Source organism: Lolium perenne, chromosome 1 (genome assembly GCF_019359855.2).
Source record: "Lolium perenne isolate Kyuss_39 chromosome 1, Kyuss_2.0, whole genome shotgun sequence".
Classification (NCBI taxonomy): domain Eukaryota; kingdom Viridiplantae; phylum Streptophyta; class Magnoliopsida; order Poales; family Poaceae; genus Lolium; species Lolium perenne.
In genome coordinates, this window is record NC_067244.2 from 249,948,534 (window position 1) to 250,020,622 (window position 72,089).

General features: G+C 42.4%; 4 protein-coding genes and 1 long non-coding RNA gene across 7 annotated transcripts; all 5 read left to right on the forward strand.

The window, feature by feature from the left end:
- Window positions 1-14,149: 14,149 nt before the first annotated feature.
- On the forward strand, window positions 14,150-16,264 carry LOC127327596 (uncharacterized). The gene is made up of 2 exons (XM_051354372.2): window positions 14,150-14,315; window positions 14,681-16,264. The coding sequence occupies exon 2, from the start codon at window positions 14,686-14,688 to the stop codon at window positions 15,889-15,891; it is 1,206 nt and encodes a 401-aa protein (XP_051210332.1). The 5' UTR covers window positions 14,150-14,315; window positions 14,681-14,685; the 3' UTR covers window positions 15,892-16,264.
- Window positions 16,265-19,546: 3,282 nt separating this feature from the next.
- LOC127327598 (uncharacterized) lies at window positions 19,547-21,117 on the forward strand. Its single transcript, XM_051354373.1, has one exon. It carries the CDS (start codon window positions 19,632-19,634, stop codon window positions 20,877-20,879), a length of 1,248 nt encoding a protein of 415 aa, XP_051210333.1. The 5' UTR covers window positions 19,547-19,631; the 3' UTR covers window positions 20,880-21,117.
- Window positions 21,118-21,810: 693 nt separating this feature from the next.
- LOC139835032 (uncharacterized) lies at window positions 21,811-26,435 on the forward strand. Of its 2 annotated transcripts, none has more exons than XR_011750739.1 (3): window positions 21,811-22,981; window positions 23,089-23,216; window positions 25,732-26,435. It is a non-coding gene; the product is annotated as an uncharacterized lncRNA (long non-coding RNA). The 2 variants fall into 2 exon arrangements; XR_011750738.1 differs by having other exon boundaries at window positions 23,118-23,216.
- A 303-nt stretch (window positions 26,436-26,738) lies between these two features.
- Window positions 26,739-29,145, forward strand: LOC127327599 (uncharacterized). 2 transcript variants are annotated; one of them, XM_051354374.1, is made up of 3 exons: window positions 26,739-26,876; window positions 27,156-27,248; window positions 27,547-29,145. In XM_051354374.1, the coding sequence occupies exons 1-3, from the start codon at window positions 26,852-26,854 to the stop codon at window positions 28,767-28,769; spliced, it is 1,341 nt and encodes a 446-aa protein (XP_051210334.1). In that variant the 5' UTR covers window positions 26,739-26,851; the 3' UTR covers window positions 28,770-29,145. The 2 variants fall into 2 exon arrangements, with proteins under 2 accessions (XP_051210334.1, XP_051210335.1); XM_051354375.1 differs by lacking the exon at window positions 27,156-27,248.
- Window positions 29,146-61,811: 32,666 nt separating this feature from the next.
- On the forward strand, window positions 61,812-66,278 carry LOC127327600 (WUSCHEL-related homeobox 12). Its single transcript, XM_051354377.2, has 4 exons — window positions 61,812-62,182; window positions 62,318-63,382; window positions 65,621-65,868; window positions 66,027-66,278. The coding sequence occupies exons 1-4, from the start codon at window positions 62,062-62,064 to the stop codon at window positions 66,030-66,032; spliced, it is 1,440 nt and encodes a 479-aa protein (XP_051210337.1). The 5' UTR covers window positions 61,812-62,061; the 3' UTR covers window positions 66,033-66,278.
- The last annotated feature ends 5,811 nt before the right edge of the window (window positions 66,279-72,089 follow it).

Consider the following 72,089-nt stretch of genomic DNA (forward strand, 5'->3'; position numbering starts at 1 on the left):
GCCAGGCCAGCTCCGACCTCGCCGTCAAGCCCTGCGTGCTCCTGGTGAGCTCCTGCACCTCGCAGCATCCTTAGCTCGCTCAATCATGCGCTATAGTGGCGTCGCGCCGTTCACATGCGAGCATCGCCGCTCAGTATCGCTGTTGAGCTTGCTCCGGCGACCATTTGGAGGCGGCGCTGCTACCAGTAGGCTCACTACGATGTGCTGGTTCAAATGGAACCAGTTGCTCGTCCGCGCGTGGCCGGAATCGACGTAGCCGACGACGTCTGCCCGCCGGCCATCATGCTCCTGGCCACATCACCGAATTTAACTTGGTCAAGTCACCGTGGCCACTGACCTGGCCACGGGCCCACCAGTTAGACGCTATAGCTAGGTCTGTACCGGGTACATTTAGCGTTTCGATTTTTAATTCAAATCCAACAGTTACTGAAACTTTGCAAATATTTATAAAATCCATTATAACTCAGAAAAATACAAATGAGATATCAAAATGATCCTAAAAATAAAATCTATCCAAGAAAAATACAATTTGGAATTTTTATTTTTAATAAAAATTTAATTATTTTAAACTCATCAAATAAGCATTTTCTTTTATTCTAAATCCAAAACAAATTTAATAATTAGAAAAAGTTTTCAAAATAAATAACAGTCATCAAGTAAATAAATAAAACAAGAAAACTAATTTTCATTTATCATTAACTTATTAAATCCTTATTGGGAGGATTTAAAACCCTAATTAATAATTGTCTTAATTATTAATTCTTTAGTAATAAGAAGATGTCAAATCCAATATTTTTTTTTCAGTTATTAATAACTTCAACCTTATATTGAAGTTATTAACCTAAGAACTATATGGTAATTATAAAACCCTAGATTCACAAGAAAGAAAACTAGAACCTCATCAATTCATGAGAAACCCTAAAACCATAACTCAATTAGGAACCCTAGCTTCATTATTCTATGTAACCCTAATTTGCTTCTAAACCTAAACCCTAAGTTTGAACATGTGATCACGATACTTTGATTTCATTCATATATCCATAGTAACAACTAAACACTTGCCATGTTTCCATAAAATAATAGAGACCTATCACTAATAAATGGGTATTCCATGTGTTTATGCTAATAAAACTTAGATGATCAAATAAGACCAACCCTAGTTCTTATCCTCTCAGCTACCAACCTTAATTATCCATATTTAGCATCACACAATTGTGATGAGCTCTAAAAGTAACCATACCCAATATTTGTGTTTCCTACTCATACTCCACTAAACCCTATAAGTACTTCATAATTAGGAATCATCTTATTTAGGAACCAACTATGCTCTACTTAGAGATCCAATAGAAAATCCAAAACAACTTCAACCTTAATTTTAATACTTCTTATTCCTTAAGAATTATGTTCTTCAAAAGTTATTCTTTTGAGTAAATAAGGAGTAGCCCTCAAACCTGCTTAATAGGATCTATAAACCCTAGACAGCTATCACCAGGAAGGTATACCAACCTTGATAGCACCCATGTTTCATGAATTGCCTAAGATATGCTTGCAACCTTGTTTGGATCCATCTAATACCTACTAAAGAAGCTAATTTGGAAACCATAGTAAACCATAGAACTCCACAACCATAATTGTCATACTTGTTCTTTATTAAAGAACATGTTCTTCAAAAGTTATTCTTTTGAGGAATATAACAAGTAATCATCAACCATACACTATAGGACTTAAAATTGACAACAATCTTCTACTTATTATACAACTACTATTCCTTGGTATGTATGATTATTATTATGCATTCTACCACTTGTTTATGATTCGAAAGACAACAAAACCCTAATAATAACCTTGTTTGTGAATCACTCTCAAAGTGCAACACACCCTAAAACATATCATCTCCACTCACTAATACTAAAGCATCAGGGTTAGGCCACGCTTAGAGCGATTGCATACCATACTTATGCATTATTGCATCCTTGCCTATCTTTTAAACATCGTCCTTACCGGACGATGATGCTATTTCAGAATTTAGAGTTATTGCGTATCGAAGACCTTGTCTGCATAATCTTGCAGCCAAGAAAGGCAAGTTCATCGCTTGCTCATGTCATTTGATTATTTTTACCAAATTACTTGCAAAGTACTATACTTATCACTCTTGCATAAAAAGCAAAAGTACTATTTTCATAACTATGAATATGACTATGTGGTGGGCAATGGAACCATGGTATGTGTTGATATGGTGGAGGTTCCATTGCAATGGGTTTATATCCATCTAGGATTAACAACAAATGTCGTCCAGTGATTCTTGTGTCGTAAAACTCGTGTTAACCATAAGATCTGGAGTGGGACGGAGTAGTCAATTGTGCTTCTACCTCTCGTACATCAACGGATGCGCTTACCGTAGTAGTTGTGTCTTGCGAGAGCAACTTGAGGGTGGGGATCCCCTTCTAATTCCCCACGGTAATGTGGTCTATGATGGGTTGAAACGGCCGGCGAAGGACCATGGTTGCGACCTGGTAGTTGTCGAGGTCGGAAGATATCCAAGTGATATAGCCCGGCGAGGACCCAAGGTCGGAATTGCAACAAAGGGTGGGTGTGCGAGGTAGCGGAGGAGTATGATTGGCTAAGACCTAATACCGGGCCTCACACCAAAGGAAGTGTGGACGAGAACATGACTCGGTTGGCACCAAGATTAACATCTCTTATGGGTAAAGCAACACACCTCTGTAGAGTGTAATGAATCGTGGCCTGTCACTCCCTGTTCCGAGTTATGGAACTGCGAACGCTGCCGGAAAGGAACTCCATGAAGTTCTAGTAAACCGGTGAAGGCTGACGGACATAGTTCTTGTGAATAAAAGCAACCTTTTGAAGAAATGGTTATGAAAACCTGCATTGGTATTAGACTTTCTGGTCTAATGTTGTAGCTAGTGCATTAAACACCTCTTTCCTATAATAAACTTGTTGAGTACTCTCGTACTCATCCCACTCTTAAATCCCCTGCTTAGATATGGAGGCATCGAAGAAGGATCTATCGTGCAACTCAAAGACCGAGGAGTCAACAACTACTTCAAGAGACAGGACCCTGTTAGAGGAGTCAGATACCACATCCAACAAGGAGAAAACCTAGACTAGCAGTAGAAGGGAACTAGCTTCCTAAACCTAGATCCTACTTAGTTAGAATCTAGTCATAGCCTCAATAGCTAGTCAAATACTCTATAAATAGAGTCCCTAATAAGATTAGACCACGAGTCGTTCTTCTGTAGTTTATTTGCAGTTCTACCTCATTGTAAAGTAGGAGGCTGTGTGGATCTTTTGTAAAGAGTCAGTGTTGTAATTCTATAGACATGCCTTGGACCCGCATATGTTTCTGTTGTACCACTCTGAGCGATATAATACTAGTGGAATGGTGTTTCATTGGTGTTATATCAGACTTGCATACTACACCATGTAGTGGCATGCCGGGTCTCCACAGTTGATATCAGAGCAAATGATTTGACCCTAGGATTAAAACCCTTTAAAGGAGACCTATAGCATTGGTAGTGTCTATAGGAAGTTGTCTTAGCTAAACCAAATATTCTTATGACTTGAGATGGATATTCACTTGAGAATAATCCTGATACACTTGAGTCAACCCTTCTTACCTATCTTTCCTAAGTGAAGTTAGTTAACTAATCTCAAACATATAGTACACCATCAAGTCCTTAAAACAATAGATGAGTAGACCCCAGTTGGTATACAATACATGGTAATCCAAAGAGAGGATACAACCATAAGGAAGATATCCTATTGGAAGATGTGTACCAACACATGTTATGGTTAAGTAAAAGTTATTCCGACCTGTAATAGGAACGATATCAAGTGATAAAGATAAGTATATTAGGAAGATATCCTACTAGAAGATGTATATAAAAACAAGTAATAGGGTAAGTAAAATTTATCTGAACTTGTGAAACAACTGATAGTAAGTGATAAAAACAAGTGATATGAGGTAGTATAGATCATGATGAGTCCATCATGAGAAATAAGGAAGATTGATAGGAATAATATATGTCTACTTATATGGTAGAGTTGTTAATAATAAATGATTCACTTGAGAGTCATTATGTGATGGACTAGAACATCATAAATAATTAAGATGATTACCATATGAAGTCAGATGTTCACCAATACTGCAAGATTATGTTCCAAAACCATGGGAACTGTTTCAAGTACATCAGAACCCTAGCTATATGATAGAAACACTTGGAAGTATAGGAGCTATATTCCAATAGTTATGTGTTTAACGTATGATGTTGGAACCTAAAGATATCATGTGAGGTATTCCTCAACAAAAAGGGAAGCTAATTTAGTACTTCCAAAGAAAATTAGGTTAACCTTAGCTATCCTAGACCACTTTGTTTCAAGTTTATCTCATTGCAAATGTGCAATTAAGGTAAAGGTTGAGACAAATAGTAGAATCCCATATATTCGTGCTAAGTATCACGATATAAACCTATATTATGTGGTGTTATATACTACACATCTCACCCTGATGTTTAGAGATGTCTTACTCAACAATCATATTCAGGCTTATGATGGTGTGTATTATAAGCACAAAGCTGAATCTTCTTGAATTTTATTGGATTTTCATTGTTTGACTATATCCATACATGAAGTTTTACTTTGATGTGCAAATGCATGTTGCAATATCAAGTTCTTACTTGATGTTATAGATCTAGAGGGTAACGGTATTCGTGTGAGGAAGTGACGAATTCGGAAGATTGTGAAGACAAGAGGAAGATTCATCAGAAAAAGGAAAGAAAGTTGTGGGAAGTAACCACAATACCCTGAAGGAAATATCAATCAAAACTCATGCTTAGCCTCAATAGACAAGTACTTTAGTACATAAGAAGCATGAGGGAGAGAAATCTGATGATTATGGTGAAGCTGAAGCAGAACCATGGTCATTAGGGAAGAGGGAATGCATGGAAAATCACTTAGGATATTATATTCATAGTGTCAGCCAAGGTTCAAAAAAGCGCTAAGCGCTAAGCGAGCGGTGAGGTTCTGCCTAGAGGAACTGCTGCTTAAGCGAGCTTAAGTGCCGCTTAAGCGTGCATGGCAAAACATGCATATGTAAGCCCAAAATAGGAAATATTGAATAACCTCACGTAGTTCTGTGTCATTTATGGTCCAACAAAAGGCCCAACACGATGCCTCTTGCTTCTCAGGTCGTAGCCAAACACATGACCACCTCCAAAAGGCCCAATAACCTCTCCCAGGTCGTAGCCGCCACTCACACACGCCCGCCTCTCTCACTTTGATCCCCTCGATCTGGACTGGAAGGGGACGAGGGGAACGAGCTCCTGTAAGAAGGGGATCCTGTCTAGGCAGGCGGTCTTGAGGAAGATCTAGAGGGCGGTGCGAAAGAGGAGCTTGACCAGCGGCGCGGAGGAGCTCCAGTGGTGTCGCCTCTTGCTTCTGTCTCGACACGGTAGTGGAATTGGGATGAGTACGGAATTCCTAACGCTAGCCCTCTTGCTTCTGCCTCGACACCATGTGAGAGCCCGCCTCCACAGCTCCTCCTTGCTTTTCCTCTCGCTCAGGCCGAAAGCTGAGCGGAATGGCTCCGCTTAGCTCTAATCTACGCTTAAGCGTACGCTTAGGAACGCTTTTTTGAACCATGGTGTCAGCTAGTGGTTTTCTTGCAAAAATAAACCCTCGAAAAAGGAAGATGACATATGAAACCATATCGGATATAAGAAGACCACAGCTGGTATTAGAAGACCACAGCTGGTATCAGAAGACCGCAATTGGTATAGGATCAATACTGGAAAATAGAGTAGAAGACGTACCGACCAATTAATTAGAACCTATTATAGAGTCCACCTTTAGATAACCAATAGCCACAATTGGTATCAAGTAGTCCACAATTAGATTGTTTGTACCAAGAAGTTGGGAACAAATAAAATTTTGTTAGCCAGATAACTATGACTTATAAACATTCAGACAAACGATTCATGTCGGATATCCACAACTGAGTGGATACACCACAAAGATTCTTCGTAAGACCTTAGAAGAGTACAACCCATAAGCTAGACCTAGACCAATATTCTAACCATAAGTCCAATGGTTGGAAGAATAGGAGTTGAAGACCATAAGAAAACTCCAAGGGGTAGAGTAAAGATTGAGTTGGACGTACAATGACTGAATACTTTGAGAAAAATAGAAGAAGAAGGTCTGAACTGAGAGGAAGTTCAATCTTATTTTCATAAGATTATCGAACACTACTTTCAGAAGGATGTCAGACCAGAAGCCGAGGTTCATACCTCGAGGAAGTAATAATTAGACTATCACTTGAGCAAGTGAGTAATATTTACTCAGAAGTACTAAAGCTCAATTCAGCTAATGTTGATGAAGTTGGACGAAGAAAATACCGTAGACCCAATAAAGCTCAAGATGGCCAAAGACTGAAGAAGAGTGACCATACCAAAACCAAATACTAATTGAAAGATTCCTTTCATGGAACCTAAAGGAACCAAACAAGTTATGGGTATCAACCTTAATCCATGATTGGATAGACGAAATGAGTCTAATCCATTCTTAGGGAAATAAACCCTCAAGATCATTTCCATGGTAAGTACCTTACTAAGTACCATTATTGCAGTTTTGGTAGTAACGGAAAACAAAGACCTATTCTACCAATTAGGAGTATGTTATCAAATTAGCCTTCAGTTAAGACTAGCAGTACCAGAATAAGTCCGAATCATTGAATCTTCAATGAGAAAGGAAACAAGATTATGATATTGAAAGAAATCATGGAATTGAAGTAAGAAGCCATGGCTCAGAGACAGACACTATTGGATTCCAGGAAGAATCTGGACAAGGGATATATTCAATTATATCTAGTGAGATCACCACGGAGTTCGAGAAATGTTGTCGTCTGCATAAGTCAGATCCACACTCCGAAACGTGAGAGAGTTCAAACTTCGAGGACGAAGTTTAGTTTAAGGAGTAGAGACTGTAATATTCCAGGATTTGGGGTTACAAAAATAGAGGGAACAGATGTGTGCATTGCATTCATGCATAGAAAATCTGGGGAATTTTCGCGTTTTAAAGTAAAACAGTCACATCAACTGAAGTTTCACTTGACCTTGGTGGAATTGAAGTAGCTCATCAAGTCAAGCACTATAAACCTCAATGTGACCTTTGATAAAACCTGGTTTTGGGTAGAGGTGATTTGATCTAAGGGGTTAGATCAAATGGAATTAAAATTAACACAACAACACTTTAATCCATGATCAATTGCTTGATCTTATAACATATCATAATATAGTAATCATTACCATAACATAAACACATCTATTTGATTGCAAATTAAGTAACATTAAAATGAGAGACTATTCTTGACTTATCTCTTCCATATCTTAAACCAATCCATGATCCTACCATGAACCTCATGGTATTCATTTTACTTCATTCTTGGAAACATAACAAGGAGATCCACTCTAGAAATATATATTCTTCTCTATTCCAAATTATTATACATCAACCTTAGAGATGTTAGAGTTATATATTATTTATTAGAGAAGCAATGATAAACTTTGAACTAAACCTTGGATATGCATCCATGTAGTCAAATTACCATCTTTAAGAAAAACCCTAGGATATTATCCAAGACAATTCCTAGAGAGAGAACCCATTTATGTTAAACATAGATATTGATGATCACATCATTCTCTATGGAGCCTAACATTAGGTTAGTATTGAAGTCCTTCCCAAATGAGAGAAACCATAGATACCAATATTGGCTTTACCTATTTTAGAATCAAGGACAATCTTGGAATAAAAGTATTAAGAGATAAACCATTTCATCTTGAAGTGGTGAGATAACCTAATATCACATGGAATAAGATAATATCCATGAATTGATAAAGTAAGGAGGAGACTAATCCAACCAAGATAGCCAAGTGGAGTCTTAGTCTAGATACCTAAGGAAATATTAGCAGTACACCATAAACCCTAGAATAACAATTCCTATATGAGAGAACTCAAGCTATGGTGTTAAACTCAAACTATTGAGGCAACTATAGTAGTCCCATCAAAGAAAGTAAATTAGAGGTACTATACCCTAGTTGATCAAGACAATGCTTGATCATGGAAGTGAGAAACCCAGTTCATGAGAGATACCTTAGGAAGCCAAATCCTTGATCATTATAAATTTGGTAATGATCATAAACCCTAAGAACTTGAGGTAGGGATATTAAGAACAAGTTGATCATGTCTAATCCATGATCATACCTTGGAGATAAATAATTCCTAGCTAAACCTAAGAAGTTTAAGCATATATAATCCATAATATAAAATCATAGGGGAACCCCTAGCAACCCTAAAACCATTTCCAATATATTAATTGGAGAAACAACTAAATAGAAACAAACCTTGTATAGTTCAACCCCTATATCAATCCAAATGATCTTGGATTGATACATCCTATGAGTGGTGAGGAAGAGCAACCCTAACTATAGTAATGTGGTGTTAAATCACATATAAAACATATAACCATATTTCAAACTAACTTCTGAATTATTTGATGTTCACAAGTACAACCCTAAACCATACCTCAATTCTAGTTGTGTATAACTTGGGTAATCACAACTATAAACCTAGTTCACATTTGAGTTCCAAACCAAATGCCATTAGGTAAATAGCATTTGAACCCTAGAATTGCACATTAATTTAATCTTATGCTTCAATTCTTGAACATAAGAAAAACTTTGTGCTACATTATATAATTAAAATCATATGTGTAGTGATCAACCATTTATCTTTGTAACCAAGATAAACCATGATGGAAACAATACCTATTTAGATACTTTCAACGATAATGATAAGATTAACCTTAATAAGGGGGTTATCATAGAAACTATAAAACCCTAATACATTGGAGCTCGCATAAAATCATGCGCAAGTGACCAATTCCCCAAATGGAAACCAAATCCTAATACAACCTCTGAAATACTTTAAGTTGAAAGTATCAACTCCAATATTTCCAAACAGATTTGATTCACAAGAAAAATGGAAGTTAAAAACGAGAGCAAAAAATCATATTTAATTAAAAATTGCAATAAAGGTTCACATATATTAAATACGCATACAAAAACAATTCAGTATTACAATGATCTTCTTATTAGTCCTCATGAAATTCCAATTGTCAAACACCTGCAAAATAGAAAAGGAATCAAATCTGAATGAAAAATGAATTCAAAATAGAAAAATTAAAAGAGAAAAAGAAAACAGAAAAGAAAATAAGAGAGAGGAGAGGCTTACCTATCGGGCCACCGTAGCCCAACAGTAGTCCACGGGGCAACCCAGCACCACGGCCCAGCCCAGCCTGTGTACCGCTTCGTGCGGATAAGAGCGAGGAGGGGGTCTTCCTCTTCGTCTCTGCCTGCTCGACGCGCAGGAGAGCACCACAGCGCCGACCAGCCTCCACGTCCCGGCCGCCGTTGTTGACCTGGGCGATCATCGACGACCACGAGGGCCGTATAAGTACCCTGGACGAACTCTAGTTCCAAATTCTTCCCCTCTCTGTCCAATTTTGTCCCAAACAGAAACCCTAACTCACGCCGGCCACCATTACCGCCGACGATTGGAGCCTCCCCAAGCACTGTCGTGGTCACCGTCGTCATCAGCATCCTCAACTTGCTCAGCTCACGCAAGGAATCGAGCCGGAGCATCCTGCAACGTCCCCACGGAGCTCATCCTCTTCGACGGCCGAAGCCATCGATTCTGGCGAACCAGGCCAGCTCCGACCTCGCCGTCAAGCCCTGCGTGCTCCTGGTGAGCTCCTGCACCTCGCAGCATCCTTAGCTCGCTCAATCATGCGTTGTAGTGGCGTCGCGCCGTTCACCTCCGAGCACCGCCTCTCGGTCTCGTCGTTGAGCTTGCTCCGGCGACCATTTGGAGGCGGCGCTGCTACCAGTAGGCTCACTACGACGTGCTGGTTCAAATGGAACCAGTTGCTCGTCCGCGCGTGGCCGGAATCGACGTCGCCGACGACGTCTACCCGCCGGCCACCGTGCTCCTGGCCATGTCACCGAATTTTACTTGGTCAAGCAACATGGCCACTGACCTGGCCACGGGCCCACCAATCAGACGCTATAGCTAGGTCTGTACCGGGTACATTTAGCGTTTTGATTTTTAATTCAAATCCAACAATTACTGAAACTTTGCAAATATTTATAAAATCCATTATAACTCAGAAAAATACAAATGAGATATCAAAATGATCCAAAAAAATATAATCTATCCAAGAAAAATATAATTTGGAATTTTTATTTTTAGTAAAAATTTAATTATTTTAAACTCATCAAATAAGCATTTTCTTTTATTCTAAATTCAAAAAAAATTCAATAATTATTAAAAAAATCAAAATAAATAACAATCATCAAGTAGATATGGAGGAATCGAAGAGGGATCTACCGTGCAACTCAAAGACCAAGGAGTCAACAACTACTTCAAGAGACAGGACCCTGTTAGAGGAGTCAGATACCACATCCAACAAGGAGAAAACCTAAACTAGCAGTAGAAGGGAACTAGCTTCCTAAACCTAGATCCTATTTAGCTAGAATCTAGTCATAGCCTCTATAGATAGTTAAATACTCTATAAATAGAGTCCCTGATAAGATTAGACCACGAGTCGTTCTTCTGGAGTTTATTTGCAGTTTTACCTCATTGTAAAGTAGGAGGTGGATCTTTTGTAAAGAGTCAGTGTTGTAATTCTATAGACATGCCTTGGACCCGCATATGTTTCTGTTGTACCAGTCCGAGCGATATAATACTAGTGGAACGGTGTTTCATTGGTGTTATATCAGACTTACATACTACACCATGCAGTGGTATGCCGGGTCTCCACAAGAATCTTCCTAGGACTCCCATGTGTACTTTATGAGTCCATAAAGTCGTGCCTTGGAAAAATCCATAATATGGCAAGAGTTTGTGTCAATCATGTCACCATTTTTCGGGTTTCCGAAACTGCATCTATACCCTTCAGTAATATCGCGACTACACGAACATCCGGACTCCAATTGGAGCGTTCTTTATGTCGAATTGAAGATATTGAAATTCCCATAACTTTGTCAATTGGCACGTTTTCATTTGACGGTATCTTCGGGGATCACATGGCCATCTTTGAAAACATTACTGCAGAGACAGATTTCAGGAAACTCCAGATTTTACCATAATAACTGGTTTCCTTCCATGTTTGCCTACTTCCTACGCGTAAAAGTTTAAAACAAAAAAATTGTGCACTTTTGCAAGTATTAATAGATTAGTCACAACAAATATAATAAAGTTGCAATATAATAAAGATTTTAGTGCAATAAACTACAAAGTTCATGTATACATTTTACATGCATCACACGCCCACACTAAAAGCGGTACACATGGCACTATCTACGCGCGCGATCGGTGAAGATCCAACGGCCTGTGAGGCGGATGACGAAAGCGAGCCTTCCCTAGGGGGAACACACCGTTTTACATTTGAGAGGCATAACATTGTGTTGGTTTTTTTAATTAATTACTTTAGCGGCAAAAAAATGGGTTTAGCAAGAAAAATAAATTTATGTTTGAAAGTATGAAAAAGAAAGTGCATGATGTTATGATGATGCACAAAAAACCAAGGAAATCTAATTTTAGTTATTTTCATCATGCCCCGAGGATCCTAGGAAGAAGAAGAGGAGGAGGAGGAAGAATAAGAAGGGATACTCTGATTTCACCTAGGGTTTATAAGACTCCGTAGGCACAAAGAAAGAGGTAGAGGTGTTAAAAGATAAACTCACCTCTAAGTTTGTTTGGGAGAGAAAAGGCAGTATTCAATATACATCTAGCACTCAATAGATTATTATAGCAGTGGAAGAGCATTTTAGGTCGAACGGAATAACACATGTTGATATAATCTCATCGATCGTCACTGTCCAACAGTCTCTCTAACTCTTGGTGTAGTTGTTGTTCATTATGTGACCTTCTACAAATAGGGTTGAGGGCTTCAAAGCCAGGCATGTCTCTCCAGCACCTGAGGTAGATATGGATCTGCTATGGTTATTTTTCCATTTCCGTATAGATGATGCATGATGCGACGCGAACTTGAGCACAGGTAATGAACACTAAGGCTAACATGACAAGGACCATCCGCTGCCGTCACAGCTATCCACCCGGACTCCAAGTGGTAAACCCTGACGATGATCGGAGCAACGCCTGATGAAGCATGTGACTTGGGCATGCGCGTGAGCAGAGATCGTTAAGGCACGTGGAGCAAAATATTTTGTGGGCATGGCACGAAAATTGTGGACGTCGCACACCATTCCATGTGTGTGTCGTTGCACAAGAATGATGATCTTCATCCTCGATTGCAATTAGCTCCACATAAGCAGATTGTTGGCTTAGCCATTAAGGGACAGAACCTCCAAATAATGTTTGGACATAGGGATAGTTAAATACATATAATTTACACTAAAATTTATACTCATGTACTCCCTCCGGTCCTATTTAATGACTCGGATTTAGTACAAAGTTGTATTAAATTCGAGTCGGTTAAAAAAGACCGGAGGGGTATAACTTATTTTGCTATACACTTTTCCCATTAGTCATTCAGCATAGTTAACAAAATATTAAATGTTTCTAATGTTAATTGTATCATTTTAGTTGCAATGTTATTAATTATTAGACTTATCTTGTGCTAAACAAATTTATTTTGTAACAAAACTATGTTATTTTCTACGTGAAAAATGTACACATCCTTATTTTTTGCATTTGCATTAATTTTAAAATAACTTTAATAGTTTGGTAGATATATATATTGTGTATATTCTAACAAATATCTTAATAGGGAGATTTCTAGTGTAGGATTAAATAAGATTGTTTCTAGAACTTTTTAGAGTATAAATTGGACCGTTTGCTGGACTCTCTACCATTTTTTGTGGCTAGATGTGTCTTACAAGTTAGAATATGTTCCACAAAAATCCGATAATGCATTCATTATATATATATATATATATATATATATATATATATATATATATATTGAAAATTACTAACAACTAACTATCATAAAAATATTATGAATCCTCCAAATTTGGCGTACACACAACTTGACTTGCTAGGCTTATCATGATACATGATACCTCTATATACACAACTTTTCATGAAAGTTTTACAGAAAAAAGTGCATAATATTAAAAATGTAAATTTAGTTACCTTTGCTTTAACTACATCTAGGAGAACTCCCATTAGAGAGAGAGACTAACGATGTATCTAAATTCGGCATCATCGATCAACTTTGTTTGCTGCGATGTGATACAAGATTTGTGGTGCGGTCTTGATCTTACAATTGAATGGGGCTTTTATAGATATTTAATATTTTTTGAAGATAACAAATAATAATATCATAATGAGAATACTTAATTAGAACTAGGCCCTGCACTTAGGCCTCAAAATATAATTACTTATTTTCCAGAAATATGGTATTACCGATAAAGATTAATGCCTATGCTATAACCCACCCCCACCCCCCGGCCTGTGGGCTGGCCCTGTTAATGGATCAAGGTACTAATAAAAGGGACTAGCTAAAAAAATCCCTATACACCGACTAGGTCGGTGATTACCGGCTGCCGCACACCCCGGCACGGTGGGATGGGCCTGGCCCATAGAATGGTTCGACTTTTAGTCTAGTTTGGTCGATTTTCCGATGTTAGGTTTCTTTCCAAGTTTATTAGTTTCTGCCTGGATTTTTTTGGTTTTTACAAAACAAGTTTGTTTACGAAAAATGTTTAATTTTGAAAAATGTTCAGTTTTAAAAAAATGATCAAATTTGAAAATGTTCAATCTCGAAAAATGTTCAGATTTGAAAAAAGTTCAAATTTTAAAAATGCTCAGATTTGAAAATTGCTCAACTTCGAAATTTATACTACCTTTGTTTCAAAAATGCGCACTAGGGAAAACTGTTTAGCTAAAGCATTTTATACTACCTTTGTTTCAAAAATTAAGGCTTTTTTTTGAAAAGTTAAACCAAATAAAGTTTGATCAAAATTTAGAAGAATATATCAACATACATAATATTCTGTCACCATTTTTTTCAGCGGCCCAATTTTACCTTGGGGGAGGCAAGAAGCTCGAGGCTTGACTGGGCGACCTGGGCTGCACCACTTGGTTCACTTTACAGTTTACATGATCCGTTCGGGCAGGCACACTCCACTATCCACTCCCGCACCACAGCAGCGGCCAACCTACCGGCGGCGCGGACGGCAAATCCGACACCGGGACGGCGCTGATCTCTCTAGGTACCCGCCTTTTCCCTCTCCGGCCTTCCCCTCCTGCTCGCTCCCGCCGCGGTTCTTGGCTCCTCTGGGTGGTTGGCAACTGGTTGCGCTAGCCGCTGGGGGTTGAGTCGTCTGCTGCTGCCGCCTCCGCTGGCCACGCTCGGCAGGTGTTCGACCAATTGCCTCTGCGCTGGGAAAAATGCTGTTATGTTTCACCTGCATTTTGCTCCTCCATACGCAGTTCCACCTTGCTCTCCTCTGAGGAATGGCTTCTCTCTTGCTGTCTCTGTCAGCGCTGTTTCGACTGGCCGTGCACACGGAATGTTCGACGGAACGTAGGATGATCATTCGACTGATAATGTTGCCTACTTGGCTTTTGTTTGCAGGACTGATGGCGCCGGAGACGCACCCGCACTTGCAGCCACCGCCTTCCTGGTCGGCCATCCCACAAGACCTGGCCGTCCTGGTGCTCCGCCTGCTCCCCGCGTACGTTGACCGTGCCTGCTTCGCCGCGGTGTGCCCGCAGTGGCGTGCCGCCGCGAGGCTGCCCCTTCCTCCGCCGCTGCCGCTGCTTGCTCTCCCCAACGGCACCTTCTACAGCCCCCCCTACACCAAGCCCTTCCGCTTCCCTGGCTGTGGCTTCGCTGGGTACCAGAGCGTCTGCGGGAACTGGCTCGTCTTCCCCCGCGACGACGGGTGCTTCCTGGTCGACCCCTTCTCCAGGGCCACCGTGACGCTACCTGCTCTCTCGTGCGTCCGTCTCCGGCCTCCCAATGCGGTCGCTGAACGGACAGATTCAGATAAAGCGGTCGACGTCACATGGATGCATATCAGAGGATCAAACAATCTGCACATAAGTAAGCTAATCGTGTGCTCGCCAAACCTTGTTGCGGCGTTTGTTGGCTTCAGAGATACCACTCAGATTCTAATGTGCCAGCCAGGGGCCTTGTCGTGGTCAGTACGCGCGTACGATAGGTGTAAGACGTTCGAAGACATGGCGTTCTACCAGGGCAAGCTGTACGCCATTGCTGATAACGAAAACCTCCTTGTGGTGAACATCAGCGAGGACCATAAGACTGGCGATCCGCAGGTTTCAAAGATTGGTACGGTCATTAAGGGTGATCCTTGGTATTCAGTTCTGTATGAAGACGACGACACTACGCCAATGAAGAAGCTCTACCTGGTTGAATCATGTGGGGCGTTGCTGATGGTACGCAGGGCGATTTGGTGCCGGGTTACTGGAGAATCAGGTAGTAAGCTTGTTGCTGGACAGAGCGTGTTTGAGGTTTTCAAGGCTGACTTTGAGCATTCACGTTGGGACAAGGTGACGACCGTTGGGGATGACCAGGTGCTCTTTCTAGGGCGGTGCTCCAGGGCTGTATCTGTGTCTCAGTATGACTTCCCAGGTGATAAAATCTTGTTCTTGGATGACGACGAGTTGGATGACTATGACTATGAGGACGAGAACAGTTGTGTCAGCACCTATCACTTGAGATTCCACTGTGTGACCTGTGTCACTTCAGGCTATCCAGGCATATACTGGAAGCGTGGCGGTGATATGCATCTGGCAGCATGGCTCTTCCCTCAGGACCGGTGAGAAGGAGTTATACTGCTAGTCTGATATTTCTATTCATGCTGCTCCCAGTCCCAGCTTATCTGAAAACGGCATAGATGTTGAATGTTAAGTGGTTATTTTGCAAGCTGCTCACATGTTGTTATCTCTCTGACTATGGTGGTATGGTGTTCGGTGGTAACCGCTAACAAGCCGTGAGATGCATCAGTAGTGTATTTATCTGAACTTTGTTAATCTGTTAAGTGCCGTGCATCAGTGTTTGTCTGAACTTATTGTGGTGGTTAGTACTTGCTACTACTGTGAAAGCTGTTAGCTGCATCCGTTTTCAACTCTTGTGGCGATTGTTGTGCCGATGAATGTCGTATGGATGTATCCCTCGCTCTTTATCTGTCTGTTATCTTTTTTGCAAGAACTGTATGGTGATCTTTATTTTTCACCCTGTAGCAAGCAACTTTGGAGTGTTAGATTGTTCCATGCTCAAGCTGCCATGTTGTGATCATATCTAACTTGTGATGAACCGTGTGCACTTGTGCTGCTTGTGTGGTTTGACTGAACTTTTAGTTTCAGTCAGTTCTTCAGAGTATTTTATCTGTGCATTCGAAGTTAATTCGACATAAATCAATTCGAAAAGAAAAAGTCGGTATAAATCAAACTTGCCATTCATACGTGGTCAGCCAACCTGACAATCCATGTTTTGCGGGCGGTGGATTAACCATGGACCGCGGACGCATGTACTCCTAGTTAACTCGGAACCGTGTAGATGCAAAGATTGATATGTACTAGGAGTCGAATGAAGTGTAGGTGTGGATTTGGACTGCATGTGAGAGCATTTGGTGCTTATTTCATACTACTAGTTTAGTTTTCTTTCTCTACATGTCTCCGTACCATATTGTTTTTGTTCAGTATATGGTGTTATGTGGCTGCTAGGGTTTGGGGGGAGAGAGAGGGCTGCGAGGGCGCGAGAAGGCCGGTCGGGGGCCTTTTGCCCACGGCCGGGCAAAAGGGAAGGGATTTCCTTCTTAATTCTTGCTTGATTAGATTGATACATCTCCTCTCCATATATAGAGAGGTTTACTTGACTCCCAAGCAAAGCTTACTTGATCCCTAAGCAAACCCTAAGACTAACGGGCCTAGGCCCATGACGTACTCTAACACTACACCCCACCTGAACATGCATCTCGTCCTCGAGCTGCAACCTAACGATGATTCGACCCCACACAAACCTAACGCCTAAAAAACAAGCCTTTTACATCTCGGCCTATTGTATTGACCTGAAATAAGCTAACCCGAATGAGACTCTGACTCTTTATTTTTGACTCCGAACGATAAGGCGAGAATCCTCCCCCCGCCGAACTTGTGCGTTTGCAGCCCCTGGATCCCAAGGACACCATCGGGACCAAGGGAGCCCTCGCGGCGGCCGGCGGCGAAATGCAGTGGTGCTACGCGGTGCGCTTCTGTCGGTGACACCATGTCTTCTCCCCACCAGCTGACTGTCGATGTCGCGGACTTGGAGGTTGCTGCCCGCGGGAAAAACAGCATGTCCGCCGCCCGTGGGGGAAACCGCACGCCCAAGATCCCCGACGCAACGGACGAGATCGAGGTTCGTTGCGCAACGAAACGCAACTTGGAGGAGCTGCAGCTGCAGATCACGCATCTCCCGCACACGCCGACGCACTAGGAGGCCGCGCGCAGCAGCCTGCAGCCTCACCGCCGCTGACATGTGGCTTATAGCGATCCAAGCCGGAAGCGGTGACGGTGACGATGACAGAGGGAAACAGACCTGGTGGAAGGGCATCCCGGGCGGTGTCGATGTAGAGCCCGGGGCCAAGGTCGCTCCACACCGCCGAAAGGCAGGGACGGCGTCGGTGGTGGCAGCAGCCGCTGCTGCGGTGTTGGTGGCGATAGCAGCAGCTGCCCACCGAACGGCAGGGACATCGTCGGTGAGGACAGCAGCTGCAGCAGCGGCGTTGGTGGCGGCGGCAACTGCTGCTGTTGCTGCAGCAGCGTCCCGGTGGGGAAGAAAGCGGCCGGCTGCTGGAGAAGAGGGACCCTCGGCACCGAGGTAGGGCCCGGCCCAGAGATGGTGGGCAGCGGCAGCGGGGACTGCAGCAGCCCCGCGTCGGGTGGCGGCGATGATATCAGCAGCGTCGGCTGCAGCGGCCCGGCGATCGCGGCGGAGGCCGCCTGGTGCGTCGGCTGCCACGGCAGCAGCGCCGCCGCCGGCGGCGGCCCGTAGGGACCGGCCAGGAAGAGGCAGATCTCCTGGACAGCAGCGGTGAGATCGCGGAGGGCTACGGTGATCTCCGCCGGGGAGAGAACGGCGGGAACGTCGGAGTGCGGCGGTGGCGGGTGGGAAGAACTCGGTGGAGGGCTGAACATGATCGAACCCGGGAAAGCTGATACCAAGTGTTATGGTGCTGCTTGAGGGATGGCGTGAGAGGGCCGGCCGCGGACCTTGCCCACGGCCGGTGGCAAGAGGGAAGGGATTTCTTTCTTAATTCTTGCTTGATTAGATTGATACATCTCCTCTCCATATATAGAGAGGTTTACTTGACTTCCAAACAAGGCTTACTTGATCCCTAAGCAAACCCTAATACTAACAGGCCCAGGCCCATGCTAACACATGGGCACATGACCAACCAATTGATCATCAGTTGTATCATATCCAGCCATCCATGCTTCAGTTTCCAATTACTAACTAACAGGAAGCTGGTGGACTCATGTTCAGTATCTAGTATCTATTCGCACCTAAAAACACTGAACATGCAGTTCCAGTTCTTCGGTGGACCCCCAAGCAGCTAGAACTCCCAGTTCCAGAACCTAAAATCACTCGATCGATCCCAACGTCGGCGCTGAAAAACAGAGCGCTAGCTTCATTTGCTCCTTCAGTCGTTCGTTTCCTAGCCACAGTTCATCAATTAATCTGGGCCCCGACTTACTGGGCCGGCCTGCCAGTCCAAAAGACGTGGGGCGTCATATAGGAATTGAATTGTTCTTCATCATTTGGAATCTATTTCAACTTTCGGTAGGACCCCGATGAATTTCGTTGGAACTTACATCTTAACGAGAAAATTTTCGCACGCTCGCTATACAATGTGATTATCCAATCTAATATAAGTTGATAATAACAAGAATCTTGGTAAGCGTAATTGTCATGGAAGCAGTCAGCAAAATTAGACGATAAAACACTAATTCTCCAATGCCGCTTTGCTAGAACTATATGGTCAATCATCCAAGTAGATTCTAATCTGTATCCTAGTGTCGCCAATATTTTCGGTAATTGGTTTCATGTTATTGATCTCAGGTGTAGAACGCTTATTAGGGTGGGAACGCTTTCCGTTTTATGTTCGTTATGGCTGTGTAGAAATGACAAAAAAATTAATGAAAAAATTGTTTACTTTTGAAGGTTATGTACAGATGTACCGTATTTTCCGTTTATGGTCACCTCTATAATGGTGGAGAATCACGATTTCTTTACAGAGGTCAGCACACGTTTGAAGTCGGCGAGGGATATTTTTTTACTAGCATAATTTGTGGACTGGACCTTCCTTTTTTTATTTTAATTTTTGAGACATCTCAGATTTCTGAAGGTCCATGTGTATTTTTTTTTTGAAATCAGGGCCATGTGTATTTTAGTAATGCAAACAAAGGTCAGTGTTTCGAGTAATTGAATTACACACCCGACACCCAGAAACGAAAACGCGAACACGAGCGCAGCGCACGGCGGCGACAAGGACCAGCGCCGCCGCGAGGAGGCGCCGGAGATGCTGCTGGAAGAGCTGCTCCGCTGCCAGATCCAGGAGTGGTACCCGCCGTTCCGCCGCCACACCGTCCCCACCCTCATCATCCCGCTCCCCGCCGCCTTCCTCCGCTACCTCGCCGGGAAGCCCGCCTACCCCGACCCCGACGCCCCCGACAGCCCTCTCCCCTTCCTCCTCCCGGCGACCACTTCCGGCCGCACCCCCTTCCCGCCGATCCACGCCCACCTCCCGGACCCCGTCTCCCTCCTCGACCGCCACACCTCCGACCTCATCTTCGGCTCCTACGACGACGCCGACGACGAGAACCCGCTCCGCCCCGCCTTCCCGGACCTCGAGGCCGCCGTCGACGCCGCCATCGCCGAGCTCGGCGGCGCCGCGCTCCCCAAGCTCAACTGGAGCGCGCCCAAGGACGCCGTCTTCATGGCCGCCGACGCCACCGCGCGCTGCACCTGCTTCGCCGAGGTCGCCATGCTGCTCCGCGCCTCCGACTGCGTCGCGCACGACCTCGCCTCCGCGCGCTCCTCCTGCCACGACTTCCTTCGCGCGGATGGCGTTCGACGGAATGCTGCCGAGGAAACTGCTCCACCAAATGGCGGCATCGGTAGCAACGGTTCTGGTTCTCTCCATGATCCCAGCGTGACTCACAACGAGGGCGGCAAGCATGCCGCTGCTGCAGCGGACAGTGATGTCTCAGAAAGCAGCAGCAGCGATGACACCTGGGTGGACGATGGGTTCCAGTACTACCTCGCGCTCCGCAAGTGGTACCCGGGCCTCCGCCCCGAGTCAGAGTTCCGCTGCTTTGTGCGGGGACGAACGCTGGTCGGCGTGTCGCAGAGGGACCCCTCAGCGTACTACCCTTCACTGCCTGGGTGGAGGGTTGAGGTGCAGCCGAAGATTGAGGATTTCTTCGAGGATGTAGTTGAGCCGCAGTTTCCCTCAGAGAATTACACGTTTGATGTGTCCGTGAGAGCCGATGGACGGGTGAAACTGATCGATTTCAATCCTTGGGGTGGCTACACCTTGCCACTCTTGTTTACGTGGGAGGAGCTTGAGGAGGAGCAGCGAGGAGAGGACGAGCTGGAGTTTAGAGTGGTGATGCAGCAGGGGGCAGTGAGGCCAGGATTGATGACAGCTGTGCCGTATGATATGCTGGATTGGGGAGACGGGAGTGGCTGGGATGTGTTCCTCAAGAAGGCTGACAATGAATTCGGCAAACAGATGGCCACATTAGGTGAGGACTCCAGTAGGTGAACAACTCAAGTGATGTCTCTTGGAGTCTTGGTAATGTTCATCTATCAAACTCTAGAAGTAGCAACTTTTGTCAGATAGCTATGCAAATCACGGCAGTGTGTTGTTTTGTCACTTCTGTAATGCTGGGCTGCTAGAATGGGGCTTCAGCTCAGTTTTATCTTCGGTTACCTGACGAAACATATTTGTACTGGAAGTCTGTGGCTCATGGCTGAAACTGCAATGGATCAAATCTTAAACATGGACACACCTCCTTTTCCTTTGCTGTTTCATCTGTACTCGCTTCCGTTGTATCTATCCATGTATTTGGCATTTGAACTGACAGTCGAGACGATTATCATAGCATGTTTTTGGTCCATTAAAGGAAAAAAGTCCATTTGTAACCTTAAATTCTGCACTGAGTTCATATTTCAACCTCAAAGTTGAAATGGTGCAGTTTAGGACCCTGTACTCTTAATAGCATTCGATTGTTGACTGCTGCCAAGTTTTGGTCCCTTGGACTGAATTTAACCCCAGTATTAGCCATGTCACTGCCACATCACCCAATAGGGGACTGCATGTCATTCATTCTCTCTTTTGTCTCTCCGGCTCTCCCCAAATGCTGGCCAAGTAGGCTTATTCTGTAAGGTGTCCATTGTCTTATAGAGTTATATCGATAATCCTAAAGCTATCTGAGCAACCAAACTAACAAGTCATGACGTCATGCAGGATTGAGGCCCATTAACTTGCTTTGACTCTGTTATGTTAGGGATGTTCTGTTTAATATTAAGCAGAATAAGTTAGCTGTTTTGTCCTAAGTCCTCACTTAACTTCTTAAGCTTATTACTGAGGTCAAAGCTTAAATTGGGCAAAATAGTAGGAAGGTCATAAATGCAACACGAAGATTACAAGTTGTATTGTGCAGGCCTGTTTTCCAGATTTCTGGCAATGTCATGTATTATGATTTTTTTCTCTGAAGTGAATTATGATGGTTATTTTGGTACAGTTATTGCTGAGGGTGCAATGCACTTTTGTGCGCTAATGTACCAAAGGGGTCAAGAGAGTTACTAGAAATAATATCTTGGAGCTAGGAGACTCACTTTCTCAGCTTCTCAGCAATGCCTGAATCCAGATTCACTCATTATCATTGACCTGCATAATGTACTGAATTTATGTCCCATAATTGAAGAATTTGTGAGTTCTTTCTTAAGATATGTTGAGCTGTATCCTGCAGCCAATGGCAGGTGAATGCATGCAGTAGCATGCTTAGATGAGCACCTGGCTCATGTGACAAGGTAGATTTAGTGCTGCACAGGAATTATATTCACGGGCATATGACTACTGAATCTTACTTCTTGAATAAGTTTTGTTTTGCGGTGCAGGCTTGGACTTGAACCAGAGGGGTACATAGAAGTAACTACGAAGCAACAGATTTAAAGACGTGTTTTGATGGCTCAACGAGGTAACACTCTTGTCTCTAGACTCTCGTTAAGTCGTAGCCTCAGTTGCATATTGTACTGTCATTAATATCTCCTTGGCATTATAGAATACTTGTCAGTATGTATTCAGATGAAGCTAACCAGCGGGTGCTAACGTCGGCAAGGGGCAGCTAGCCTTGGTATCATAACATGTAGCTGACAGTCGTTAGAGAATTCAGATAAGAAATAAATCAATAGATAGTTCAGATAAGAAAGCCACACTAAAAAATCGATCTGCAGATGCTTGGCAGCAATATATTCCCATGCATCTACCTGATCAACAAGGAATAGTACAGACATGCACTAGTTGTTTACGCAAGCTGAGTATGTATATACGTATGTCTGTAGTCCCCGAGATGACTTCATATAATACCTGTACGTTGTCCTTGATATGTATTTCTACAGCGAGATGCATGGGGAGGAGCTCCATCAGGTAGGTGGTCTAGGGTACGTTGGTGCGGTACGACTGCTTGCACACCCATGTTTTTTATGTGCTTGCAATAAGTGTGACACTTGCAGAGTTGAGCTCTGCTTGCTAAGCCATATGAAGCTTTGAAAGGCCACTTCCGAAGCTGGAGCAGATCCTGATCCGTGTGAGATGCCCATAGAGTTTATCTACACATCCCCCGACACAAGTTATTCTTCAAGGTACGTGTGTGTAACTAACTACTTCCCATGTTTGCAAGATATGCATGGTGCTTTGATTCACTTTACTGCAGTTAAACTAGTTTTTACAAGCCTTGTTCACGAAATAGGTTTTGTAATGTCCGAAACGTTTATTCAGAGGTTTCCTGGAAGCGTTGCGATGTGTCAGGCAGCAATTCTTTTCCCTCGGACTGATGAGAAGGTGTTATACTGTTACTGCTATGCAGGTTGCTCCCAGGTAATACTATAGATGTTGTTCAGAGGTTATCTTGCAAGCTGCTCACAGGTTATCTATCTGACTGTGGCTTATATGGTGTTCACTGGTTCCGGTACAAACAAGGTTGTGAAATGCATTAGTACGTGCAACCTCTGATATGGCGTAGCTAGTCAAGTTGACGCTGCGGTGTGTTGTTCCCTGTCTTTCACGGTGCAAAAGTATCAGCTGGCAGCAACCAGAGCTATCTTTAATCAAGTTGCTAGGAGCTGTGTCAGTAATCCTTCCCTCGTAGTCCCACAGCAATCAGCCAAAGCAGAACTGATTTCACAAGTAGTAATTAATCCAGTTTGCAAGAATAGGAGATGCAAACCAAACGGAAACTGCACAGACACCCTCACGGCGAGGTAGCATGTGGGCGATCCTCTAGGAATCAGCAGAAAATTAGAGGTTGATGCTCCAATTTCCTGACCAAGAAGATCTCGATCGATACTCAACTCACACACAGAACTTGCCCCCCGCACCATCCTGTCGTTTTTCCGGTTTATCTTCATCAAAAACGAAGTCTGCCCTAGTTACATGGTCGTATGAGCCTTTATATAGTGGCAAAAGTGCATGCAAGCACTTGATTGACACGGATCTTCATCTAATTGGACTGCTATAATCTGGGACTGAACAAACGAGCAGGCTGGCCCTTTTACATCTCAGGCCAACCCATGACGCTAGCTTAAAAACACCATGTATAGCAGGAAAGTAAAACACTAGCTAATGGCAATCTGGCCCACCATTATATACCTGCACGGAGTTCTAAACCTGGGCTTTACCTCCTGCTTCGGTACAATTTGTACTGCAGTTTCACTATGACTGATCAAAACTCAAGTACTTATGTTGCAGTCCAAACTATTTTCCTTGTTAACACCAGTGTTCGCAGTAGTAGCTATAATATTTCCTCGTCGCCTCGCTGGTACCACGTACTTTGAAGCCTTCACAGAATTATCAATAAATATAAGACATTTTGTAGTAGTTATCTGAACTTCGTTACTCTTCTAAGTGCCTTGTATTTGTGCTTGTCTGAACTTACTGTGGTGGTTACTACTTAATACTACTGTGAAAAGCTGTAAGCTGCATCAATTTTCAACTCTTGGGTCGATTGCTGCGCCGATGAATGATCGTAAAAATGTGCATTATCTATGGCATGGCGGTCTCGTATTATTATATTGTTCACTATTGCTAGACCTACTAAACCGAAGTTAAAAATGTAAACTTTCCTACCTTTTGTACTGCAGTTTCACTATGACTGATCAAAACCAAGTACTTTTGTTGCAGTCCAAACTATTTTCCTTGTTAACACCAGTGTTCGCAGTAGTACCTATAATATTTCCTCGTCGCCTCGCTGGTACCACGTACTTTGAAGCCTTCACAGAATTATCAATAGCTTCATTGCTCGGTCTTTCTTTTTTACTTTCCTACCTTTTATCCTTTTTTTTGATCCATTATCACTCTCTCCTTCCTGGAATACATGGTGCATAAATTTAGTCAAAATCTAAACTTACCAAGTTTGACGAATATATAGAAGAGAATATCAACAACTACAATATGGACTGAATACATTATGAAAATATAATTTATGATGGATCTGTTGATATTGATTTGCTATTGTAAATCATCATGTGCATTTTTATATATAGATTTGGTCAAACTTAGCAAGCATTGAATTTTGACTAAAGTTACGAGACCGAGGGAGTATTATTTATTAATCTTTCAATTTTTGTTCCTTCTAATTTCTTTTATTGTTTTTCATGTGTTTCACCAGTAATTAATCCATTTATGTAATTTGAGAGGTAATATTTCTTAAATTGGTTTTCTAGAACAAATATAAGCTAACACTCTAGCATATTTTTGCGCTGACAAAATTAAATTTAAAAAATACAACTTGTGTAAAAAAATATTTGATGTCATGAATGTTTTATTTGACCATGCATGTGGAGTGATGTTTTGGCACCCGGGAGCATATGCTCCCGGTTTTTAAACTTCATTTTAAAAACACTTTTAAAATGTTGAAAAATTTGAACACAAAATTTAGTGTGTACATTTCAACATTCTACACGTTTAGAAAGTGGTTCCACAGAAAACCGACATTTTGAGTGTCATCTGCAAAAAGTCAAATTTTGCGGTAGAAAAGGGTTGTGCACGAGACGTTTTGTTTGCCTTTTTCATACAAGTCACAAAAAGTATCAGTTTTTCGCAAAACTTGATGTGCGCACGTAAAATGTCGATACGTAAGCGAGAAATTTTTTATTCGAATTTTTTAACATTTTAAAATATTTTTTCCGGCGGCAGGAGCATATGCTCCCGTGTGTCGAATTGAATTTCTGCCATGCATGAACCTTCTTATAGAAGGTAAAAACATGACCAAACAATCTAAGTTAATGTTCTTATGGTGGCACTCCTGGCATCTAAGAAATAACTCGATCTTGACAATGGAACATAGTGTTGAGCAGCCGGCCTTATTTATCCAAACCTATTTGTTTTCGTTTAGGCAGGTTATTAATGGAGAGCTTAATCTGGACATGGGAAGAAAGCACTGAAGCAAATTGGTGATGGTATGCCACATCAAGCAAAGGAACCACATACAGGCTGGACGAAACCAGTACACAGGGCAGGACGGCTGGTACAAACTCAATGTCGACGCTGTCTTCTCTCATGAAGAAAAATAATGGAACGTGGCATGCTGTCCTAGCTGACCATGAAGGAAAGGAGGTGATTTCAGCGTGGGGAGTACCGTATTGTCAATCAGCTATTCAGCTGACATAGCAGATGCAATTGCAATTTTAGAAGAAACCAAAGTTGTGTTACCTGTTGCAGCTATCCCTGTGATTCAATAAAGTGAAAGTAAGCAAGCTGAAGATGAAGGACACAAGCAAGTCACATTTGTTGTTTATCCTCTCAGAAACCAGAGATCTGCTGGTTCTCCTGCCGGATTATATAAAGTCTGAAAAATAAATAGAAAATTTTGTGGCGCATCATCTTGCTAGTTTTGGACAGTCTGTGCGTGGAGTGGGGGTGTGTTAGTGACTAGTGAGTGCGATTCCTCCTTGCATGGTTGAATTAGCTCAAAGAGATTGTAATTTTGCATGCTAATTCTCCGGCATCTGGGATTTAATAAATCTCAGTTAATTTCTTAGTCATTAGATTTGCCTTGATTTGTGCTGATATGACAGTTGTAAGGGCTGCAAGTGAGATTTTCCTAGTTATAAAAGGGCTGCAAGTGAGATTTACCTAAGTACACTTGGTGTTGTAACTGAAGAAAAAAATTAGACTATTGAATTATCTTTTTTTTCTATTGAATTATCTTTGATATTTGTGTTGTCCTATGTCTTTATAGACAGAGATAGTAAAAAAAAATTACCAACTCATATCGTTGAATTGATATGGTTTTTTTGAGATTTTGTTTTTATTTTTAGAAATGGTCGGGACTCGGGAGGCCTTTTCGGCTTTTTGGCAGTGAGCGAGCGCCTGGCCCATACAGGTTGGCTGGACCTTGGACGGTTGCACACCTGGTCAGTGGTCGGTCACACTCCCTTCAAGAAACCCTTCTGCTCCCCGTTCAAGCGCAACAGCAGCGGGCGGCATCCTCGCCGGCGCGGTACGGGCGGCAAATGGACCAACACCGGGACGGCGCTGGTGCGTACTATTACCCATCTCTTGCTTCTACAGACGCAGTTTCTGCCGTCCTCTCCTCCGGGGGATCACGTCCCCTCTCTTCCCTTCTCTGTCGGCGTTGTTTCCACTGGCCACGCACGCCGAGTGTTCGACGTAATGCCTCTTCGCGGGGTAACTTTGGCTGTTTAGTGATTCTGCGCGCGTCTGTGGTGGCAACCTGCATGATTGTGCATTGCGTAACCTGGCGAGTTTAAGTAGGATTTGAGAACGATTAGTGCCTTTTTAATCCATTGCCTGCAGGGGCAGCTGGAGCCTGCATGGTTTGGGTGTTCTTGGTGAGCAATTGTTCGGAGGGCCCGTTAACTTTCATACTCCAAAGTCCAAACTTAGTAGGTATACCATCATATTTGAACTGCCTATTTTCCAAATACCAAACTCCATGCATGAGTGACTCAGTAAGTTCACAGAGCAATCCAAATTGTCACGAAAAGGATTGTATGGTCAAAGACTGAAAGCGAGACCTTCGTATTCTACTAAAATAATCTAAGACTCCGTTCTAAACTTGCCATTTCTTTCCTGTCGATATTGAACCATTTATTCCTGAATTCCAAACAAAACCCAGTACCACATTTGGGGAATTGCTTAGCAGATCATTTGCTGATACTGTTGCCTGCTTGGCTCTGGTTTGCAGAACCGATGGCACAAGAGACGCAGCCGCACTTGCAGCCACCGTCATCATGGTCGGAAATCCCGATGGACCTGGCCGTCCTGGTGCTTGGGCTGCTCCCTGCGTATGCCGACCGCGCCCGCTTCGCCGCTGTGTGCCCGCAGTGGCGCACCGCTGTGAGGCAGCCCCTTCCACCGCCACTTCCACTGCTCGCGCTCCCGGACGGCACCTTCTACAGTCACCCTTACAGCAAGTTGTTCCATTTCCCTGGCTGCGGTTTCGCTGAGTACAAGAGCGTCTGCGGCAGCTGGCTCGTCTTTCCGCGCGATGACGGGTGCTTCCTGGTCAATCCCTTCTCCAGGGCCACTGTGACGCTCCCTGCTCTCTCCCGTGTCCGACTCCGGCCTCCAAATGCAGTTGCTAAATGGGCAGAAGAGGGAGGGGAGAAAGTTCCTGCTCCTTACGTCACATGGTTGCATATCAATGAATCAAAGATGCTGCATATAAGTAAGCTAATTCTGTGCTCGCCAAACCTTGTCGCTGCACTGGTCGGCATTGGAGACACCAGTCAGATTCTGATGTGCCAGCCAGGGGCCTTGTCGTGGTCTGTACGCGCGTACGATCGGTGTAAGGGGTTCGAAGATATGGCATTCTACCAGGGTAAGCTCTACGCTATCGCTGATGACGAGAACCTACTTGTTGTGAACATCAACGAGGACCATAGAACTGGGGATCCACAAGTTTCTCGGATTGGACAAGTGATAAAGGGTGATCCATGGTACCCATATCCTGAGGGCCACATTATTCCCTGCAAGAAGATCTACCTGGTTGAATCGTGTGGGGCACTGCTTATGGTACGCAGGGCGATTTGGTGCCGGTTTGTTCAACCTGGAGTCAGCGGTGAAGTTGTTGCTGGACAGAGCGAGTTTGAGGTTTTCGAGGCTGACTTTGAGCATTCACGTTGGGTCAAGGTGTCGACCGTGGGGGGCGACCAGGTGCTGTTTCTAGGGCGAAGGTGCTCCAGGGCCATGTCAGTGTCCCAGTACAACGAGTTGTCGGGCGATCGCATTGTGTTCTTGGATGATGACGAGCAGAACCGTGTGGACTACCTCTACGATGTGGAGTACAGTTCTTGCAGCGCCTACGATATCAGATCTGGCGCGGTCCGTTCTTGTCATCCAAAGATGTCCTGGAAGCGCTGCAAGGAGATGGATCTGGCGGCATGGCTCTTCCCTCAGGACGGATGAGAAGGTGCACATAGTGTTGTTTCTTATTTCTATGCAAGCTTCTTCCAGGCTATCTGACCGTGCTATAAATCAGTGCTTATCGTTGCAAACTGCTCACAGATTATCTATCTGACTGGTATGTATGGTGGTTGGTATGTTGTCCAGCGGTTCCCCAACAAGCCTTAAAATGATGTGTTGTTATTTATCTGAACTTTATTGTTCTGTTAATTGGCGTGCATCAGTGCTGTTCTGAACTTAAGGTGCCACTATGAAGGCTGTTAGATGCATACGTTTGCTGTACCGATGAATGATGGTAAAAATGTAGCGATGTTATATGTCAGTTATCCTAGTTATATGGTGGTATCTTCTTGTTTTATGCGAGAACTGTTTGTTGGTCGTTGTCACCCTGCAGCAACTAAATCAGGAGTGTTAGAGTATTTTTCATGCTCAAGTGGCCATCTTGTGATCATATTGAACTTGGGATGATGAACTCTGTGCAGTTGTGCTGCTTGTGAGGTTTGACTGAACTTGTAGATTGAGTCCTTCAGAGTATTTTAGCTACGCAGTCGGATTCAATTTCTTAGCCCCTTTCGCTGATCGAAGAGGACATAGATCAAAGTTGCCATGCATGCATTATGCCTACGTGATGAGCTACCTGACAAACCATGGTTTCCGTGCTGTGAAATCAAGTTTCAAAAAAAAATGGTTTCCGTGCTGTGGATTAACCATGGACCTGAAACACGCACGTAGTTACTTCGAAAAGCCATTTAGAAACATTGTAATGCAAAGATCCATACGCATGGAGCAGAGAGGAGTATAGTACTGGTAGTAGAATCAAGTGTAGGTGTGGTTTTGGACTGCACGTGAGAGCATTTGCTGCGTGTCTGCTCTGCTTATTCAATACTCGTATAAATTTCTCTACATGTCACCATACAATAAATAGTAGTACAGTATCACGTACGGACTACGGAGTAATACTAGCCCAGTACGTGGGTGCCACAATAGTGCAAGGTATAAGAAACTTGGAGGTAGATCTGAAAAGAGAAACTTGGAGCTGGATCAGATGGATCGGCTAGCTAAGCGGTTTCCAATACTTGTCTGGCCGTGTTTCCCGGGAGTATTTAGTACTTGCGGAGACCATGGTGTCCTTGTGGTAGTTAGCATGCAGTTGACGCTAGCTGCAATGCTTCATTGGTTGACATGACATTGTCAATTGATCATCAGTTCGTATCCACCCATTCTTCATTCTCCAGTTAACAGGAAGCGTGTGAGTTGTGAACTCATGCTCAGTAGTAGTAGCATCTATGCACACCCAAAACACTTTTTTCCCCTATGGATCTTTCCACGGTAAGGAAGGTTTAGTGATTCGTTTTTTGGAGGATTAATGGCTTAAAATGCCTCTCCACAGAAATAATATTCAGCCTTGTACAACAGCGCATGTAACAAAGGTGACACAATCACATGGTTGTGTGAACTTCCCTACCAAATTAGACAGGATCTAGCTGGTGCACGATCTTGCGACGTGGCATGCTTATCAAGAGGGGTTGGCTTTTGTCCATCTATCGCGTGGCCACGGCAAATTTCGATGGAATCTACATGAGAATGATAAATTCTCGGTGAAATCTATGGACAAGGCATTAGTCTATTCGATGCCCTAGTCATCAATAATAAACAAATTTGCAATATGAAAGCGCCACTTAGGATTAAACCGTAATTGGCAATGAAGAACAAAGTGTTGCTTTTGTCTTCATGACGAGAATATAAAATACTTGTTCTTCCAATGCACATTTGCGCACTGTATATGACCAGTCATCCAAGTGGCCTCGAGCCTGTATCTTGGTTGCTGATTCTTTTAGCGATTTGTTGCACAACATAGATCACAGGGATAGGATCATAATACGGGTGGATCTTATGGTCGCTATGGCTATATATAAATGATAGGATTTTTAATGCTAAAATATATGCGTGTAATTTGCGGCCATGAACTATTTTCTCCCTCGTTACTTGTCTTCTTTCTTTGCGGCTGTGTGGGCCGCTGCTGAGGCTGGTTCTCGTGGATCGCATCAACATGCTGTAAAGTTTTGAATCTAATGAAAAGTAAGCATCCTTTATCGAAAAACAAAATAGAGCGCACCCAAAAACATTCAACGGCGAGTTCCAGTTCTTGAATCGATTCGCTCCTAAATCCAAATAACACTTGGTCGATCCCAAGCTAGAAATGGATGATCTCGTTGCATTTGCAGGTCGGAGGCAGCGTTCTCTGGTGCCTCCTCCATCAATACGAATACGGTCGCGTCTGGCACGGCAGCGGCAGGTCCGGAGGCAGAGAGATTCCCGACGCGGGCGCCTTGAATGAGCGTCCCAGGTTGGTCATTCCTCCATGGCTTCCGTACGTCCACGCGCCTTGCTAGTCGTCGTACGTGCGTTCCCCATGCACATGCACGCATTGCCTCTGCTGCATGCGCGCGGCCATGGCCGAAAGCCAAGAGGAGAAGCTCTGAACGGTGCCTCTGCTCCGCCGACACGGGACAGCGCTGCCACGGACCACGGTGTTAGTTAATGCGCACGTTGCCCTGCCGATGCTTCCTCTGGGAAAGCTTGCTCCCTCGTACGGGGTCGATGGTGGTGCAGTGGGAGTTGCACTGAACGACGTTACTGCGCTGTCCATGGACATGGATAGATGGATGGACCATGCATCGCATGCAACGGCTGGAATCCATGGCGAGAGGAAGCATATCAAGGACGGAAGGGAAGCAGGAGGAGAGAATATAACTGAAGAAAGACGCACACGCATCCTCCTACTCCTCTCCTCCTCCACCGGCCGTGTCTATCGGCCCCAGAGCGGCCGGCCGGCAGAGCCACTCACGGGGCGATACGTGCACCGGCTCTGCAGGCTTGGACTGGACTAGTAGCTCGCACTGCACGCACGTACGTACGCAGGCCAGGGGTGCCCCGCACGCTAGCTAGACAAGCATGTGCTCGTGTGCGCGGCCAGGGGAAACGGCGGATGCGCGCGCCGCGCGACAAGGCCGGAGAAGAACGGATCGACCGGCACGTACGGGTGGAGAGATGCTACACTTACGGGCAATTAGTTACGTAAAACACTTACGGGCTGACGTGGTTTTCCCCGTAAGTTCATTTCGTAGGTTTTGCCCGTAGGCCTAGGATTATTGGTACGAGTGACGCGCGCACGCAAAGTCAGCAAAATGACGGCATCCATCCACGCCTCCCATGCATGCCTACCGAATATACAACCAACCACCCGTGCTGATTGCTGACTTCGTATGCGCTTCATTCGTGCAACTATACTCGTACATTTTTTTTCTTTATCCCTAGCCTCCCTCGGCGACTCCAGAGACCGCCCACCGCAACCAAAAAAATCTCCATCTCTTAGCCGTTCAAAACACCTCGACACTATAAAATTGATGCACTAATTAAGTTGTTTAAAATTAAATTCGAACTGATGGAAAGAGGCTATGTATCATATTTAAATTCTACACTTCTTGTCATGTCTAGGCAATTTTAGTCCTTAGAGTGGATTCAGTGTACATCGCAGAATTTTTTCTTTATTTTTTTAATACTGCATGAGCAGGGTCTCGTACTTGAGCAGGGTCTCGTACTTGAGACCACTTGGCTCTGCCGCGCGACAAGGAGACGAACGGGACCTGCACGGGTGACGCACGCATGTAAAGTCAGCAATATAACGGCATCCATGCCTCCCTTGCCCACCATATATACTCCCTTCATTCCAAATTAGTTGACTCGAATTTATCTAGATCTGTATGTATCTGAACATAAATTTATTTGGAAGAAGGAAGTAAAAAAACCAACCACCAAACGCATATTCGCACATGTTTCTACTCAAGCTCTCTCCATTTCTTCATCCACCAACTAGCAGGGGGTGGACATGAACGTAGGAGCACAAGACACACGTACGTGTTATCATTTTCTCAAACAATTGGCTTTCGATGTACTTTCCAAGAGGTGGTTTTCGACATGACTAGAAAGAGTAAAATTCTTGTTAGGATTGGCATGTCAAGTTGCTTTCTCGGACTTTTTTCCGGGCAACCCTAGCCTGCCGGGTCGCCCTTGTTGGTGACTCCGGAGAACCCCCACCACCACCACCACCAAAAAAGACCTCCCTCTTAGCCGCTCAAATCTCCTGGACGACACTGAAAGAGGCCAGCCAATGGCGGACGACGCCGGGTCATCCTCCATTAGATTTTTCTTTATTTCTGGCTCTACTCGTCTCAGTCACGCCCACCCCGTCGATAGCCGATCTATGTGTTGCTCTAGGCGTCGCAGGACGAACCCAATCCGGCCCCGGCCACACCCCATAGTGTTGTTCATCGCCAATCTGTGTGCCGGCCAAGATGGAGACTCCTCTACGCATGTACCTCCACCCCATGGCGTGCGGTTGCAGCCGGGGAGCCGAGGCATTTCAGACTTCTTTGTCAGCGATCCACACGGACAAGCGTAAGCCGAACTTCTTTTCGTGCGGCCTCAACAAGGTGCGTAGTGAAGCCGGATCTTCGCCGGCTACATCACGATTATCATAGTGATGGCGGGGGAATGTCAACGCAATCAAGATTGGAAGGTTAGAAGGCCTTGATGGCTTGTGCCTATTTCGAGACTAGTAGTATATGGTGGAGGTAGGGTTTTGGATGCAATAAAGATGATGCTTCCTATGCCCGTTTGCACGAGCACAATTTCTTTTGTGGAAATGATGTTCACTTCAAATCTTCAGGCGTGTCTAGCGATTAGCGATAAATGTCCTAGAAAAGTGGTGCTCTTCACTCTAGGTCTAATCTTCATTGGTTGTACATAGTAATGTCAAGCTTCTTGTCGTTTTCTTGTTAAAGGTATTGTCTAGAGAGGTCAGACTTTTCTCCAGGGTGGAAACTTGTGATCTTATTTTCTGGTTAGGGTGGGTGGCAACGATGACCGTGAATTGTACTCTTTCTCGCGGCGTCGCAAGTGGCAAACCTCTTTTGCGGTCCAAGTGTTGTCATTATTGGTGGTAGTTTGGGTATGTTGCTGCATGTCTTTAATCACTACGGTGTGGAATCTTTTTCTATTTTTTATTTAATTTTTTTAACCGTGTGTATTTTTTTTATGTCTCGACAATTTCTTTTCATTAGATTGAGGTAAAAAATATGTATGACTGGTATCCTCTTGGTATTGATATATTTCTTTAATCGAAATAAAATACGCATGCAAGCATGCAGAATACCGGGCAAATTGCATGGATGTGCATGCCCGTTATATCCGCGAATCGATACAGCTTGCGTTGCATTCTCTCGAGCGTACGCACGTACCGCGTGCCACTGCGCCGGCCGCCTGGCTCTCCTCCATCGATCTCGGATCAACCCCCACGTAGACGTAGCTCGTGCCGCCCGCCCGGCCCCAGATGCTAGTGGCCTGCATGCATGCAATTACTGCCGTTTCAAATCAAAACCCGGTCACCATGCATGGACGGGCGCTCGCCTGCTAGCTGCTTTTCCCGGTCGACTTAACTCCCACCGAGCAAACGACACGCATCCGTCCGTGCACCGGTGCACGTACGCACGCACGCGCAACCCTCCGGGTTCCACTCATTTCCTTGCTACACATCGCTGCTCCCCGCACGTACGTACGGAGTACATCATTTACTCGATCTAAAGTCGTCTGCACACGCCCAACTAAACCCATTACAATACTGCGATCTCACTCCATCGGAGCCGGCCGGTGCGTCACGGGTGCGTGCGTGTGTTGCTGCACGTGCGACAGGGAGGTAAAACCATCCTTTCATCAATCGGAGTAACATGCTCTCATATATATAGCCTGACAATAACTAATGGTGAGATGATCGTATAATCCCATCCGGAACTCTCCTCGATCGGCAGAAAAATCCGCTCTACACACCCACATCTCCTCGAAACAGGTTCTCGTTCCGCTATATTAATATAGCAACCAGACGATACAACTACAAGTCTTAGAACAAAAGACAATGCTCGGGCAGCAGCAAACACATGCCCAAACAAAGAAAAGAAGAAATAAAATGGAGACAGAAGGAGATCCACAACCATTGCGCCCTCCGGAGAATTACCACCACGCTCCGAGCACCGGATCATCCTGGACCAAAACTGATGGTCATAGGGTTTCCCACGACACACAGGGGTAGGTAGATGAAGGGTAGCCACGACACCCTCCAAAAAGGAATGGTGCCACTCACGAGCGGCACCGCGTCAGTGTCAGGTAAGCCGACAAGGTTTCGTGTAAGTAATATGAAGAGTATAGTAAATAAATGAAAGTAAAGCAATCTATACTAGGCAATAAAAGTAAAACAATATAGTAAAGGTATTTTTGGGTTTTGGATTGGATTTGCTAAAGGTAAAAGTATTGTTGGATTTTCGAAATTAATAAGTGCTGAAATTCTAGAGGTGGATAAAAGTGTTGGTTTGGTGTTTCTTATGATTAAAATGGAACTGAGGTTCATGATTTCACTTATCTACTCTCTCATAAAGGTGTAATGGCCTTAAACAACTCATAAGTTTTATTATGTTGGTGGAATCTCATATTGTGAAATAAGTATTTGTATGGACATTATGTCCTAACATAGATATGATGCAACACATCTCTCTTATACTCCTCCAGAAAGGGAAAACTCCAAGCAATCCGGTATTTAAAACTTAAGAGCGTATAGCTTTAAAACTTTGGCATAATGTTTAGATCTCAAATATACTACCTTGATTTAACAAGACCACCTAGAATGTCACTAGATGAAACTGTAGCACATGTATCCACTTAATCCTTAGTGAGGCAACAAAAGAAAGGTAAAACCAAAGTAGATTTTGAATTTTGTGTTACTATTCAATCACTACCCCATGTTACTCCATCTAATACACACCTTCCCCACAAATCTTATCTCATACAAGTTGTATCAAAACAAGTACTTAAGAAGGGGTGCATAATATGCATGTACTTATACATCTCACACAAAAAGAGGATTCCAATCTCAAATATCTACCCAGAGAAAAGACATCCACCACAAAGGGGTTACATAGATGATCATAATGTTGTTGGGAAGCTCGTATGGTGCTAATACAATGATAAAACAAGATACTGCCACAAAAACATAGTCCAGAGGTGGACTAATCCCTTCACATCATGGTGGTGGTGTTGTAGATCATGGAGAGATAGGAGATCTCTCCGGCGGAGGCTCCAGTAGAGTTTCCCCCTCCAATCTTTGTTGGTGCTGACTCCATTTCGGTGTTTCTGATCTACGCTCCGCCTCCTTTCTGATACGTGGCGGAGTTCCTTTATACATGGGTTTTTAGTTCAAGACCATCATCTAGGGCTCTTCATGGACGACTCAAGATGCTCGAGGAGGTGGAATGCCTAGGTGGCGCGGCCAGGGGTGTGGGCCGCGCCACCCATAGGCTTTCTGCCTTTTGGGCTCCGTTTGCGTGATTTCAAAGCTTCATATCATCAGTCTTCGTAAAATATTGATCCTCAAAAAATCCCAGTATGACTCCGTATAGGTCCCTAAAAGTGAAAAATACATAAAACAAGAGATTTCTGTTGTGCAGAGTTATAACCAAAATAAAGAGGATCATCGAAAAATCCCCCAAAACAATATAAAACATATATGAAGGAATATGTGGCAAAAAACTACACAATTAATGTATGAATTTAGATGCATCAATGATTCCGGAAGTACTTCCATATATATGGTAACCTCAATACACTTCTGATGTTACCCTGAATCGTCTATGACATGCTCATAGTGACTCTGGTAGTCTTTCTCTCTTAGTCATAAATCTCCGGAACAATTCTTGGTGATGTCGGAACTATTAAGAACAATTATTCTCAATCGCGTACCATAAATAACACACTCACAACATATTATGCAACCTTAAGTGTGTGACCCGACAAGTTCGGTATAGCGCATCCATGAGTCCGAACACCTTCGGATCAGTAACCAATGTCGGGATCTGGACATTCACATTGGCTACTTTGCATACTTAAAGAACTTAGTGAAATTGTGTTGTTACATGTCATTTCCTTTGTTACAATAGATGTTGATAATTCGAGGTGAGACTTTGGTATTCCCGTAAACAAGTCTTGATTACTATACATGTTATCCTCGATCAGGTATCAATGATCCTTTTCTTGTTTGGTGTATATTGATGATGTCTTTTGATCACTATCATAATGTGTCTGCATAGATATGTTTCTTGACATTACAATACTGAGAGGATCTAGTTCATATCTCTCCTTTGTTAGGACCACAAATGCCATTCTTGAATAATTAGATTTCCCGTATCTTCAGATATACCCAAGTCTTAACCTTCCCAACACTCAAGGTTAACCGGTGACAGTGGATCAGATGAAAGCATACCCTCTGATGTGAGTCACCACAATACTCTCATGGTCAAAGGACTTATATATAATTATCACTTAAAGATATTTGCTATTAACCATATGAATGTCACGTAGCATATCACTTCTTGGGTATGTTTAGTGCGATTGTTCAGCCAAACAAGCCACCCTCATTATTGTTTATAATAGCCATGCTCATGATAAGAAAAGCTTGATCATATCACAATAATTAGTTTTATTAGAGGCACAACTAGGAACTATTTCTTTCTTGTTTATCTCTCTACACATGCTAGAGGGCTTCTCTTTGAATCTCATATTCAAGGAACACTGAAGTTGAAGCATAAAAGTATAAATTTAATAATAAACCTGTATTTATAGATAATAAATAACTCTTGTTATTATTGTCTCTAGGGCATACTCCCTCCAATCTGTTCACAATTACCATACTTTATAGGTTTAGTCAAAGTCAAACTTTCCAAAGTTTGACTATATATATATAACACTAATATCTAAAATATAAATTAGTAGTATTGGAATCATCTTGAAATGTATTTTATATTATATAAATATGCAATTGTGGATGTTGATATTCTTTGTTACATCTTCTGTGAAACTTCAAATTTCTTGACTTTGACTAAAGCCAAAATGTAGGGTAAATAAGAAACGAAGGGAGTAACTCCTTCAGATCAAACATAAAATACTAGAACACAATCATAAGGTCTTTGATGCTCTTATGTTTGTCCATATTAAGAAGTTAGCTTCGACCGCTCCGACCAGCGAACCACTCAGACTCTTTCGGATGTTTATTTTGCCTTTCAATTCAGTCCGATCTGGTTTAGTTGGGCAAGTCTATTTGGACAGTGAGAAAATTATTTGAAACATTATGACATTCTAATTAGGTCATTTTTTTCAAGAGAAGTAGCTCACATACAAGGATACTAAGAGCGAGTTTGTTTTTGTTTTTTTGCTAATTTCTTTCGTTGCTTTCAAAATGTGATTTCAAATATGAGTAAAACCAGCAGGAATTATAAAATAAATCAAATATAGCTACAATTTAAGAAAAATCATCATCTCTTGGAATTTTCCTTTCCAGAAGTTATAATTTATATGAAAACTTCAATGGTGGAATTTAGCATGTTAATTTTGGAAGGTGGTTCACAAAAAAATGCACATTATGCACTAATCACCACTAATTAAATTAAAAATCAAATTTTATGAAAACAATTGTTAATTTTTCAGGCTAAGATGGACCTTTGTGCCAATTTTGGGCTAATTATCATGAAGGGTGCGGTGGATTTGACCATGAAGATGGTCATTTAATTTGGTAAATAATCCAGGACATGTTGACGCATGTAAAATGCATACATGAACTTTATCTTTTATCATATTGAATTCCCACATAGTTTCAACATATATGATGATAATACCATGTTTTACATTAATTTATGGGGATTTACCAATGGTCCCTTTTATTTGATTTGTAATTCTGCAGAACTAGAAAACCCTGTTTTGCATATTTTTCATTTCAGAGAGCTATACGAAGTCAAATTGTCCTGGGATTTTTGGAGCGTCACTATCGGGAGAAGTACCCTGGGCACTAGAAGCACACCTGAAGAGGCCTAAGTCCCGAAAGAGACCAGGTGGCGTGCCCTACCTTTCTGGGCGCGTCAGCCTACCTCTTTCTTTTGCCCACCGACGTATTTTGACCTAAAAATCACTATATATATGGCCCCAAAGAGTGTTCGGGAGGAGAGCGCCACACAAACATAGAAACACGAAATGAAGGCTACTGTAGAGAAGATTGGAGGGGAAAACTCCGCCGGGATCACCGCCGGAGGGATCTCTACCTTCTCCAACGTCTTCATCATCATCACCATGATCAAAGGAGAGTAGTCCACCTCTGGACTACGGGTTTGTGGTAGTATCTTGATCTATTTCTCTCATATTTTTCATAGTTCTAGTGTCATATGAGTTGTCTAGCATGATTATGGCCATATTTGTAATACCTATGTGGTGGATCCTTATTCTATGATATTGTGCTATGAGATCTGATCATATTATGTGTAAGATGTATTGGTAGATGCATATTATGTACCCAGTTTATGTTCTGATCCAATATCTATGCAAGAGCTGTGTGGGGTGATGTGTGTATTAGATGGAGTAGCGTGGTTTTAGTGATTGAATAATGACAATATTTTCAAGATCTATTATGGACTTGGCCTTTTCTTTTGCTACCTCACTAGGGATAAAGTGAATACATATGCTATGTTCGTCACGTGACAGTAGTGATTATCTTATTTGTTGAAGGTAGCATATTTGATATTCAAACTTCATGTCAAAGTACTTATGGTTATGCTCTGTTAATTCTTAATACAAGATTGATGAAGTTTCTTTCTTGTGGAGCATAAAAGAGATGTGTTGCATCATCTCTATGTTAGGACGTGATGCTCATATTAATTCTGATCTTACGCATACTATTATTTGCACCTTCATATCTCATTGATGAATTGTTATTTGTTCACTACAACTTAAAGAGAGAATAGTCAAGTGAATGCATGAACCCGTGTCCACTTTTTATCATAAGAAACACATTTATATTGATTTTACCTTGTTTTCTATTTGATGCACTATTTTAATCTGAAAATACATAAATATTTACTTTTCTTATTTGCATCCAAAACACCAAAAACAATCAACCCCTTTACAGTTTTTACTTAGTTATTTTATCTAGTCTAGTTTTATTTGTTTTATTTTTACTTGTATTTATTTACTTACACGAAACCTTGTGCTTGATGACCACACCGTGGAGTTGGGGACACAAGGAAGTTATTTTACTTGTAGGATTGCTAGAAGAAGGGAGAAGAGTATACTCTTTGTTCAGTTCCTCGACAGTTCGATATAAACTCACAAGTCACCCTTGTGGGGAAAATACTCTGCTAACACAACATTCTGCACTTGAAGTCCCAACATCATCAAGACATTTTTTTGGCACCATTGCCGGGGAACTGAAAAGAGTTACATTATAGTGCTTGCTGCGTGAGAAGCTCCAAGAAATTCCCACGACAACTGCAATACATTTTCTGGAGCCATTGCCGGGAAGCTAAAAAGAGTTACATTATAGTGGTTACTACGTGAGAAGATCCAAGAAATTCCCATGGAAACTGCCAGACATTTTCTGGAGTCGTTGCCGGGGAACTAAAAGGAGTGCATTACAGTGATTTCCAACTTCCACAACTAGTGCAATATATTTTCTGGCACCGTTGGAATCTTCTTACAACTATGTCTCACCAAAGATTGGGGAGGTAACACTGATGTGAGCTCTCTTATCTCTTTTAGAATTTTGCATAGTATTTTATTTGTCTTGTTTTTAGTGTTTGTTTGCTTGTTCTTAGTTTTTTTTTTGTTAGTTCTTTTTCCAAAATTAAAAAACATATAAAAATTAGTTTCCTTTTAAAGAAATTATGATTAGTGATACGTCTCCAACGTATCCATAATTTCTTATGTTTCATGCTAGTTTTATGACATTACCTACATGTTTTGTTCACACTTTATATCGTTTTGATGCATTTTCCGGAACTAACCTATTGACGAGATGCTGAAGTGCCAGTTCCTGTTTTCTGCTGTTTTTGGTTTCAGAAATCTTACACAGGAAATATTCTCGGAATTGGACGAAATCAAGGCCCACGATCTTATATTTCCACGAAGCTTCCAGAACTCCGGAGAGGAACCAGAGGGGAGGCCCAGGGCCCCCACACAGTATGGCGGGGCGGCCAGAGGGGGGGCGCCCCCTGGTGTGTGGGACCCCCAGACCCCTTCCGACTCCGTTTCTTCGCCTATATAAGTCGTCGTGACCTAAAACTTTGAGACGAATAAGCCACGATACGGAAAACCTTCTAGAGTCGCCGCCATCGCGAAACTCCAATTCGGGGGACAGAAGTCTCTGTTCCGGCACACCGCCGGGACGGGGAATTGCCCCCGGAAGGCATCTCCATCGACACCACCGCCATCTTCATCGCCATTGATGTCTCCTATGATGAGGAGGGAGTAGTTCTCCCTCGAGGCTAAGGGCTCTACCGGTAGCTATGTGGTTCATCTCTCTCTCCCATGTGATCTTTATGTGATCATGAGCTTTGTATCACTATTAATCTATGTGCTACTCTAGTGATGTTATTAAAATAGTCTATTCCTCCTTCATGATGTAATGTGGACAGTGTGTGCATCATGTAGTACTTGGCGTAGGTTATGATCGTGATCTCTTGTAGATTGTGAAGTTAACTATTACTATGCACTCTAGAGTTACTTTATATGAACTCCGGAATTACTCTCTATGGTGTGACAGTGATAGTGTTTGCATCTTGTGTGATTCCTTTATGACGTTGTGGAGCTTGTTTACTCCGGCTTGAGGGTGCTCTCGTAGCCCTACACAATGAATGGTGTTTGTTATCCAACAATAGAGTCTTTGAAAGTAGCATAAGAGAAGAGAACTTATTTATTTATGTGATCGTTGTTGAGAGTGTCCACTAGTGAAAGTATGATCCCTAGGCCTTGTTTCTAAGCATTGAAACACCATTTCCAACAAGTTCTGTTACATGTTTGCTTGCTGCCATCTTTATTTCAGATTGCTATTACCACTCATATTCATCCATATTACTTGTATTTCACTATCTCTTCGCCGAACTAGTGCACCTATACATCTGACAAGTGTATTAGGTGTGTTGGGGACACAAGAGACTTCTTGTATCGCAATTGCAGGGTTGCTTGAGAGGGATATCTCTGACCTCTACCTCCCTGAGTTCGATAAACCTTGGGTGATTCACTTAAGGGAAACTTGCTGCTGTTCTACAAACCTCTGCTCTTGGAGGCCCAACACTGTCTACAGGAATAGAAGCGTGCGTAGACATCAATTAGGCAACAAAAAAGAGTGAGAATGGCAAGGGTGTAGCCATGTTATCCACAATAAGAAACTGAAGAATAGCATAAATCCCATGATAATAATTACAATCTATAATACTAGATTTTTCTAATGGGAATACCACAGGCGCTGAGTTGCATGTTAAAAAATTTGATGAACTCTGTGATAAAATTAAACCTGCTAATATGGATCCTGGGGTGTTAAGGGTCAAGCTATTCCCACACTCCCTTATAGGATTAGCTAAGACATGGTGTGAAACTACAGCTGAAAAAGAGAAAAGACTATGGTTTAATCTAAGAGCTTCATTTCTAGAAAGATTTGGGAAATGCACTATTGAGCATCAAAAACTTATGCTTGATTTTAAACAACTAGAGAAGGAAAGCATTACTCAAGCTTGGAAAAGATTTAAAAAATACACATGCAATTTAGAATATGGGCTAAGGGATTATTTGCTTTTGAATTGTTTCTACTATGGCTTAAATCAGCAGAGCAAGCATCTTCTAGATAAAGAATCCGACATACGCTTCCTCTTTACTAAACCTTATGATGCATTTACTATATTGGATGGAATTTTAGAATAAGAAAATATATACAAGAGCATAAAAGAAGCTGGAATTAGAGATATGTATGTCTAGGAAAATTATGAAGTTGAGGAAACTACACCTTTGAATGCTATGTATGAAAAAGAAACTTTTATGCTTACTAATGATAAACATGTTGAAGAAGTTAAAATGCTTAGTGAAGTTAGGGAACCACTCTTGGATCTTGATAAATGTAGCTTGAATGAATTGATTGCTATACTTTAGAAATTTGCTAAAGATTCAACTATTAATGTTAATCAAGCCGGTTTTGGTTCCTATAATGCTAAGTATGTCATTAAAGAAAAGATTCAGAGGTACAATAATGAGGCCATGATACCACCTAAGCTTTGGGATGCCTGGATACCCAAGATTTAAATATCTATAGACAAAGAAACACATTATGCTATTCTAGATTTAGGATCTAGAGTTTCTGTCATATCAAAAGAGCTATATGAATTACTTAATCTCAAAAATATGGAAACATGCTCTATTGATTTATTACTTGCTAAAGATTCAAACAAAAAGGCTTTAGGAAAAGTAAATGATGTAATGATTGAATTTCATATGACATATATACCTGTTGATTTCGTTGTTATGGACATGGGGAGATATACCTCTAGTCATATAATCGTTGGAAGACCTTTTCTGAGAACAACAGGAGCTATAATTGATTCTAAAGAAGGGAATGTCAAATATCACACTAAGATGATTCCAGTATGATGAATATCATAAGCTTGGGGGTGCCTATGAATGAAGTCACATACAAGGACTCAATGCGCAAGTTTTGGTTTTTTTTTATTTCTTCGGTTGGTTTCAAAATGGGGTAAAAATTGTGGGCATGTGCATTCATAGAAAAAGATTTTAAATTTTTTAATTTCATATTGTATAGTACATATAGCCCTACCAGTGTACCTTAAAATGATTTTCCCAATTTTTAGGACCAAACTATAGCACACATATAGTTCAAACCTGAGTAAGATCAGCTAAAACTAAAAAAAATGTAGCTATAATTCAATTAAAATCTTCATCTCTCATAATTGACCTCCCCACTATACTAGATAAGTTTGTGTGATAATTGCAATGGTGGAATTTTGAACCATAGTTTTTTACATGTAGTTCACAAAATGCCACCTTTGGACTAGTAACATGGAAAATCAGCTTTTTGTAAAACTTTTGGACACTCCTTTCGAGACTTTTGTTTGCCATGCCAAGCTGCACACCTCGGCGGCAATTTTGGGTAACTATCATGACGGATGCAATGAATTTGTCTATGGACATGGTCATTTGGTGACCAATCCAAGGCTTGTCATAAAAATTACCATATTTAAAGTTTGATATTTTCTGTGGGAAATAGGTCACACACAATTACTACAGTACATATAACCCTACCATGGTACCTTAAAAATGTTTTTCCAACTTTTAGGTCCAAACTATGGCACACCTACAGTTCAAATTTAGGAAAAATTGGTCAAACTCAAAATAAAAGCATTTATAGCTACAATTCGACAAAGTCATCACCTCTCAGAATTTTCCATCCTATAAGTTATATGTTATGTGAAAATTGCAATCGTTGCCTTTTGCACCTAATTTTGACATGCGCTTGACGAAAAATCTCACTTTTGCACTCATTTGCACTAATAATACATGTAAGCTCAAAAATTTATGACAACTAATTGAAAACTTCTTTTGGGAATCTTATTTGTCATGCAAAAGATGCACCTTTGTGCCAATTTTAGGCTAATTATCACGAATTTTGCAATGGATTTGGCCATGAATGTGGTCAATCTTGTGTTCTTTCCGGGGATTCTAGAATCATTATAATCAAAGAATCCCTTAAGAAGTGGCCCCACATCTTAGTCTCCGGTGCAAAAGTAGGCTTCCTCCTTGTACAATGCCATGCACAAAGGTACTTCTGCAGGACATGCATATTGATACGTCTCAAACGTATCTATAATTTCTTATGTTCCATGCTAGTTTTATGACATTACCTACATGTTTTGTTCACACTTTATATCGTTTTGATGCGTTTTCCGGAACTAACCTATTGACGAGATGCCGAAGGGCAGATTCTTTGTTTCTGCTGTTTTTGGTTTCAGAAATCCTAGTAAGGAAATATTCTCGGAATCGGACGAAATCAACGCCCAGGGTCCTATTTTTCCACGAAACTTCCAGAAGTCCGAAGGGGAAACGAAGTGGGGCCACGAGGTGGGGACACAGCAGGGCGGCGCGGCCCAAGCCCTGGCCGCGCCGGCCTAGTGTGTGGCCCCACCAGGACTCCACCGACCTTGCCCTTCCGCCTACTTAAAGTCTCCGTTGCGAAAACCCTACCACGTTCGACGAAACCAGAGAAAACCTTCCAGAGCCGCCGCCATCGCGAAGCCAAGATCTGGGGGACAGGAGTCTCAGTTCCGGCACGCCGCCGGGACGGGGAAGTGCCCCCGGAAGGCTCCTCCATCGACACCACCGCCATCTCCATCAACGCTGCTGTCTCCCATGAGGAGGGTGTAGTTCTCCATCGAGGCTCGGGGCTGTACCGGTAGCTATGTGGTTAATCTCTCTCCTATGTACTTCAATACAATAATCTCATGAGCTGCCTTACATGATTGAGATTCATATGATGATGCTTGTAATGTAGATGTCATTATGCTAGTCAAGTGGATTTTACTTATGTGATCTCCGGAGACTCCTTGTCCCACGTGTGTAAAGGTGACAGTGTGTGCACCGTGTGGGTCTCTTAGGCTATATTTCACAGAATACTTATTCACTGTTATGAATAGCATAGTGAAGTGCTTATTTATATCCCTTTATGATTGCAATGTGTTTTGTATCACTATTCATCTATGTGCTACTCTAGTGATGTTATTAAAGTAGTTTATTCCTCCTGCACGGTGTAATGGTGACAGTGTGTGCATCGTGTAGTACTTGGCGTAGGCTAAGATTGTGATCTCTTGTAGATTATGAAGTTAACTATTGCTATGATGGTATTGATGTGATCTATGCCTCCTTTCGTAGTGTGAAGGTGACAGTGTGCATGCTATGTTAGTACTTGGTTTGGTTATGTTGATCTGTCATGCACTCTAAGGTTACTTAAACATGAATATCGAATATTGTGGAGCTTGTTAACTCCGGCATTGAGGGTTCGTGTAATCCTACACAGTTAGTGGTGTTCATCATCCAACAAGAGGGTGTAGAGTCTAGCATCTATTTATTTGATACATTATGTGATCAATGTTGAGAGTGTCCACTAGTGAAAGTATGATCCCTAGGCCTTGTTCCTAAATACTGCTATCATTGCTTGTTTCTTGTTTTCTTGCATCTTTACTTCTGCAATATTACTACCATCAAGCGCACGCCGACAAGCACTTTTACGCGCCGTACTACTGCTCATATTCATTCATACCACTTGTATTTCACTATCTCTTCGCCGAACTAGTGCACCTATTAGGTGTGTTGGGGACACAAGAGACTTCTTGCTTTGTGGTTGCAGGGTTGCATGAGAGGGATATCTTTGACCTCTTCCTCCCTGAGTTCGATAAACCTTGGGTGATCCACTTAAGGGAAACTTGCTGCTGTTCTACAAACCTCTGCTCTTGGAGGCCCAACACTGTCTACAAGAATAGAAGCACCCGTAGACATCAAGCACTTTTCTGGCGCCGTTGCCGGGGAGGAAAGGTAAAAGGCTCTCATACTCCGGTCCCAGGTAAAGTACTTTTCTGGCGCCGTTGCCGGGGAGGAAAGGTAAAAGGCACTCATACTCCGGTCCCAGGTAACTAAGTACTTTTCTGTTGCCGTTGTGTGTGTGCTCGAAGCTATTTCCTTTAGATCCTGCAATTGCATCTTTTTGTTTCTTGTTTACACTAGTTAGGCCTAATGGAAAACAACAAAATGAGAGATCTTTATGAACTTTATCTTGAATTAGGACATGATGTGTTTGAAGAGAAAATTAAAAAACCCATGGAACTTATGCATGCTAATGGGAATGTTATTAGTATGAATGCTTTGAACACCATTGTTGCTAATGCTATGGAAGAATTTAAGCTTGGGGAGGTCGGTTTTGATGAAAATGATCTCTTTAGCCCTCCGGGTATTGAGGAGAAAGTTTATGTTGATTATGATATGCCTCCTATTTATGATGATTATAATGATAGTGGTCTTTTGGTGCCGCCTACTATGGAGGATAGGTTTAATTATGATTACAATATGCCTCCTATATTTGATGATGAGAATAATAATGATAGCTACTTTGTTGAATTTGCTCCCACTACAACTAATAAAATTGATTATGCTTATGTGGAGAGTAATGATACTTTTATGCATGTGAATAAGAATGCTTTATGTGATACTTATATTGTTGAGTTTGTTCATGATGCCTCTGAAAGTTATTATGAGAGAGGGAAACATGGTTATATGCATCTTAATAATATTAAGTTTCCCCTCTTTATGTTGAGAATCTTGAAGTTACTCGTGTTTTATCCTCTTATGCTTGTCACTTTGTTCTTCATGAATTCATTTGTGTACAAGATTCCTTTTCATAGGAAGCATGTTAGGCTTAAATTTGTTTTGAATTTGCCTTTTGATGCTCTCTTTTGCTTCAAATAATATTTCTTGCGAGTGCATCATTAAAACTGCTGAGCCCATCTTAATGGCTATAAAGAAAGAACTTCTTGGGAGATAACCCATGTGTTTATTTTACTACAGTACTTTTGTTTTATATTTGAGTCTTGGAAGTTGTTACTACTGTAGCAACCTCTCCTTATCTTTATTTTATTGCATTGTTGTGCCAAGTAAAGTCTTTGATAGTAAAGTTAATACTAGATTTGGATTACTGCGCAGAAACAGATTTCTTGCTGTCACGAATCTGGGCAGAATTCTCTGTAGGTAACTCAGAAAAATCTGCCAATTTACGTGCGTGATCCTCAGGTATGTACGCAACTTTCATTCAGTTTGGGCATTTTCATCTGAGCAAGTCTGGTGCCACTTTAAAATTCGTCTTTACGGACTGTTCTGTTTTGACAGATTCTTTTTTTTATTTCGCATTGCCTCTTTTGCTGTGTTGGATGGATTTCTTTGTTCCATTGACTTCCAGTAGCTTTGTGCAATGTCCAGAAGTGTTAAGAATGATTGTGTCACCTCTGAACATGTGAGTTTTTGATTATGCACTAACCCTCTAATGAGTTTGTTTCGAGTTTGGTGTGGAGGAAGTTTTCAAGGGTCAAGAGAGGAGGATGATATACTATGATCAAGAAGAGTGAAAAGTCTAAGCTTGGGGGTGCCCCCATGGTTCATCCCTGCATATTTCAAGAAGACCCAAGCGTCTAAGCTTCATCGACAACTTATCAGGTTTCTTTTCTTGAAACTATATTTTTATTCAGTCACATCTTATGTACTTTACTTGGAGCGTCTGTTTGTTTTTGTTTTTGTTTATGTTTGAATAAGTTCATCCTTGTGTGGGAGAGAGACACGCTCCGCTGGTTCGTATGAACACATGTGTTCTTAGCTTTTAATGTTCATGGCGAAGGTTGAAACTGCTTCGTTAATTGTTATATGGTTGGAAACGGGAAATGCTACATGTAGTAATTGATAAAATGTCTTGGATAATTTGATACTTGGCAATTGTTGTGCTCATATTTAAGCTCTTGCATCATATACTTTGCACCTATTAATGAAGAAATACATAGAGCTTGCTAAAATTTGGTTTGCATAATTGGTCTCTCTAAAGTCTAGATAATTTCTAGTATTGAGTTTTGAACAACAAGGAAGACGGTGTAGAGTCTTATAATGTTTACAATATGTCTTTTATGTGAGTTTTGCTGCACCGGTTCATCCTTGTGTTTGTTTCAAATAACCTTGCTAGCCTAAGCCTTGTATTGAGAGGGAATACTTCTCATGCATCCAAAATCATTGAGCCAACCACTATGCCATTTGTGTCCACCATACCTACCTACTACATGGTATTTCTCCGCCATTCCAAAATAAATTGCTTGAGTGCTACCTTTAAATAATTCAAAATTTATCACCTCTGATTTGTGTCAATGTTTTATAGCTCATGAGGAAGTATGTGGTGTTTATCTTTCATTCTTGTTGGGCAACTTTCACCAATGGACTAGTGGCTTCATCCGCTTATCCAATAATTTTGCAAAAAGAGCTGGCAATGGGATTCCCAGTCCCAAATTAATTAACCTAAATAGACACTCCTCCATGGTATGTGATTGTTGGACGGCACCCGAAGGATTCGGTTAGCCATGGCTTGAGAAAGCAAAGGTGGGGAGGAGTGTCATCATAATAAAACTAAAATAAAAAGGCACTCCTTCATGGTATGAGATTGTTGGCAGGCACCCGAGGATTCGGTTAGCCATGGTTTGTGAAAGAAAGGTTGGAAGGAGTGCCACACAAAAATAAAAATAAAATGGGAGCCGCTCTTTGAAGGTTTGTCTGGCAAGGGGGTTAGAGTGCCCACTACCATTCGTTGACAACAACAAACACGTCGCAAAATTTTACTTTTATGCTCTCTTTATGTTTTCAAAACCAAAGCTCTAGCACAAATATAGCAATCGATGCTTTCCTCTTTGAAGGACCTTTATTTTACTTTTATGTTGAGTCAGTTCACCTATTTCTCTCCACCTCAAGAAGCAAACACTTGTGTGAACTGTGCATTGATTCCTACATACTTGCATATTGCACTTGTTATATTACTTTGCATTGACAACTATCCATGAGATATACATGTTATAAGTTGAAAGCAACCGCTGAAACTTAATCTTTATTTGTGTTGCTTCAATACCTTTACTTTGATTTATTGCTTTATGAGTTAACTCTTATGCAAGACTTATTGATGCTTGTCTTGAAGTACTATTCATGAAAAGTCTTTGCTTTATGATTCATTTGTTTACTCATGTCATTACCATTGTTTTGATTGCTGCATTCATTACATATGCTTACAATAGTATGATCAAGGTTATGATGGCATGTCACTCCAGAAATTATCATTGTTATCGTTTACCTACTCGAGGGCGAGTAGGAAATAAACTTGGGGATGCTTGATACGTCTCAAACGTATCTATAATTTCTTATGTTCCATGCTAGTTTTATAACATTACCTACATGTTTTGTTCACACTTTATATCGTTTTGATGAGTTTTCCGGAACTAACCTATTGACGAGATGCCGAAGGGCCAGTTGCTGTTTTCTGCTGTTTTTGGTTTCAGAAATCCTAGTAAGGAAATATTCTCGGAATCGGACGAAATCAACGCCCAGGGTCCTATTTTTCCACGAAGCTTCCAGAAGTCCGAAGGGGAAACGAAGTGGGGCCACGAGGTGGGGACACAGCAGGGCGGCGCGGCCCAAGCCCTGGCCGCGCCGGCCTAGTGTGTGGCCCCACCAGGACTCCACCGACCTTGCCCTTCCGCCTACTTAAAGTCTCCGTTGCGAAAACCCTACCACGTTCGACGAAACCAGAGAAAACCTTCCAGAGCCGCCGCCATCGCGAAGCCAAGATCTGGGGGACATGAGTCTCTGTTCCGGCACGCCGCCCCGGGACGGGGAAGTGCCCCCGGAAGGCTCCTCCATCGACACCATCGCCATCTCCATCAACGCTGCTGTCTCCCATGAGGAGGGAGTAGTTCTCCATCGAGGCTCGGGGCTGTACCGGTAGCTATGTGGTTAATCTCTCTCCTATGTACTTCAATACAATAATCTCATGAGCTGCCTTACATGATTGAGATTCATATGATGATGCTTGTAATGTAGATGTCATTATGCTAGTCAAGTGGATTTTACTTATGTGATCTCTGGAGACTCCTTGTCCCACGTGTGTAAATGTGACAGTGTGTGCACCGTGTGGGTCTCTTAGGCTATATTTCACAGAATACTTATTCACTGTTATGAATAGCATAGTGAAGTGCTTATTTATATCCCTTTATGATTGCAATGTGTTTTGTATCACTATTCATCTATGTGCTACTCTAGTGATGTTATTAAAGTAGTTTATTCCTCCTGCACGGTGTAATGGTGACAGTGTGTGCATCGTGTAGTACTTGGCGTAGGCTAAGATTGTGATCTCTTGTAGATTATGAAGTTAACTATTGCTATGATGGTATTGATGTGATCTATGCCTCCTTTCGTAGTGTGAAGGTGACAGTGTGCATGCTATGTTAGTACTTGGTTTGGTTATGTTGATCTGTCATGCACTCTAAGGTTACTTAAACATGAATATCGAATATTGTGTAGCTTGTTAACTCCGGCATTGAGGGTTCGTGTAATCCTACACAGTTAGTGGTGTTCATCATCCAACAAGAGGGTGTAGAGTCTAGCATCTATTTATTTATTCTGTTATGTGATCAATGTTGAGAGTGTCCACTAGTGAAAGTATGATCCCTAGGCCTTGTTCCTAAATACTGCTATCGCTGCTTGTTTACTGTTTTACTGCATCTTTACTTCCTGCAATATTACTACCATCAACTGCACGCCAAAGAAGCACTTTTCTGGCGCCGTACTACTGCTCATATTCATTCATACCACTTGTATTTCACTATCTCTTCGCCGAACTAGTGCACCTATTAGGTGTGTTGGGGACACAAGAGACTTCTTGCTTTGTGGTTGCAGGGTTGCATGAGAGGGATATCTTTGACCTCTTCCTCCCTGAGTTCGATAAACCTTGGGTGATCCACTTAAGGGAAACTTGCTGCTGTTCTACAAACCTCTGCTCTTGGAGGTCCAACACTGTCTACAAGAATAGAAGCACCCGTAGACATCACATATATGCATTCCATGCTTTGTTGCTTGGTAATTTAGCCAGCTCTAGAGGGATCAAATCGACCAGTGCGCGATATCAACATGTCAACAGTGTGTAGTGTAGTCAATCACGTATCCTTACATCCACCAGTAGTACTAGTGTACCGCGCAATTTAATTCCTCCACTGCCTAACAAAATAGAAAACCAATTTTCTGTCAAAAAATGTTGAAAACTCCTCTTTAGAATTTGATTTGGCATGCTAAGATGCACCTCTCAGCCAATTTTGAGGTAATTATCACGAAGGACGAAATGGATTTGACCATGAACATTGTCATTTGGGTAGTAATCCAGGCCATACCATACAAATTACCATTATATAAGTTTAGCATTGTTTATAGGAACTAAGTCACATACAAGAACTCTATCGCATTTTTTTAAAAAAAAATCATCATGTATAGTGCATTATACACTATATAAAAGTTAGATGGATTCAGGCTCTATGCTTGCTCCGGCTACTGTTGATGAGCTATTTATCTCCAATTGGCTACAGACACGTACGGCCTCCTCTTCTCTTTCTTACCTGCTCCCATCACATGGTTATTTTCTGTTTTCCTTTTTTTTGGCCTGGTCGGTAACCGGTTACCGGTTCCTCTCCTTTCCTGCATATATTGATGAGGTTACTCCCGTTGATTGAGGTTTCCTAACTATCTTGGTTAAAGCGGTGCTGCTGGTCCCACCTCCACCGCTTGGTTTTAACAGATAAAAATCTGGAACCTTCAGGATGCGGTTGCAAACCAGAGGAATCGGCAGTCCAACCTGACCACGTCTCCTTTTCTCCTCTCTCCCTTCCCATCGCAGTCGCACGCCCCATCCTTCTCCGTCACAAAAATATTGTTGCGGCACAGTGGTGGCGAACCATGGCTGCAGCTTGCAACGGTAGTTGGTAGAGGGCTTCTTGCTGACGTCAAGGACGGCGGCGTTCCGAGGATGGCGCCCCCGAGGCGGGGCAGGCGTGTGCCGAGGACGGCGCCCTTGAGGCGGTGGAGGAGACCGTGGGGCGGAGCACGCGCTGGCCGGCGGCAGCCACGTGAGTGTGAACCAGGCAGGGCCGGCGGAGCAGGCAGGACTGGGTTCCCAGTTCGCCCTCCGCTGGCGGTGGAGGAGACCGTGGGGCGGAGCACGCGCTGGCCGGCGGCAGCCACATCAGCGCGGACCAGGCAGGGCCGGCGGAGCAGGCAGGGACCGGGTTCCCAGTTCGCCTCCGCTCCATGTCATGCGGCCGCCAGTCCAGATCAATCGCCGCCGCCAGGGCTCATCCACAACGTGGTGAGGATGTGAGATCCTTCGCTTCCCTAGCATCTCGATCCACGGCGATGACCCTTGGCACGGAGCATCCTGACGGTGAGGCCCTGATGCGGACGCCTCCGTCGGGGTTCCTTTGAATGGTCCGTGGCGGAGGCCAGCGCCCTCCTACGCTCCTCTCCTGGAGTCCTGGATGGCGCCCCGCTCTGGCTCCTCTAGGCGGCGGCGAGCACCCACTACAGATGGATGACGTCGACGTCATATGGAGCAGAGGAGGCACGGTGGCGTCCTCGCCGGTTAATGCATAGGTGTGCGCTCTGTCCATGTCCTGCAAGGATCTAAGTCGTGCGCTACCGCACCACGGGAAGACTCCGGTGGCATTTAGTTGGCGGACCGCATATGCCCGTGAACATCCCAGACTGCAGGTTGTGTGGTGTCGGCGCCTGCTCTGGCTCCTCTAGGCGGCGGTGCTGCACAATGGCGATGGTTGTGCTTTGTGTGTCGAGCTGGTGCTTGCAGGCGGTACCGCTACTACCTGCTGGATGACGGTCGCTCGGAAGGGCTCCCAAGAATGTTCGAGTTGTTCGCTCTCACAGGGCCCCCAAATTAGGAAAAAATGGCCTGGTATTATTCATTGTTTGGATGGTGCTGCGCAATGTTTTGATCCTGGAAGCTATCGGTAAAACAATTTGTTTTGCTTCGGCCTCGATCGGGTGATCTCACAGTCATGGAGTCGCTCCTGATGGCCCCCCTTGCAGGTTGCGAGATCAGGAGGAACCAAGCGGACAACACCAAAGTTCAGCTCAGCTGCGCTCAAGGCCTGACAATAAGCGATTCACCAGCCATGTGGTGCATCCTAGGTAGGCTCCTGGTCCTAGCAATAGTACTCCAATTTTGAGTCACCAAAACACCATCTAATGTATACTATAATATCGTCCCCTGATTAATTAGTTAATTACATTGAGTATAAGTGCATCCATTCAAAACAGAACATGTGTATCATCTTTTTTATGTTTCCAAGCAATGCCTTATACAAATTGAGTTTGGATGATTTAATACATTGGCCAGATATCTCTTGAGAGTTTAGAATAATAGTATGTTCAAGGATATCAAGTATTATTATTCATCACTGAAGATATATTTTCAAAGAACACTAAAAAAGTAGCATATGTGTATGTTTTTCTTCGCAGCATGCCTGAATGATGTTATATGCTCATTTTTGTTGGCATGCCCTTGCTTATTCGCCCCCGTCCTTACTTAGTAGTGAGCCCTTCGGTTTCAGGTTGGCCGCCACGAACACCAACTATTCAGTCATGCTATGATATGCTATATTTTTTGGTAGACTGTTTTTACATGAACATTGACAATGCAATAGTTCATCTAACTTTCTCAAAAAAATTGCAGTTCGGGGAATATAGAAGATGATGCAGACAAAATCACTCTCCAGTGGCACTTTTTATTTAAATATTTCTTTTTTCTTGGGTCAAACAGATCCTTAACGGACATGCTTGCTCAAATATGCACTATGAAGTGGACTACATATGTTAGATGACAACTACCGAGTTTGATTTCTATTTTGTTTGGCAATATATATTGTAAATGAAATATATTTGTTGGGAAGCTACCACTAGAGTGTTAGTGATGCTGCAAACAGAGAACTTCACTTGAAGTTATTGGGTTTCATGTATCCTTTGCATCTCAGATTTTCAGAGTTAAAATAAATGAACCTTCTCTCACAAATGAGGCCATCATGTAGCTTGCTCATAGGTAGAGTCGGTGTACTTATGCCATGGCATAGCTTTGATCATGAACAACAGAAATTAGATTGGTCGTCTGTTTGTTTCACACTAGAAAATAGATAATTATTGGAAGAGAAATCTTATTGAATTGGAGATTTGTTTTGCAAATTACATGTCCTGTTTTTGCTTTTGCCATGTAACATGTGAATTTCTGAACTTTTCATAGAATGTGTATGCAGTTTTCCTGCATATATAAGACCAGAAGTGTTTTTGTGGTCATGACAATAACTGAATTAAAGAGAGAGGGAAAAACGGGAGATAGATGACCAAGTGGAGGGTTGAATGCAGACTGTAGTTTGTACCTTTGTAAGAGAATTACATGTATATAATACAGTTGATATACATCCGACCTCCAAAAACAAATAGTTCCGCTGTGCTCTAAAATAAATTTCTACTAAATAGCTATGTGTCTGTTTGTATGGAATTCTGTCTGTTGAAGCTAAGCAGTTGTCCTACTCTCTGTACTAAAATTTGTTCTCTTTATTTAAACTAGATGATTGTTCTAATCTATTTGTTAAAAATCTACTGCTGCAACGTATTTCAATCATGCTATAATACTAAGCGCTTATACAGTCCCAGATCTTCTATCCTGCTTACAAAATGTTACTACACACAGTATTCTCCTAGCATGCTATAATACTAAGCGCTTATACAGTCCCAGATCTTCTATTCTGCTTAAATGTTACTACCACACACCGAATTACTGAACGTATCCACTACAAATTTTCCGTAGCATGGTACTGTTGTATTTTCCTGTATGACGTCTGTAGTCAGCATAGTGAAGACCAATTTTTGTTTCATCGGTGTGGTATTACTCCTGATGATTGTAGCCAGCTTGCTTAGTAATCTCACATGGTTTTGAATATTTTGTTTTACTTTACATTCTCAGTTCTAGCTTATTCGTATGAACACAGAATAGAAGTTACTGAATAGAACTTAGTGTATAAGTAAATCGAAGAGCAAATTGCTCTTTTGCTAACTCAGGAAAGCGGAACATACCGATTTGTGAGGTCAGCTCGGATTCAGTTGAGTTGATTAATTCCTTCGGTCGCCTTCTGTCCGGTACGACTGACTGCCTTCCTCAGCTCCTCTTTCTCCACGGCCTTATTGCCAAGATCTGTGACGCCAAAGCATTGAATCCCAACCAGCGGCAAGGTTCCAGTGCCGAGCATGCCGATGGAACGGAGCTTCTTCTCTTCTATTCTGCAGCTTGGCTTCAAGTCTCGGCTGATGGAAGCGCCGTCTCGACCTTCTCCCCTTCTTCTCTACGGCCTAACTCCTCCTCGACACGGACATGGCACCGCAACGGGAGAGAAGAAGGGGAACATGACCACGAGCTCCTCGGTGGTAATGTTGCGGTGGAACGCGCGGCTGGTCCTCGACACGGACATGGAGCTGCTGCTCGGCGACCTGGGAATCCACCGGCTGATCGTGGCGCAAGCCGATGGTGCTTCTGAAGCTGGTGGAGGGGCGTGCACTGACATGCGTGGAGCTCTTCCGGGCGCCAGGTGAGGAGAAGAAGGAGCCGCATGCATTCCTGCTGGCCGACGAGACGCTGCCGGGGGAGATGGAAGGGAGGGAGGAAACGGTGGCGAGCTGCCTGATGTGGGGCAGCACCGGTGTGGGGAGGTGGGACGGCGCCGGTGTGCGGAGGAGGTGCTGTCTGATTTGGGAATGGAGGACACTGTCCTCACTCCTCAGGATAGGAAGGGGCCAACACGCGGCCTGCTGGCTACTGCGGTGCTGCTTCTGCTTCTAGATTTCCTCTCTTTATTGCTATTATTTGCAGCAATGAGTGGCTCCCATGCTACCTGCTCACTCTAAATTTCCTCTATGTCCTCGCTCATCTTTTGCGTTGGCTCCCATGCTATCTACTTAGCAAACACTCAGGTCAGTTATACTGAGAACGTTGTGAAAACAAAAGCGAAAGCAATCATCGACACGAAAAAGACAAATCCATGGCAATTTTAATTTACATACAATATTCTGATCACAACAATCAGATTACACATCCTTGAAAAAGAGAGACATTTTGTTTCTCAACAGCTCATACAATTACCCAAACTTGACCAACTTACACCATCATTCTTTATTATCAAAAATGAACTCACGTTGGTATTTTTTCTTTAAATAGCACTGAAGAATAGATAGCTCTAGCCATATAAGCCAATAGATTAGCATCACGGGCGCGGCGTGCCGCCGCGCCTATGCTTCCTAGTATAACCCTACGTGTGTACCTTAAAATGTTTTCCCCAATGTTTAGTACCAAACTATAGCACACATATAGTTCAATGTTTTTGTAAAATTGGCAAAACCTAAGTAAAATAAAAAATAGCAACAATTTGAGTAAAATCATGATCTTTTGAATTTACCATCCCACCAGATAGGATTTTTGTGATAATTTCAATGGTGCCATTCCAAACCTTATTTTTGATAGGTACTTCACAAAAAAACACCTTTTGCACTAATAAAATGGAAAAGTAATTTTATTTTTTTTCTTTGGAAAATCCTTTTGAGACTCTATTTTTCATTCCAAGACACACCTCTGAACCAATTGTGAGCTAGTTGTCATGAAGGACACAATGGATTATTTGGGTAGTAATCCAGGACATACCATACAAATTACCATATTGTAAGTTTGGCATTGTTTATATGAAATAAGTCACATACAAGGAATCTATGAGCAAATTTTGTTTTTGAATTTCATCTTGTGTAGTGCATATAACCTTACGAGTGTAACTTAAAATATTTTTCCTAATTCTTAGAACCAAATTATAGCACACATATAGTTTAGATTTTTTAAAATTGGCCAAACCTGAAGAGAATAGAATAAATAAAATATATCTAGAATTGGAGTAAAATTGCCATCTTTCGAATTGAACATCGCACCACATACAAGTTTTTTTTTATAATTTCAGTGGTAGCATTTTGAACCTTATTTTTTATAGGTACTTCACGAAAACCCACTTTTTGCACTCATAAGTTGGAAAAATAATTTCCTATAAAAAAAGTTGGAAACTCCTTTTGAGACTTTTGTTTGTCGTGCCAAGATGCACCTTAGTGCCAATTATTGGATAATTATCACTAAGGATCAATGGATTTGGCTATGAACATGGTTATTTGGGAAGTAATCCAAGACATATCATACGAATTACCATATTATAAGTTTGATATTTTCTTTGGGAAGTAGGTCACGTACAATGACTCTATGCACAATATTTTATTTTATTTTAAGATTTCTTTGGTTGGTTTCAAAATGGGATCAACACTGCTTATTTTTCCATCTCACAAGGTACCTTAAAAATGTTTTAAGCAAAAAAATGTTGTTTACTAATAAAATGACTCCTATGAGGTACCTTCAAAATGTTTTTCCAAAATTTTAGGCCCAAACTATAGCACACATATAGCTCAAATTTTAGCAAAATCGGTCAAAGCTTTAAAAAATGGCAATTGTGGCCTTTTACACCTTATTATCGGTAGGTGCTTCGCAAAAACTCTTACCATTTGCTCTTATCTGCACTAATACAAGAAAACTCAAAAATTCATGACAAAAAATTAGAAACTCCAAGATGCACCTTTGTGCCAATTTTTTGTCTATTATCATGTGGTATGCAATGGATTTGGCCATGAACATATGGTCATTTTGGATAGAAAGTCAAGATAAGTCACACATGATAGTACTTTTTGTGATGTTTTTTGAAATCTACGTTGCAAGTTTGGTATTTTTTTCTAAGAAGTGTATCACATAAAAGGACCCCATGCGCAAAATTTTGCATTCTTTTGAGTTTTAATTTTTTTTTCAAAATAGGGTCAAAATTCTCAGCATGTCTATTCATAGGAGAAAGCTTCATTTTAAAAGTTTCCTCTTGTATAGTGCATATATAACCCTACTAGGGCAACTTCAAATGATTTTTCCAATTTTCAGAGATTAACTATAGCAGACCTATATTACAATCTGGTGTTATTCCCAGGATTCTGGAATCATCATAACTAGATGGACCTGGCGCGTCTTGCCGCGCCGTTCTTGCTACCATCGTTATACTCTCAAATTTCAAGACCTCTGTTATTCAGAGGCCATGCCTGCTACAAGGCATGACACAAAAGATAACTAACACTTCATGACTTTGCTAAACTTATATGGAAAAGAAATTGTGACTTATCAATACAGATATTCCATCAAAATAAAAACTCAAGGTAATAGTAGAAATAAACAAGGATCTTGAGACAACTTCATTTATAGAATTGCCATGACGAAAAGCACCACTCGCTCTAAATTTCTTTGTAAACATCAAACAGTTTTATTCAAAAGATTGTCCGTTCATTTCTTCTAGCAAGTGTACATAAAAAAAAAATACTAATCAGTAACATTGTTTTACAGTTTCTGAGCTAATATTGATTCCTTGCAGTACATACATGAACTAAACTACCTGTTCTTATTTGAAAACAGTCTAGATGCAGAACCTTACTACTGAACTGCATTACAGACGTACATGAAAAGATGGATAATTCTTATGTACCAAAATATCATGTCACAAAAGTGAAATCGCAAAGGCTTAGATGGTTGGCAGCAATGAGGAGTCCGATGAAAAAAGAACTTGAAGGTGCGGCCAGTGAGCATACTTTATTTTGTAATAGACAGTAAGAAATAACCTGATGACGGAATCAGTAGGGACCTTCCAACTATACTAAAGGATAATTTGGGGGACACATGCCCCATTACTTTTTTGGTTGGATGTTGGAATGTATGAACTCCAGTACATTTTTTCCTTCCAAGTATCTAATGAACAATTCAAAGTAATTTGACCTATAATAAATACAATCTGAAGATCATCCTTATTAGAATACAGATATGCAATTGTACTATGAAATACTATGCAGAATGCCTTGAACTGGAAACATGCTAGCCGTAAGTGTGGCATTAAAGTTAGCAATGCACTTAAGCATGTTTATTTAAATAAACCTTTCTCGATAATTATATGCTGAAAAATACATTAGGAATCACAAGTTAATGACAAAAATTTATCTAGTGAATGATTATTTGGGTACACAGTTGCATTGGTACTGCCTTGACTGAACTTATATCATTCAGGTTTATGATCTGGAGGAGACATGCTCATAGCAGAACTGGAGTATGGCAATACATAATGTAGAAATGAATGGGAGAAACAATCTATGATCGTCATGTTCATAGCAAGAAGTTTGGATAATTTCTAGACATATAGAGCTATCGAAGGGAAGATTCTCAAGCCATCATAATTAAGTACACCATAGCACATCAATATTTGGATGGGTACTACAAAAAAAACATAAACTTAGCCTTAAATATCATAATAAGAACCAATGGAGAGTAAATCGGAGTAACTCTAAAAGACCTAAACTTAACCCCGAAATGTTATAAAAAAACCAATGGATGCCGTACACGCCATATATTTTCCACACAAGTCATCATATTCAATAATGTGTAACTCCATTTAGCAACAATGGAATAGATAGGTAACCTCTTCGTTTAAGCAATTATTGATTAAAAGTAGACTATATGTCCTGTTTGGAAAGGAAACAAGAAAAAAATACTTAGAAAGTAAAAAAAATAGATATGGTTGCCATGAAAAATCTTGCTGCCCCACAAGTAAGTGCAGCCTTTGTAGAATATTTCTGATATAGTCCCACAACTAAGAAGTCACAATAAAGCTCACTAGCAAGTGCATTAATCTAACTGAACATGACTTCTGTACAACTACATATCCATCGCATGACAAATAGAGAAATAGGGTTTCAGAAACATTTCTATTGAAATCTTTAGCATGCCAATCCATCATTTTGGCCATCACCACTCATCCCCGATCATCACATACTGAAGAAACCACACTCCTTGTTGATGCAACTATGCGTGCATGGTTTTTCAATGGAGCAGAAAATCAAACAGAAATCAGAAATGATTTGTTCTTGCTGACACAATTAAGTTCAGAAAAATGAAGTAACAAGAAAACACAGATTTATAAGCAGAGACGTGTCCATTACCTTGGCATCCACCAGGCACTTGCAGGTATGGGTTCCCCTGAATTCAATTGACACAATTGTAGTGGTATCCAATCCGTTGAAAGACTAATAGCAGTTAAAATTCTACTTGCAAGCATATGATGCGGAGTGTTTTGCTGCCTTCTCGTAGCCCTGAAGAACATGTGTGCCCCCACACCAGCGCACTGTCCATGAAGAACGACGGCAGGTTACACGCAGCCGGAAACCATTGCAGCCCATCGGAAACAAACTTGGGATGGCAGCGTCTGTCCTCGTACACTAGCTGTGGCCACCATCCTCGACCTCAATTTCGCCGCACGGCCTCCGACCGTGCTGGGGTTTGCCACCACTGCTGTGATTTCGTTGGAAGAGAGAAAGAGATCGTATCAACTAAATAGCTCTACTTGAAAGAACAGGGATTGTAAGAACTTGAAAAGCAGAGGAGCAATAGATTGTGGATCTCAGGAAGGGAAGCGCTTCCATGTGAGATTTGGAGCACTCGTTCGCATCACGTCCCTCCTTTGATACTGTGCGAGACGAAGAGGGGTGGAGCGAGGACCGGAGTTCTACCGGCCGCCGTGCACGCCGAAGAAGGGCCGTGTATAGAAGATGGATCAGACTACGGCCATCGTGGCCACCCGGCCATGTCAACCAAAGAACGTCCGCCGCCGCTAGGGCCTCGAAACCCTAGTGACGGCTGCTCCAAGCGAGACGGGGCACGGAGTTGTTGGTGGGGGAGTTTCCCGCTGCGGCGAGTGACCCGCTGGGTCAAGAATACGGGAAGATAGGTACGGGACGGAACCTGGATAGAGGATGAAAGGAGGAGGACGACATGGGATTGGAGTGGAGAATCAAGTTAATCAACCAAGAACCGCCCCCGATTCAACCGACATCCAAGCGCTAGCTCTTTCAAAAAAAATAAGCGGTGGCTCAGCTACAGGTGGGACCAACGACAGCGACTGGCCGATCAACCACAGACGTGCCCAACCCTGGGAGCTTAGAGCTCTTTAGAGATTATAGGATCTCTTAAGAAGTGGCCATCAGTCTCCGGTGCAAAAGTAGATCTCATCCTTATACAATGCCATGCAGAAAGGAACTTTTGCATTACATGCATATATGCATTTCCTTGCTTGCAAGCTTGGCAATCTAGCCAGCTATAGAGGAATCAAATCGACCAGTGCACCAAGTACTACTACAAGCTCTCATTTAGCTATCAACACGTCAACAGTGTGTAGTGTAGTCAAGCACGTATCCATCCACCAGTACTAGTGGAGCACCACAAAATTAATTCCTCCCCTCCCAATGTAACCGTGCAAGCTGCACGATGCACCCACAATTCACATCACATTCACACACGCATGCATGCCCGAGTCCAAGGGAGCAAAACAAAAGGAAGGATAGATGAGGAGAGTGGTGGCATTAACTACTGTTCACAGACTGGGAGTAGGTAGTTGAGGCAAGGGCTGGACGCCATTATAAGCAGCAGGAAGAAGGAAGAAGAGATGAGCATAGCCAGGGTTCTTCCTTCTTCCCCAGCCGCCTAACTATTCTTATACAGCTCCATCGCCTCATCATCGGTCGCGGGCAGCAGCTGCTTCCTGAAGTAAGCATGGCGTCCTCCAACAGGCACTGGCCGAGCATGTTCAGGTCCAATCCTGCCGCCGCCTGCGACTTTCACCACCAGCCTGACATGAACAACCACCACAGCAGGCCCTCCTTGACCTCCTCAGGTATCTCCTCTTCACATGCATGATTTGCGCGAGGTGTTCATGTCTCATGGCACTGTTTAACTTGCTGTTGTTGCTGCATGATCGGTAGGTATAATTAGGGTTTCTTTGCAAAGTAATTAATTTGTTTCGGTGTAGGGATCGACCAGGAGAGCGGCCGGACCCCTGGGGAAACGAAACCGCGGTGGAACCCGAGGCCGGAGCAGATCAGGATCCTGGAGGGGATCTTCAACTCCGGCGTGGTCAACCCGCCGCGCGACGAGATCCGCCGCATCCGACTCCGGCTCCAGGAGTACGGCCACGTCGCCGACGCCAACGTCTTCTACTGGTTCCAGAACCGCAAGTCCCGCACCAAGAACAAGCTCCGCGCCGCCCAGGCCGCCGCGCAGGGCCAGCAGCCCACTGGCCGCGCCGCCCTGACGCGCGCTCCGGCGCCTTACGCAGCGCCTGCGCCTCCCGTGACGCCGCCACGGCATCTCCTCGCGCCGGCTGGTACGCTGCTGCAGGGGCCAACGTCCTCGTCGTCCTCCTCCTCCGACCGCTCCTCCGGATCCAGCAGGTCGGTGACAATGAAGCCGGCGGCCTCCCAGGCGATGATGCCGCCGTCGGCTGCCACTACCATGGGCCTGTTCACACCATCGCCGCCTGCGTCGTCGCCGGCGCTCTCCGCGTGCCAGCTCTACTGCCCGCAGAGCCATCCCATGCCGATGCTGGCGCCTGCGACGTCGGTGCGCGAGCTGATCAACTCAACACCGGAGTCTCCCCCACCTCTCCTCCTGCAGTGGCCCCCGCAGAGCCAGTATCTGCCGGCCACCGAGCTCGGCGGCGTCCTCGGCTCCCACGCCCACACTCCAGTCTCCACCAACGCGCATCTGTCCAGCCTGTGCAACGAAGCTGCGTTAGGGCAGCAAGAGATCGTCGACGTGACCTGCTGCTCCAAGCTGGGGCTCGGCAGCGGCCAGTTCTTCAGCACCACCACCACCGGCACTACCGATCTGCCGAGCCACAGAACCGACGCCGTGAGCGCCGTGTTCACGGAAGACGAGAAGGCCAGGCTGGGGACACTGCACTACGGCCTCGGTGCCGTCACCACCGCCGCCGCTCCCGCTGCCTTCGACGTCAGTACGGCAACCGCCCTTCCATGCGCCGCGCCGGCCAACAATGCCGCCGCCGCAAGCTCTGCATTCACCGATCAGCTGCAAGGTATGTTCATCTGCCAGTGCTTTCGATCTAGCACATTTTGATCATTTCATTTCACCGGTCATCTTGCACTGCACTTTTGCATCATGATAGCTTGTCTTTTGCGTGTCCATGCATGTAGTAGCTGGGGCTTAGCATGTGCATGCGTGGCTGCACCCTGGCCTGTCTCGATCTACCTGCATGCAAGCTTGGCTCTATCTAAGCTTGACATGAATGGAGAAAGGGGAGTACTTGCCACTTTCATGCTACCAGCCTACCACCACAGAGCACATTGGTCGATAGGACGACGACGTGTCTTCCCTGCATGCTAGCTTGCACTGCATGGGCCATGGGTCATTGGGTGCTTTGCAGATTGTACTTCGTGTATATAGCTCCAATCACATGTATGGTGTGTGCCGGGCAAGGTCCATACATGCTGCAGGCAATGAGACAAGGTTAGGCCATGTACACAAGAGACCGATCTTGTCATGCATGGCTATGTGAGTGAATATGTAGGATGTACGTTGACGCCTGCACAGGGACGTTTCCATGTCAAGGATAGGTGCACCTGTCAGCTCTCGTAGCTGTAGAAACTTGAATGGGCCAAAAGATTGTGAGCTGTTCTCCTTAGGGACAGGAGATGGCTGTTTTGTGAGGGGAATCGATATGTGTCGAACCGTCGATCAGGGGGTGCAGCTAGGTCACTAGGTAGATTTTGTAGCTTAGTGGGAATGCATCACATCATGCATAGTGCAATTAGAAATTCTACACTATTAGCGGGCAACAAATTTGGATGACAACCTGCTACTCCCTCCATGCAATGGAACATGTCATTGATTTATATAAATTTGAATGTATGTTGACATTAAATAGTGTCTAGATACATCCACATTTAGATAAACCTAAGACACTTTTAATGATAATGATGGAGTAGTAGTTACTACAATCATGCATGGATGGCAAACAAGATAAGAGGTAGGGAAGGGACACGAGATAGTGCATGATAGTATCTCCCTTCCAAAAAAAAAGGTGTTCAGATTTAGGCAGAAGTCAAAATTTACTATGTTTGACCAAATATATAAACAAGAAAACACTATTAGTTACAATATTTAAAAATACCCTATAAAACTATATTGTATGGTGTATACTTTCTATTTGATTTGATATTACAGATGCTCATATTTTTGGAAAAAAAAATACCTGATCCAGCTTCTAAGACGTTGGCTATCGGCTAAACTTTTATCTCTTGTTCTTTTTAACATGATGCCACAGTGTTCATGCAAAAGATTGTTGATTTAATAGCATCATGAGGTAATAAATACTGCATTATGGATGTCATGCAAAAGATGTGTAATGCAAACAATGTTGCCGCAAAAAAGGGGAAAATGGTAGTGTATGATAATATACGTCGGTTTTAGAAAACAAGTGAGATAAATATTGTCAAAATTCATAGCTTACTAAGTTTGACCAAATATATAGAAGGAAATAATACTCGTAACATTTTTGTGACATTAAACAAATACACTACGAAAAAATGTTTTATGGTGAATTTTTATAATAATTTTGCATTGTGGATCTTAAATTTTTCTTTGTCTACGAACTTGATTGAACTTAAAATGCTGAGTTTTAATTGCCACAATGATAATGCAATAGACAAGAAACAACATATAAATCGAGACACTGTTTTCGTTTCTTTCATTCTGCATGAACTCAGGAAAGATTAGATCACGCACTGCATACACATAAAAATCTTTCCAACATGAATGCATTGGGATCCGACTTGAGAGGAAAACGCTGGCAGGCAGGTATCTTCAGAGAACAGTACTACGATCGACCTGCCTGCATAGTCATGTCAAGATGATTCCTCCAAGCGGTAAAATAAAAGTTGGAATCATCGGTCAGGAGGGTTTAATTTGCATGCGTCAGTTGTTGAGAGGATTGAAGTGACGGCGGTCAAATTCGGCTAGAGTAGCAAGCTAGCTAGCCCGGTCTCCAAGCAAGCGAAACACTTGAATGCTTTTAATTTCACACTTGGAAAAAGTTCACACTTGAAAGCTGAAAACTTCTCTGCTCGCATTTGTGGCGTCGCTCCCGAGATTGGACGTGTGCATGGCAGAAGAAGATGCCTCCGTTTGCTTGGATTTCCTCGTGCATGCTTCCAATATCCATAGGCTTTTCACCGTCAGCTCGTAGGGTATAATCGGTGGCAGCTTTTGGCGTGTTTTTTTTTATGAGATCGATCTGCCTCTGTTTTGCAAACAGGGCTGGTGGACGCCGGGCTACTGATGGGCGGAGGAGCGCCGGCGGCACCGGCGATGGTGGTGGCTGTGGCTGCGGCGCGGCCGGATGTGGGCGCGCAGTGGTTCAGCGTGCCAGCGATGACGCGCCTCGACGTAGGGCTGTTCGGCGAGGCGGCCGTGCTGCTGCGCCACACCGGCGAGCCGGTGCCCCTCGACGGTTCCGGGGTCACCGTCGAGCCGCTCCACCACGGCGCCGTCTATTACGTCTTGGTACGTAATCGAACGTGTCATTGGATCTCTCTCTCTCTCTTCATACGCCCTCTCAGCAGCTAAACTAAATGACCAAAACACACTACCGTTTCCGTTTTTCATGAACATTCACGATTGATTAATCGACGTACTCCTTTTTGTTAATGGTGTGCATGCAGGTGTGACGTGACGAGTAAAGGGCGCGCGGGAAAAATCGCTCGATGAGATACACACGAAGCGTCTGTTTGGGAAGGCGAATTACTCTAGAAATAGCTAGCCATAATCTCGCGAATTACGTACTCTAGAAGTAGCTTAGCTAATCTCGCGAAAAAACCCAGTTCCGATGGAGACCCTACATAAAGCTAGCTGATAATACTCCTGTATTCTGTTTCGATCTGTATGTATTCTGTTTCGATCTGTATGGATCTACTAGTAGCTTTTAATCAAGTTAATGGGACTATCTATTTGGCATCCGAGTGTTTTCTTTTTAGCCATCACTCGAATTTTTTGCACCAATAAACAACTGCCAGCTGTCCGTGGACCTTGTGCCGAAAATTCCAGAAAAGTGGGCTTGTACCGGTTGATTCGCTGACAGCTTTTGACCCAAAAAAACCGGGTCCACGAACTCCCCCCTCGTTGCATCGCGTGACCAGCTTCTTGCTGGGCAAGAAAAGGCAACAGAACACTCCCTTCTCTTCCAGAAACAGAACGCACCACCATCTCTCTAGATCTAAACACAGGAGAGGGGGAAAAAAGAAGAACAACTCCGTATCACTCCAGATCTAAAACGGTGCAGATGGAAGAAGAAGATGGAGATGGAAGAAGCAGACCTGCTGATCCAACGTCTGTGCTGGACAACAACCAGTTAAGCCAGGTACCTATTCTGCTCTGTGCCCTGTTTTGCTTCTTCCTCCAAAATCTCCAAAATCCATCCTGAAAAGAAATCCATTCTGCTGATCCCAATATGCTCGTCCTGCATAGATCAAGAACATCAATGAACATGAGGGAAAACAGTCAACATGTAGCATTTACACTAATAAACTTATATTGTCTGTTCTACATCAGTAACATGTACTTAAGGAGAAATTCTTCCTGAATTATATTTTCCATGAACTTAAGGAGAAAACCATGGTGAAAAATGTCTAACTTTTGTGAAAAATGTTTAACTTCACTGTGAAAAAAGAAAACAGAAGTATTTATTCTGGTAGAAAATATTGGTAAATCAATTAAACTGATATTATTCTGCTAGAAAGTAGACATGAAGTAAATTTTGCACTCTCTGGTATCACACCATCAAAAAAAGAAAATACACTACCTTTAGAACTTGCTGAACTTGCTACTTGTTTAAATGTTCTCATACAACTGATCCATAAAAAGATGACAGGAAAATAAGTAACTAGAGAAGAATCTGTTTTGTGATACTGATAGTGTATGCAAAAACAAAACATTGTTTATTTGCCGAAAAAGAATACAGTCTTTAAACATGGCCTTATGACCGCAACAACAAACAAACAGAGAAATAAGTGGCCTCTAGCGGGTTGCAATCTACATATTTCACCCAGCATCAGATATCAGAACGCAACATCATGAACTATATACAGTCTTACAAATAATCGCAACCATGTACTAGAGCTAGCTCAAATCGGTGAAAAAAGGAATAGGCAAGCATGGCAAAATAACAGCATTAAGTTCCAGATGGTCAGTGTCAGGATTATGATTTCCTCTTCATGTTCCAACATTTGACTATCATGTCACTCGGGAGGCATGTCTTGTGAAACACATCACTGCCATATTCTAGTATCCGAATCCAGGGAATGACCCCGTCATCTTTTAGGGTGAATCAGAATTGCAAATGGTGTAAGTACAGAAGCGGAAACATGACTACATACACATTAGTAACTAGGAAAATTGGGAAAAGATAGTGCGAGATTTAATCATCAGTAAAAACAGTCTTAGGTATCCTTACAGGATGAAGTGGAAGTAGTTTCAGAGTTGTATCTTTCGCAAATAAAGAAAGAAATTGCAGAGTTGTCAAGTACCAGAAATTCAGAGAAATTCAGTCCCTGTAACATGGAAACTGTAATTTTCCTGGAATAAATTCAGTCCCTGAAACATTTCTCTTTCTGTTCTTTGTATTAACTATGAAAGACTATGAAAGAAACTTGTGACACTACAGGTATTTACATGCTAGGACAGAAGAGAATGTTCAACAAGTAAAATACATTCATGTAGTATTTTCAGAAGAGAATGATCAACTAAGCAAACCATCATAAAAAGGATTCTCTTTCATACTTACTACAGGTATTGTATTGGCAAGAGAACCAACATGTTGTAAAACGGAGAGTTATGTTGGCATATATACTACAGGGGTTCTCTTTCATACTTGCTTTTGGATTGTTTTCCCCGATTAAAGAACAAAGTAACAAGAAAAATCTAAAAGTAACAGAACATGCATCTATGTACATTTTCTCGTATCTGTAGTGTATTTTCAGTGTGCATTTATATGTACACATATATATAGTGTATATATTCTGTAGCCGAGATGCATCTACGAGGTGGTAACATGTATGTACATATATATATATAGTGTATATACATTTTTGTATATAGTGTATATACAATGCGTCTATGTATATATACTGTATATACAATGCGTTTGTCATGTATATATAGTGTGTTTACAGTGGTCACTATAAAAAATGGAAAATTAGCATGCCAAATGCCCCCTCGCACTGAGCGGAAGATCTCACATGCCAAATGCTTAAAAAATCAAAATTCAAAAATGAATTGGTAACATGTGTTACAGTGGCATGTATATGTAGTGTATTTACAGAGCTCACTTAAAAAATGTATATAGTGTATGTAGTCTATTTACAGAGTCCTTTGTTCTTGCACTTAGCAAAAGAGCGCAACAATTTTTGCCTATAATGCGCATGTAGTCAGCAGTATCAATTTTAAAAAATTAGTAGAAGCTAATATCCTGCTGAAACACACAAACACTGTACAGGGACAGTACACGCAGTTAATGCAAGATATGATTTTCCTTGGCAGTCAAGAAGATCATGCTTTACAGGTCAGTTTAAAAATGTTTCTGCTAGTCAAAAAAAATGACATACAGGCCTAAAACTATCTTTGTGACACTTTTATTTTCAGAACATGACATACATGGAGCTGTTGGGCATCGATGTGTCTGTCCCAAATAAGGTAATTTCTTTTTGAATTTATAAAGTTTTCCTTAGCTTGTTGTTGAAAGAAGATTAAATTCTTGATTTGCCTCACTTTGTAGAATGTGAACCTCCAGTATGTCGGATGCAGTGATGTAGCAATGGGTGATTTTTGTGACTATATATGTAAGTTTGGAATGTGGTGTGTGAGTTAAAAAAATATTTTGCATGAAGATACTTAATATCTGTTTTACATATTCATTGAAATGTTTTGCTTAAAAAATGCAGGAAAGAGGTGATTGTTCTCATTCACATCCAGCAAATCAAGAAGTTTCTTCTGAAATTGCTTTGTTTGATGAAAATCCATGGGGGGTTGGCATGTTTGATAACATGAGCATTGAAGAGGTAAATGATCTAGTGTTTGTAGCATTAAATTTTGTGACTAGCAAAAGAGAAATGGTAGATAGATATTTACCTGTATGTTTCCTTGCAGGTTGTACCGGACCCTATTCCTTCTGAAGTACAGCAGTTAGCTCATGTTGGTAGCTCAAGTTCAGACAAGGGACATACAGAAGCTTCTGTTGATGGATCACCTGAGAAGAATGTTGAAAATGATCAACAAATTCTGTCAGTAGAGGATGTTGAGAATTTTCTTGAAAGTGAAAGAATGGAAAAGGAAACAGACTGTGCTGGTGAAACAACTATAGAAGAAGATTTGAAACCTTCTTTGGGGATGAAGTTTAGCACCAAAGAAGAAGGGCAGAAATTCTTTAACTTCTACAGCAGTGTTGTTGGTTTCTCGGTGGCTGTTGTTAATTCCTACAGAACAACAAGCAAGAAAAGGAACAATGAAGTTACAAAAGTAGTTATGAAATGCAACAAGCACGGCAAGACAGCGGAAGTTGAGAGAGAACAGTTGGTGCCTCAAAGAAAAAGCACAGTTATAACAAAATCAGGTTGCAAAGTTGAAATGAGGATTACGGAGAAGAATAATGCTTGGGAAATTACCAGGTTAATTCTTGAGCACAATCATGACCTGTCTCCAAAAAGCCGCTTCTTCAGATCACACAAATACATGTCACCGGAAGAAAAGGATCTTATAAGGACCTTGAAGTACACAAACACGCCGACGGGGAAGATTGTTGATATCTTGGCATACATCAGGGGTGGAATCCAATGCCTGCCATACACAAAGAAGATGGTAAGCAACTATGGTACTGAGATAAACAAAGAGTTACAGAACACAGACATGATGGAGGTTGTGAAAATGTTCAACAAGGAACAAGCAGAGAACCCTGGTTTTTATTATTCATTTGAGTTGGACAGTGAAAACAAAGTACGAAGCATTTTTTGGACAGATCAGAAATCAAGATTGTACTATGAGCAATGTGGTGACTGTCTCAGTTTCAACACAACCTTCCTTACAAACAAATACAATTTGCCATTTGCGCCATTTGTAGGTGTTTCTCCTCATGGTAACACCTATCTGTTTGCATGTGCCTTCATTGTGAATGAAACTGCAGAGACCTTCGAGTGGTTGTTCACCCAATTCCTAACAGCTATGGATGGTGTTCCACCTGTGTCAATCATCACAGATGGAGATAGAGCAATGAAAGCAGCAATTGATGCCATTTTTCCAAATGCTTTCCATAGATGGTGTCTTTTTCACATCAAAAAGAAGGCAGATGAGAAAATAACTACAAGCTTTCAAGCAAATCAAGGTTTGTATGAGGATTTCCAGGATATTATCGACAACTCTCTAACAGTTGAAGAATTTGAGACACTTTGGCCAGAGATGATCGAGAAGCATGGAGTGGAACATGTTGAATATTTTGGAACATTATGGGATAAAAGACAGTACTGGGCACCAGTTTACTTCAAATCGAAGTTTTTCCCATTTATTCAAACTACTGCAAGAAGTGAGGGTACAAATGCTATATTCAAAAGAGGAGTTGGGGCAAAGTTTAGTGTCACAAGTTTCATAAGGGAGTACCAAAGAATTTTGGACACCATACATGACAGGGAGGACGAATGTGATCATAGATCAAGGAATAAGAAAGTGGCACAAGACAAGTATTGGTCTAAGTTGTACATTGAAAGGCAAGCACATCACTTTTACAACATTGGGATTTTCAGAAAATTTCAGTGGATACTACAAGATATCACACGGTTGCAGGTCCATGAGGCAGAAAAAGAAAAGATCTATCATGTGTTTCAGGCAGCAAACTATCCTATCAAGGAGCACAGACCAAGAACATATTTGGTGGTTGTCGACATGTTGGCACAAGATTTCTCGTGTATTTGTTGCAAATTTCAGAAAGATGGCATTCTTTGTGCGCACATTCTCAAAGTTATTGTTCATCTTAACATACCTGAAATTCCTGAGAAATACTTCATTGATCGTTGGAGGAAGAAAGCTAAGAAGGTGCACTTGATAAAAGAGCCAGAAATAGTTGGACACAACCCTGCCCTCATGTTCAACATACTCTCCAAGAGGCTTGTAAGAACAGCTTCCACTGCTTCCAAAAATAAAAGGAAGTACCAGTACCTCCTGCAACAAATAGACAAGATAGAAAGGGAAATGAATGACATGGATAATGAGGATTTGCAAACAGCAGAACAAGTTAATATGTCCAAAAGAACAGTAACTAATGTGAGTTCAGGAAATGATGGTGATGCAAGCTCTTCAAACATTGAGCTACAAGATCCCAATGTTGCTAACACAAAAGGAAGACCTCGGATGCTTACAATAAGGGAGGCAATCAAGCAAAATAAGTTTTACACTTGCAGCCACTGTGGTTCTAATGAGCACACAATTAAGAACTGCACAAACAGGGACAAACACTATGATTTACCTAGTCGTAAAAGATCAAAGTCAAATCCAAGAAATCAGAAAAAGAGTAAGTAATGATATGGGAAAGTTCACAATTTATTAATTCCTACATGTTGTGTCATTACATTTTCAGTTCAAAATTCATTAATAGAATCTAATGTGGAATAAAATGTACAGGTGAAGGAAGCAGCAAGAAGAAGAACAGTAAGCCTAGAAAAGCTAGTACCAAGTCGAATACTAAGAAC

Coding starts and splice junctions, on each gene's coding strand:
- LOC127327596 (XM_051354372.2), top strand. CDS start 14,686: ATGGCGCCGGAGACGCACCCGCACTTGCAGCCACCGCCTTCCTGGTCG.
- LOC127327598 (XM_051354373.1), top strand. CDS start 19,632: ATGCTGCTGGAAGAGCTGCTCCGCTGCCAGATCCAGGAGTGGTACCCG.
- LOC127327599 (XM_051354374.1), top strand. CDS start 26,852: ATGGACCAACACCGGGACGGCGCTG. Junction 26,877..27,155: donor CCAACACCGGGACGGCGCTG/GTGCGTACTATT, acceptor CATTGCCTGCAG/GGGCAGCTGGAGCCTGCATG. Junction 27,249..27,546: donor CCAAAGTCCAAACTTAGTAG/GTATACCATCAT, acceptor TCTGGTTTGCAG/AACCGATGGCACAAGAGACG.
- LOC127327600 (XM_051354377.2), top strand. CDS start 62,062: ATGGCGTCCTCCAACAGGCACTGGCCGAGCATGTTCAGGTCCAATCCT. Junction 62,183..62,317: donor GCCCTCCTTGACCTCCTCAG/GTATCTCCTCTT, acceptor GTTTCGGTGTAG/GGATCGACCAGGAGAGCGGC. Junction 63,383..65,620: donor ATTCACCGATCAGCTGCAAG/GTATGTTCATCT, acceptor TTTTGCAAACAG/GGCTGGTGGACGCCGGGCTA.